Consider the following 72,089-nt stretch of genomic DNA (forward strand, 5'->3'; position numbering starts at 1 on the left):
AGTCATATCCAACATATGCAAGAACGACTTTTTAATGTCAATATCGGCTGCCTCCTCTCTGAGCTGCCACCTTACCATGGTAGAGGAGTTTGCATGTCCCAATGATCCTAGGAGCTATGTTGTCCGGGGGCTTTATGCCCCCTGGTAGGGTCTCCCAAGACAAACTGGTCCTAGGTGAGGGATCAGACAAAGAGCAGCTCGAAGACCTCCATGAAAAATAAAAACAAAGGACCCAGATTTCCCTCGCCCGGACGCGGGTCACCGGGGCCCCCCTCTGGAGCCAGGCCCGTAGGTGGGGCACGATGGCGAGCGCCTGGTGGTCGGGCCTGTACCCATGGGGCCCGGCCGGGCACAGCCCGAAGAGGCAACGGGGGTCCCCCCTCCAATGGGCTCACCACCCATGGCAGGGGTCATAGAGGTCGGGTGCGATGTGAGCTGGGTGGCAGCCGAAGGCAGGGCACTTGGCGGTCCGATCCTCGGCTACAGAAGCTAGCTCTTGGGATGTGGAACGTCACCTCGGTGGGGGGGGGGGGGGAGGAGCCTGAGCTAGTGCGCGAGGTGGAGAAGTTCCGGCTAGATATAGTCGGACTCACTTCGACGCACAGCAAGGGCTCTGGAACCAGTTCTCTCGAGAGGGGCTGGACTCTATTCCACTCTGGCGTTGCCGGCAGTGAGAGGCGACGGGCTGGAGTGGCTATTCTTGTTGCCCCCCGGCTCAGAGCTTGCACGTTGGAGTTCAACCCGGTGGACGAGAGGGTAGCTTCCCTCCGCCTTCGGGTGGGGAAACGGGTCCTGACTGTGGTTTGCGCTTACGCGCCAAACCGCAGCTCAGAGTACCCACCCTTTTTGGATTCACTCGAGGAAGTACTTGAGAGTGCTCCCCCGGGTGATTCCCTCGTTCTACTGGGGGACTTCAATGCTCACGTTGGCAGCAACTGTGAAACCTGGAGAGGCGTGATTGGGAATAATGGCCGCCCGAATCTGAACCCAAGCGGTGTTCTGTTATTGGACTTTTGTGCCCGTCACAGATTGTCCATAACGAACACCATGTTCAAACAAAAGGGTGTCCATATGTGCACTTGGCACCAGGACACCCTAGGCCGCAGTTCCATGATCGACTTTGTAGTTGTGTCATCGGATTTCCGCCTCATGTTTTGGACACTCGGGTGAAGAGAGGGGCGGAGCTTTCTACCGATCACCACCTGGTGGTGAGTTGGCTGCGATGGTGGGGGAGGATGCCGGACAGCCTTGGCAGGCCCAAGCGCATTGTGAGGGTTTGCTAGGAACGTCTGGCAGAGTCTCCTGTCAGAGAGAGTTTCAATTCCCACCTCCGGAAGAACTTTGAACATGTCACGAGGGAGGTGCTGGACATTGAGTCCGAATGGACCATGTTCCGCGCCTCTATTGTCGAGGCGACTGATTGGAGCTGTGGCCGCAAGGTAGTTGGTGCCTGTCGTGGCGGTAATCCTAGAACCCGCTGGTGGACACCAGCGGTAAGGGATGCCGTCAAGCTGAAGAAGGAGTCCTATCGGGTTCTTTTGGCTCATAGGACTCCTGAGGCAGCGGACAGGTACCGACGGGCCAAGCGGTGTGCGGCTTCAGCGGTCGCGGAGGCAAAAACTCGGACATGAGAGGAATTCGGGGAGGCCATGGAAAACGACTTCCGGATGGCTTCGAAGCGATTCTGGACCACCATACGCCGCCTAAGGAAGGGGAAGCAGTGCACTGTCAACACCGTGTATGGCGAGGATGGTGTTCTGCTGACCTCGACTGCGGATGTTGTGGATCGGTGGAGGGAATACTTCGAAGACCTCCTCAATCCCACCGACACGTCTTCCTATGAGGAAGCAGTGCCTGGGGAATCTGTGGTGGGCTCTCCTATTTCTGGGACTGAGGTTGCCGAGGTAGTTAAAAAGCTCCTCGGTGGCAAGGCCCCGGGGGTGGATGAGACCCGCCCGGAGTTCCTTAAGGCTCTGGATGCTGTGGGGCTGTCTTGGTTGACAAGACTCTGCAGCATCGCGTGGACATCGGGGGCGGTACCTCTGGATTGGCAGACCGGGGTGGTGGTTCCTCTCTTTAAGAAGGGGGAACCGGAGGGTGTGTTGTAACTATCGTGTGATCACACTCCTCAGCCTACCTGGTAAGGTCTATTCAGGTGTACTGGAGAGGAGGCTACGCCAGATAGTCGAACCTCGGATTCAGGAGGAACAGTGTGGTTTTCGTCCTGGTCGTGGAACTGTGGACCAGCTCTATACTCTCGGCAGGGTCCTTGAGGGTGCATGGGAGTTTGCCCAACCAGTCTACATGTGTTTTGTGGACTTGGAGAAGGCATTCGACCGTGTCCCTCGGGAAGTCCTGTGGGGAGTGCTCAGAGAGTATGGGGTATCGGACTGTCTGATTGTGGCGGTCCGCTCCCTGTATGATCAGTGCCAGAGCTTGGTCCGCATTGCCGGCAGTAAGTCGGACACGTTTCCAGTGAGGGTTGGACTCCGCCAAGGCTGCCCTTTGTCACCGATTCTGTTCAGAACTTTTATGGACAGAATTTGTAGGCGCAGTCAAGGCGTTGAGGGGATCTGGTTTGGTGGCTGCAGGATTAGGTCTCTGCTTTTTGCAGATGATGTGGTCCTGATGGCTTCATCTGGCCAGGATTTGCAGCTCTCACTGGATCGGTTCGCAGCTGAGTGTGAAGCGACTGGGATGAGAATCAGCACCTCCAAGTCCGAGTCCATGGTTCTCGCCTGGAAAAGGGTGGAGTGCCATCTCCGGGTTGCAGAGGAGACCCTGCCCCAAGTGGAGGAGTTCAAGTACCTCGGAGTCTTGTTCACGAGTGAGGGAAGAGTGGATCGTGAGATCGACAGGCGGATCGGTGCGGCGTCTTCAGTAATGCGGACGCTGTATCGATCCGTTGTGGTGAAGAAGGAGCTGAGCCGGAAGGCAAAGCTCTCAATTTACCGGTCGATCTACATTCCCATCCTCACCTATGGTCATCAGCTTTGTGTTATGACCGAAAGGACAAGATCACGGGTACAAGCGGCCGAAATGAGTTTCCTCCGCCGGGTGGCGGGGCTCTCCCTTAGAGATAGGGTGAGAAGCTCTGCCATTCACATATACTCACACACATACATACAGACATACATAGGTACATACGCTCCCACATACATATACAAATAAATACAGTACATCAGGGGTCTCAAACACGCGGCCCGCGGGCCAATTGTGGCCCGGGAGACGTTATTTTGCGGCCCCCACCTTAATATGAAAGTTTAATGTTAGTGCGGCCCGCGAGTTTTAAATGAATGGCGCTTGACAGCGTTGTGTGCGGAGCTGAAGAAATCTACCAATCACGTTGTGGTATGAGGCTCTCGACAATATCGAGGGCGTGCCGTGATGGCACTGTCATCAGTGTCCTCTAGAATCTGTCACCGCATCATCTTTTTCTCCATACTAACAGCGTGCCAGCCCAGACACATGTTGTATGAGGCTTCTAAAGACACACGCAGGTTATTGCAAGACATACTTGAGGAACAGCCATACATTTCACACTGAGGGTGGTCATATTTTATTTTATTTATATTTTAACACTGTTACAAATATGCGCCACACTGTGAACCCACACCAAACAAGAATGACAAACACATTTCGGGAGAACATCCGCACCTAAACACAACATAAACACAACAGAACAAATACCCAGAATCCTTTGCAGCCCTAACTCTTCCGGGCTACAAAAACACCCCCGCTACCCCTAACCCCGCCCAACTCAACCCCCCCCATCTCCCGAATTCGGAGGTCTCAAGGTTGGCAAGTATGCATTGATGTCACTTGCGTAATGCAAGCAGAGAAACATTTTGCCGCTTTTCTATGACACACGCTCTTCCTTCCTCCCTCCCTGCCTCCCTCCCTCGCCCGCCTGCTCGCTCCCGCCCCCGTTGTAAACAGTCCGGGCGGGGAAGACGAGCACTCCGCCGAAGGAGCGAGCGACAATACAAAAGTGTGGTGCACTGGACCCCAGCGCTGATACAGACGTGGTGATGTTAACCCGTTCGGGGCTAATTGTGCTACCGTAACTGTAAACTCCACCCCCCACCCTCCTCCCGTTGGCTCCAGACAGAGACGATTTTTGATGCAATATTTCTTTCACAGGGGCACCCCGACGTGTCTTATTTCATTTCATTTCATTTTTATTTATCTCCTTCATTGATGTGCATCTTTGATCGATAGACAATTATACCTCAATTTTTAAATTATACATTTACACACCAATGCCTGAGAAGGAGCAGGATGAAGAAAAATCTTATATTTTTCTGCCCCCTTCAACATAGTACGTAGTCTTACTTAATGATATCATATAAACAAACAATTACATCCAAATATAACGAAAACAAACAAAAAAACACAAGAAGTGCAAAACTTCATGATGTACAAAAAGAACAAAAAAAACAAAATAAGTAGTATACACCTCACAGGATGATACAAAACAAATACAAAACTAGGCAAAAAATAAGTAAAATAATAAATATAAAGCAAAATGTAAACAGTTATGGCTGTCCATATGATCTCATTGTTCTGTCCTTATATATTTTTTCAATTGGAATATATTTTTACAATCTTTTATCTCTTGTAAAGAGAATTCCATAGTTTAACCCCCACCACTGATATACACATTTGTTTTAAAGTTGTCCTTGAATACTGATGTTTGAAATGACCTTTTCTTCTATGCTCTTCATTCTCAGAAGTGATGACAAACATTTTTTGTAAATTTGCTGGTAATGTTTTACTTTTAGCCTTAAACATGACACATAATGTCTGTAACTTTACTAGCTCCTGTAGTTTCAATAAACCCGAATTAATAAATAATATGTTAGTGTGTTTTAAGTAATCTACTTTATGAATAATCCTTATAGCTCTTTTCTGTAGTTGATACAGAGAAAGTTGCGTTGCACAAGGAATACAATTTGAAACGTCATTATACAACTAGACATGCTGAGGAGTATGCAAAATACTAGGGGAGTGAACCGGGTTGCAAATTTTAAAACCAGTCTACTGAGGCAACAAGATTTCGTCAAGAATTGAAATGACCTTTTCTTCTATGCTCTTCATTCTCAGAAGTGATGACAAACATTTTTTGTAAATTTGCTGGTAATGTTTTACTTTTAGCCTTAAACATGACACATAATGTCTGTAACTTTACTAGCTCCTGTAGTTTCAATAAACCAGAATTAATAAATAATATGTTAGTGTGTTTTAAGTAATCTACTTTATGAATAATCCTTATAGCTCTTTTCTGTAGTTGATACAGAGAAAGTTGCGTTGCACAAGGAATACAATTTGAAACGTCATTATACAACTAGACATGCTGAGGAGTATGCAAAATACTAGGGGAGTGAACCGGGTTGCAAATTTTAAAACCAGTCTACTGAGGCAACAAGATTTCGTCAAGAAAGCAAGCGAAAAGAGCGATGCAGCAGTCAAAGCTAGCTACATGGTGAGTGAGATGGTTGCTAGGGCGGGAAAGCCATTCAAAGGAGGTGAATTCATTAAAAAGTGCATGTTAGATTTTTTTTAAGAAATCTTTTCTTGCGGCCCAGCCTCACCCAGTTTCTGCATCCAGTGGCCCCCAGGTAAATTGAGTTTGAGACCCCTGCAGTACATATTTACACACTCAAAGTTCGTACATCCACACGCACATTCATTATACAAACATACTGTATACACATACTGTACATATACATTCACTGTAAAAACATACATATACACATACTGTACATATACACTCACTGTACAAACACACACATACACATACTACACATATAAATTCACTGTACAAACACACACATACATATACTGTACATATACATTCACTGTACAAACACACATACACATACTGTACATATACATTCATTGTTCAAACACACATACTGTATACACATACTGTACATATACATTCGCTGTACACACATATACACATACTGTACATATACATTCACTGTACAAGCACACATATACACATACTGTACATATACAGGTACATATTCACACATACACTCATGCACATAATCACGTTTCATCAAACATATATTAACGTTGTTGCCCTAGGGTAAACTGGGTATAACACATGGCACACTGACAAAGCTTAACCTATTGTTACTATAACAATCTACAAGGTTAATGTAGGTTGCTTCTCTTTCTTCCCCTCCATTTTTCTGCATTATTTCGTATCTCAAGTTATCATTACGTATATGTATTGTTGCATTTGAACAATTGTATTGTTGATAATAAAGGTAAAGTATTGGTATTGTTTATTATCAATAGCACTATTTCTATTGGTATTCATATTGCTCCATTTTTAGTGTAATAATGCTCATTGTCATTTCTGTATTTTTTATTGTATTTTCGCTAACTGCTTATTTGCTATTACTTTTACCATCATATTTGTACATGTCATATTTGCTGATGTTGCTCTGTTGTTGTTGTTGTTGTTGTTGTGTTTGCTGTTGTTGTTTTTGTCTCTCTGTCTAATCCCCCTCTTGTCCCCACAATTCCCCCCTCTGTCTTCCTTTTTCTCTCTTTCTATCCCCTCCTGCTCCGGCCCGGCTGCACCAAATGATAATATAAATACATTTAATAAAGTCAAAATACAAGTAAGGCAACAAGAGAAGTATCCTACACTTCTCTTTTGTAAAGTAAATCTGAACAGCCGATATGGGCATCTACATCTGCTATATGAATTGCCCGAGAAGCTGGGCAGGACAAAAAAAAAAAAAAAAAGAGACAGGGTGAGAAGCTCTGCCATCCGGGAGGAGCTCAAAGTAAAGCCGCTGCTCCTCCACATTGAGAGGAGCCAGCTGAGGTGGTTCGGGCATCTGGTCAGGATGCCACCCGAACGCCTCCCTAGGGAGGTGTTTAGGGCACGTCCGACCGGTAGGAGGCCACGGGGAAGGCCACGGGGAAGACCCAGGACACGTTGGGAAGACTATGTCTCCCGGCTGGCCTGGGAACGCCTCGGGATCCCCCGGGAGGGGCTGGACGAAGTGGCTGGGGAGAGGGGAGTCTGGGCTTCCCTGCTTAGGCTGCTGCCCCCGTGACCCGACCTCGGATAAGCGGAAGAAGATGGATGGATGGATGGAATATCGGCTGCTGAGTTTAATGTTTCAATGTTTTCTGCTGGTGGTGTGCCTCCGCATTTTTTCAATGAAAGAAATTTGCCTTGGCTCTAAAAAGGTTGAAAAACACTGCCTTAACCTGCACCTCCAAGTCAGTGCATCAAGCATTTGTCATGGCCCCTTCCCGTGTCTTGCACACAATGTTGACTATATATGGTGAACCAAATAATACACAAGCCTCTCATTATCCGCTTGCTGCTGTACGGATGCGTCACTGTGACTTGGTGACATGATAGTGGCGGTCACGTCAGCCAATTCGGAGAGCGTTCAATAGACCTCTGTTGCCACTGGATACTAGACGGTTACCAAGCCAACACGTGTGCTGCACTGTCATAACTCAATTGGGTTATGGGAGAGAACAACACATGTTTTTTTTTGTTCTTCAAAACTAGTCATGTGTTGGGGGTTTTTTACAACACAAAATAAAAATATTCTTCTTTGCAGCTGCTTATGGCGCCAGTGAATCCAAACATTAAGTCGGTTATCTTGCACATTCTAATCAGCTGACTCCTATTCATGAGATTAAGAACAGCGAGCCGGGGTAGGGGGTGGGGTGGCGGTGTGTACAGTACCGCGATCAAAAACAACATATTCAGCGGACTTTTGACCACCGCCCCTTTGTAAGGTCAACCACCAATAACCTCATCGCAGACAACCCCGCAGATGGGTCATTGACCCTGAAAAAAACGGCAAGTCACAGATGCTCCTGCTGGTGGTGCTAATTGTGGTTTGGTGAACAACTTCATGGGAGCAGACAAACGGAGAGAGGGGAAGTCTGTGTGTGTTCCAGTCCAGAGCATTCAATTGGTTGCAATCCGGCTCTCGTCTGCTTGAGGCAACAGCGGGTTAGTTTTGCAGCTCATTGGTGTGAGTCATTAGGCGTATAATAATGTTGATGAATTCCATCCATCCATTTGCTATGCCGCTTATCCTCATTAGGGTCAAAAGCTGGAGCCTATCCCAGCTGACCTGGGACAGGAAGCGGGGTGCACCCAAGACTGGACGCCAGCCAGTCGCAGGGCATGAACTAACACTCAGGAAAATAGTGTTTTTGCTACACTTGCTATTTATACGTTTTATAATTATGTTATACTGTGAGTCGTTAACTTAAAGAATATTACAGTCAATAATTAGACAAAAACAAAAACAACATTAGAGCAACATGGGGCATCTTCTATAGCATTATTAAAAATGGTACCAAGAGGGATTACCCTCAATACTTCTCAGACGGAAAAACGTAAAAAATGACAAAATGAAGGAAGTAGTTGAAAGTTTCAATAACGGCTTTGTAAATATTGAACCAAAATTGGAGCAAAGGATTCCAGATCGGTCCGTGTACCTTCCGTTCATTCTTTTTCCAATCCTGAAACGCAAATCAAAAAATTTAATTAGGGCCGTTTTTGGATTTGTATTATATATGGCAGATTTTAAAAATAACAAAAAGGGTTGATTTTCATTAAAATATTGCCATAAAATTTGATTTTGTGCTGTTTTTCTTTTATGGAGTTGTATTTTTCCAGATAAATACAAAAATCCCCAAAAAATTTGCAAAAATGAGTGGTTATCTGTGTGATGACAAATTGAACCGGAAGCAGTATTTTAGCCATTCCTTTGCTTTTAGCATGTTTTTAGCATAACGGTAGCATCTTTGTTCAGCAGGAGTCCTAAAAAACAAGTTTCGGACCATTTTTTTGGTAACACTTTAGTATGGGGAACATATTCTAAGTAACAAAGACTGAATTAAGAGTTGTTTGGACACTAGGGGAACATATTCTAAGTAACACATTTAGGTTATTTGGTTGGGGTTAGGGTTAGGTTTAGGGTTAGAGGCTAGGGTTGTACTTGTTGTATAATAAGGCCATGCAGAATAATGCATTAATTATTACTTAATACTGACTAATTAAGAGCCAATATGTTACTAATTTGCATGTTAATAAGTAACTAAGACCTTTATGAAAAGTACAAATCGAGGACCTAGATTTCCCTCGCCCGGACGCGGGTCACCAGGGCTCCCCTCTGGAGCCAGGCCCAGAGGTGGGGCATGATGGCGAGCGCCCGGTGGCCGGGCCTGTCCCCAAGAACCTGAAGAGGCAACGTGGGTACCCCCTCCAATGGGCTCACCACTCAAGGGAGGGTGTAGTGTGAGCTGGGCGGCAGTCGAAGGCAGGGCACTTGGCGGTCCGACCCTCGGCTACATAAGATAGCTCTTGGGACGTGGAACGTCACCTCGCTCGGAGGGAAGGAGCCTGAGCTGGTGCACAAGGTGGAGAAGTTCCGGCTAGATATAGTTGGACTCACTTTGACGCACAGCAAGGGCTCTGGAACCTGTTCTCTCGAGAGGGGCTGGACTCTCTTCCACTCTGGCGTTGCAAGCAATGAGAGGCGACGGGCTGGGGTGGCAATTCTTGTTGCCCCCGGCTCAAAGCCTGCACGTTGGACTTTAACCCAGTAGACGAGAGGGTAGCTTCACTCCACCTTTGGGTTGGGGGCGGGTCCTGACTGTTGTTTGTGCTTATGCACCAAACAGCAGCTCAGAGTACCCACTCTTTTTGGGTTCCCTTGAGGGAGTACTGGAGAGTGCTCCCTCGGGTGATTCCCTTGTTCTGCTGGGGGACTTCAACGCTCATGTTGGCAAAGACAGTGAAACCTGGAGAGGCGTGATTGGGAAGAATGCTCGCCTGGATCTGAACACAAGTGGTGCTTTGTTATTGGACTTTTGTGCTTGTCACGGATTGTCCATAACAAACACAATGTTCAAACATAAGGGTGTCCATATGTGCATTTGGCACCAGGACACCCTCGGCCGCAGTTCCATGATTGACTTTGTAGTTGTGTTATCGGATTTGCGGCCTCACGTTTTGGACACTCGGGTGAAGAGAGGGGCAGAGCTTTCTACCGATCACCACCTGGTGGTGAGCTGGCTCCGATGGTGGGGGAGGATGCCGGACAGACCTGGCAAGCCCAAACGCATTGTGAGGGTCTGCTGGGAACGCCTAGCAGAGTCTCCTGTCAGAGAGAGTTTCAATTCCCACCTCCGGAAGAACTTTGAACATGTCACGAGGGAGATGCTGGACATTGAGTCCGAGTGCACCATGTTCTGTGCCTCTATTATCGAGGCGGCTGATTGGAGCTGTGACCGCAAGGTGGTTGGTGCCTGTCGTGGCGGTAATCCTAGAACCCGCTGGTGGACATCAGCGGTGAGGGATTGAGGGATGCCGTCAAGCTGAAAAAAGAGTCCTATCGGGTCCTTTTGGCTCATGGGACTCCAGAGGCAGCGGACAGGCCAAGCGAAGTGCGGCTTCAGCGGTCACGGAGGAAAAAACTCGGACATGGGAGGAGTTTGGGGAAGCCATGGAAAAAAAGGGGGGGGCAGTGCATTGTCAACACCGTGTATGGTGAGGATGGTGTGCTGTTGACCTCGACTGCGGCTGTTGTGGATCGGTGGAGGGAATACTTCGAAGACCTTCTCAATCCCACCAACACGTCTTCCTATGAGGAAGCAGTGCCTAGGGAATCTGTGGTGGGCTCTCCTATTTCTGAGGCTGAGGTTGCCGAGGTAGTTAAAAAGCTCCTCGGTGGCAAGGCCCCGGGGGTGGATGAGATCCGCCCGGAGTTCCTTAAGGCTATGGATGCTGTGGGGCTGTCTTGATTGACAAGACTCTGCAACATCGCGTGGACATCGGGGTCGGTACCTCCAGATTGGCAGACCGGGATGGTGGTTCCTCTCTTTAAGAAGGGGAACCGGAGGGTGTGTTCCAACTATCGTGGGATCACACTCCTCAGCCTTCCCGGTAAGGTCTATTCAGGTGTACTGGAGAGGAGGCTACGCCGGATAGACGAACCTCGGATCCAGGAGGAACAGTGTGGTTTTCGTCCTGGTCGTGGAACGGTAGACCAGCTCTATACTCTCGGTAGGGTCCTTGAGGGTGCATGGGAGTTTACCCAACCAGTCTACATGTGCTTTGTGGACTTGGAGAAGGCATTAGACCGTGTACCCCGGGAAGTCCTGTGGGGAGTGCTCAGAAAGTATGGGGTATCGGACTGTCTGATGGTGGCGGTCCGCTCCCTGTATGATAAGTGTCAGAGCTTGGTCCGCATTGCCGGCAGTAAGTCGGACCCGTTTCCAGTGAGGGTTGGACTCCGCCAAGGCTGCCCTTTGTCATCGATTCTGTTCATAACTTTTATGGACATAATTTCTAGGCGCAGTCAGGGCATTGAGGGGATCCGGTTTGGTGGCTGCAGGACTAAGTGTCTGCTTTTTGCAGATGATGTGGTCCTGATGGCTTCAACTGGCCAGGATCTTCAGCTCTCACTGGATCGGTTCGCAGCCGAGTGTGAAGCGACTGGGATGAGAATCAGTACCTCCAAGTCCGAGTCCATGGTTCTCGCCCGGGAAAGGGTGGAGTGCCATCTCCAGGTTGGGGAGGAGATCTTGCCCCAAGTGGAGGAGTTCAAGTATCTAGGAGTAGGGATGATGTTCGAAACCGGTTCTCCCGGTTGTTCGATAAGAAAAGAACCGATTCCATGGACTTGAATCCCTTTTTGAGAACCGGTTCCCGTTATCGAGGCCACTATAGTAAAGAAAAATAGTTGGTTCTTTATTCGAATCCCTGGGAACGAATCCCGTCCCACAGGAAATGTCCTGTGGCACGTCCCAGGAAATGACGTAGCTCAGTCATTAGGCGGCAGATACAGAAGCAGCAACAACAATGGACCGGAAAAAACGCCTCAAGTCACGTCTTCATTTTACAAAAAAATACGACGAGGAAACGGCTATCTGCAATTATTGCCAGACTTCGCTCTCAAGTAAGGGGGGAAGTACAACAAGCATGTTGAAACATGTTCAGGCCGTACATAACCTGAAGGTTAGAGAAAGGTGTCGTGGAGAAGCAACGACAGAGATGACGAAGCCCGCCCCTCTTCCTGTGTTTCAACCTGCAGCGCCAATTCCAGTGATAGTGCTGGTGAGTAACAAACGTTAACTGTTGCCGGTTAATTTACATATCTGCTCACTCGTAGCCTTTAGGCTAAAATAACGTTACCTCTTATGTCAACCAGGACTGCAGTAATGTTAGCTAGACTAACTTTACCTAAGCATAGTAAACTTTAGCCTTTTTGTATGTGTCTGATAACGTTAACGGTATCTTGTAGCCTACACCATTCCAGTGTTTGCAGGTTTGTCTAATAAACTAGTGCTTTCTTTCTTTCTTTAGTTTATTTCGTACATGAACACACTTACAGCATAACACATCACAGTTTCATATAATTTCCCTTTACATCATGTCCGAAAAGGAGTAGGAAGAAGTAAAGCTTATTTAATCCTACCCCTTTCCCACTTCAGAGCGTTTACAAATATATACATCATTTACTGACCTTTTTATAATAAAATAACATCTGTGAATTAGTATATACAACAGTTTTGTAATATGTAATTAATTAATTCAGTCATTATTAATATACTGAGATGAAGAATATCTTATTTTCAATAAGGTTGAAAGTATTTCTCATAATTCTTCTTTGTACTTTGTAAGCACTATTAATATTGAACAAACTCTTAAAGTGGATCATATCAGTACAATGTTTAACTTCATTACTTAATCCATTCCATCATTTAATTCCACATACTAATGCTAAAGACTTAATAACAGACACCCTAGTCTTCACATTCAGCTAATTTCCCCCCTAATTCTATGCTGTGTCTGTCCCTCATTTTCCCTCCAGGACAAGGACGTGCAATCATTCCTGCAGAAGGCCACACTGATGGAACCCAGAAGGATGTTCCAATAGCAGCAGAAGTGCACTTTTTGGAGAGCTGTATTATTTTCAGTTTTGTGACCAAGGTACTGATTTTATTTAACACTATATTATTATTTATACACCTATAGTGAACACAGAGACAGGTTGTTTTTGTGTTACTGTATATATTTGTTTTTCTGAAAAATCCCACTTAATATACTTTGGGTAACAACAGTCAATATTTATTTATTTAATTTGATTTTTTTAGGGGGGTAACAACAATCAATATTTATTCATTTATTTAATTTTATTTTTTTCTCATAAAATAAAGGGGAGCTTTTGTTAAACCAAATAGTGTTTTTTTTTTCCCCCATATACAACAACCTATCTGGATTCGATAAGAGAATCGATAAGGAATCGGTTTGATAAGAGGATTCGATAATGGGCTCGAACTCGATAATTTCTTATCAAACATCATCCCTACCTAGGAGTCTTGTTCACGAGTGAGGGAAGAGTGGATCGTGAAATCGACAGGCGGATCGGTGCGGCGTCTTCATTAATGCGGACGCTGTATCGATCCGTGGGGGTGAAGAAGGAGCTGAGCCGGAAGGCAAAGCTCTCAATTTACCGGTCGATCTACGTTCCCATCCTCACCTATGGTCATGAGCTTTGGATTATGACCGAAAGGACAAGATCACAGGTACAAGCGGCCGAAATGAGTTTTCTCCGTCGGGTGGCGGGTCTCTCCCCTAGAGATAGGGTGAGAAGCTCTGTCATCCGGGAGGAACTCAGAGTAAAGCTGCTGCTCCTCCACATTGAGAGGAGCCAGATGAGGTGGTTCGGGCATCTGCTCAGGATGCCACCCGAACGCCTCCCTAGGGAGGTGTTTAGGGCACGTCCGACCGGCAGAAGCCACGGGGAAGACCCAGGACACGTTGGGAAGACTATGTCTCCCGGCTGGCCTGGGAGCGCCTCGTGATACCCCGGGAGGAGCTGGAAGAAGTGACTGGGGAGAGGGAAGTCTGGGCTTCTCTACTTAGGCTGCTGCCCCCGCGACCCGACCTCGGATAAGCGGAGGAAAATGGATGGATGGATGGATAAGCAACTAATTAATGGTGAATATGTTCCCCATATTAAAGTGTTACCCATTTTTTCTATTTTCATTTCTGAAACAAAAGTTGGACAACTATTTAAAAACACTTTTTTATATATAGGACTCCTGCTGAACAAAGATGTTACCGTTATGCTACAAACGGTAACAAATGATGGGTTCCCACTTCTCTGTGAGCGCTTTGAGTATCTAATAATAAAAAAGCGCGATATAAAATTGAATCTATTATTATTATTATTATTATAATACTGCTTCCTTTTTAATTTGTCATCACACAGATAACCACAAATTTTTGCAATTTTTTTGGCCTTTATCTGGAATTCAAATCCTTAAAAGCAAAACAGCACAAAATCCAATTTTATGGAAATATTTTAATGAAAATAATTCCTTTTATTTGTTTTAAAATCTGCCACATAAAATAAAAATCGAAAAACGGCCCTAACTTTATTTTTTGATTTGCGTTTCAGAATTGGAAATAGAATGAACGGAAGGTACACGGACCCAGACCCAGTGTCGGTTGACGACTTCAATGACACCATAGATAGAAATCCCAACTCAATGTTTCTCACAGACGTGACACAAGTGGAAGTAGTTAAAATTATGGATAAATGCAAATCTGCCATGAATAGTAAAAATCAAAAAACGGCCCTAATTTTGTTTTTTGATTTGCATTTCAGAATCAGAAATAGAATGAACTGTTTCTTTACTTTCACCATTTTCTAAATGTATTGAAAAACTATTTAATCTCAGATTGGAAAATCTCATAAACAATCATAGAACGCTTGCGCACAACCAATAGGGATACAGAGCTAACATTTAAACTTTGATGGCCTTAATCAAAATAACTGAAGAGATTACCAACGCAATAGATGGTAAACAGTGTGCAGCTGCAGTGTTTATGGATCTAACAATAGCATTTGACACAATTAATCATGATATTTTTATCAAAAAAACTAGAACGGTATGGCATCAGAGGGCTTGTTCTGAACTGAGTAAGAAGCTACTTAACAGATAGCAATTTGTGAAGTTAGGCGAACACACATCTACAACGCTAAATACATCCTGTGATGCACCCCATGGATAAATAATGGGACCAAAGTTGTTCAATCTTTCTATAAATAACATTTGTAAAGTTACAAAGGACTTAAAGTTTGTATTATTTGCAGAGGGCAAAACTGTCTTTTGTTCAAGAGAGAACCCACAGAAGCTAAGACAAATAATAACACAATAAATGAATGAATTGTGGAGATGGTTTGACTAAAACAGACTATCCCTAAATCTTAGTTAAACTAAAATAATGCTATTCGGTAACAGCAGAAGAGATAGTCAAACACAAATACAAATAGACGGAATAGACATTGAAAGAGTAAATGAAATCACATTTTTGAGTGTAATCATTGATGATAAAATTAACTGCAAATCTCATATAAAAATATACAACATAAGGTGGAAAGAAATACATCAATAATGAATAAAGCAAAATATGTATTGGACGAAAAATCACTCCATATTCTCTACTGCTCGCTAGTGTTACCATATCTGAGTTATTGTGTAGAAATATGGGGAAACAACTACAAGAGTACACTTCCTTCAACTGTGGTTACAAAAGAGGCTAGTTGGAATAATACATAATGTTGACAACATAAACCCTTTATTTTTTTAATCAAAAATACAGAAATTCAACAATAGAGTGAATTTGGAAACAGCTAAAGTTATGCACAAAGCAAACCATAACATGTAAACTATAACTAACAACAATTCTTCTCAACAATAGAAGAGAAATTGAACCTCAGACAAAAATGTAATTTAAAACAATTGCATGCACATACAACACTTAAGACCTTTAGCATATCAGTATGTGGAATTAAATTATGGAATGATAATAATAATAATAAATAAGTCAAACAATGTACTGATATGATTCAGTTTAAGACACTGTTCAAACTCAAAGTGTCTACAAAGTACAAAGAAAAAAGAATCATGATAACATTTTTTGAAAATAAGATAATCTTATCTATCTCATTATGTGAACTACAACTTACTTTACATTTTGTTTTTTTAGAATTGTATTGAGGTGGCGACTTGTCCAGGGTGTACCCCGCCTTCCGCCCGATTGTAGCTGAGATAGGCTCCAGCGCGCCCCCCCCCCCCCCCCCCCCCCCGACGCCGAAAGGAATAAGCGGTACAAAATGTATAGATGGATGGAGAATTGTATTATTCATGGAGTTAATTGTGTACAAATTGAGAACAGGAAGGAATAAAAAAGTGTTAGTAATTGCTATGAAAGGGAAAAGGGGTACGATTAAATAAGCTCTGCTTCTACCTACTCCTTTTCAAACATGTTGAAAAGAGAAACTGGAAATTGTGATGTATCATGTTGTTACTGTGTGTATGTTGGACATCAAGTCAAACCATGACCATAAATCATACCTGTATATGTTGCACATTTAAGTGAATTTGTCTTTACTATATAGTAATACAATAACAGTTCTAATAAAATAATGCCAGGGATTTTACTGACCACCAACAAGAAGTATTCACAAGATGAGTGAGGGAAAGCATCTTCCAGACAATGGACTCCAGGAACACACATTGTTAGTATGGATCACAAATACCATGTGACACCCACTTCACTCACAACAGCTGCTGAGAAGTCAGAAGAGACATCTAGTGGGCAACCAGTGCAGCCTAAATGAGCTAAACACAAATTGTGATTGAGTAAAGCAGGGGTGTCCAAACTTTTTCAACTGAGGGCCGCACACGGAAAAATTAAAGCATGTGCGGGCCATTTTGATATTGTTAATTTTCAAACCATAACAAAATATATGCATTTTTTATTTATTTTACCTTTAGGAGTACGGGGACCATAAAGGGTCTCAGTCATTAAAATGTTACAAATAAGTCAGATTATTATTATTTTTTAATTATTTAACGCGTACAGTAAATCTCTATATCAACTTCAAGTTGATATAAAGTAATACAAATTTTAAAAAAAATGTTTTATGGCTTTTTTGTCAAAAACAACTTTGTTTTTTTATAGTAAAACTGAAATATGCAGTATTTAGTAATTAGAGCCCTAAAAGATCAATAATGCAGGACACCATTGATTTTAATTATTTCATATTTTTGAGTAATCACAGTGAAAAGATAAATAAAAAATTACTAAATATATTTGGGATCCAAAAGGTGCCCCACTCATAAAGTGATACATTTTTATTAGGTTTTTCTTTTACTTTCAACACTTAAGTTACGAGATCAACTTCAGATACATCTGTCGATTTTATGCTGGAACTATTATTTTGTTTGTTTTATGCGCTTTTGTCAAAGAAATCTTTGATGTTTTTATATGGCAACTACACAATATATGCAATATTTACTACCTAAAACATTTTAAAGTGAAATATTTGAAGTAATTGGAGCCCTGAAAATAATTCATTATAACATGGATTTTTTTGTCATTATTATTATTTTTTGAGCAATGGCAAAAAAAGAAAAATGAAGCAAGAAAAAAGAAAACAAAACAGCCTGCATGGCAGCTTTTGTGTCAACATTGCAACTTTCTCTCGTTAGATTTCACCTCATTCCACTTTTTTTAATGTTCTTTTTTATTTTTACAATAGTATTTCCAGAATGTGTGGCGGGCCGGTAAACAATTAGCTGCGGGCCGCAAATGGCCCCCGGGCCGCACTTTGGACATCCCTGGAGTAAAGCCTTAATCAGAAATGTAATGTGTGTTCTTTTTGAGGCAACAGATACTTAAGATGGTTGGAGATATACATTATCACCATTTTGTAAGTTGTGAACGGTTATTGGCATCTCTAAATGATTTATAGATTGTTTTGACTGTTGCTTTAGCAGTCAAAATTTGTTTAAAAAGATAAAAAATGTCCCTTTTTATTTACTTAACTACTTATTTACTTAACTAAATGCAGTAAAATAATTTCAAACACATTTCCCAATCACTAATAAAGTACAATTGTGTCAAATTAACTCTAAGAGCAACCTTTTCACTAACATTTTAGCTCTTATGCAAAGCACTGTTAAGTTGAGTTCATTTATTTGAAACAACTTGCACAATTATACAAAACTAATACCAGACAATGTTACAATTCCGTATACAACAACTGACGACAATTCTCAAAAATGTATACAATAAACTTCAGATATACAAAATAAAAGTAAAGATAAAATGTAATTTTAAGATAAAAAAATATATATCACCCTAAATTACAGTGGTGTGGCGTCAGGGCCAGCAAGGCCTTCTCTGCTGGCCTAACATAACCAGAAATCATGATCATAATTAAAGATAAAAGTAATTTTTTTATTTACTTTCCCTAAATATCTAAAAGTATTCATATTCTCTTCATGTCATATTATGCTCATTCCAGTGCTGTTGTTTTTAGTTTTAATTTGTATCCAATCAGAATTCAGCTAGTTTATGTTGCCATGCTGTTCCAAATCTGCCCGAGGTCTTCAGAATCAACACTGCGGGCGTCTGTGCACTGTAAGTGGACGGGCACATACAGTTGATAGATAATAGCGATAGCCAATCAAATCACAAGTTGTTGACAGTAGCCTATCTAGGTAGCCTGATGTTAACGAGACTCTGATTGGATACTCACTTGTCACTCCAACGTGAGTATCCAATCACAAGTTGCAACTTAGCAGGAAGCAGGAAGTGTTGACCCACAAGGAAGGAGAACAAAACGTTGATTAGGTGGCAGATATATATTTGCAAGGCCATTTTCAAGAAGGATATTTAAAGAAAAACTACATCCTGTGACACGATGTCGGCGATGAAATAGGGAAATGCCCGCCACTTCCACTTAAGGGACGGCGTGGCGAAGTTGGTAGAGTGGCTGTGCCAGCAATCGGAGTGTTGCTGGTTACTGGGGTTCAATTCCCACCTCCTACCTTCCTAGTCACGTCTGTTGTGTCCTTGGGCAAGACACTTCACCCTTTGCCTCTGATGGCTGCTGGTTAGCGCCTTGCATGGCAGCTCCTGCCATCAGTGTGTGTGAATGGGTAAATGTGGAAATACTGTCAAAGCACTTTGAGTACCTTGAAGGTAGAAAAGCGCTATACAAGTATAACCCATTTATCATTCCACTCGAATCAACCGACTATGAGCGACCACTGGCTTATACGGCGTCGAATGGGTCCTACAAATGCTGAGTTCAAATATTTTATTTCTTAAAATTTTCACGTTTAATATGTTTTTTGCAATTTTAATTTTGACAGTACCACATAAGATATGTTTTAATTGCTGATGCAGGTTTATTGTACACTGTTGATGTGGTTCAATGCACATATAGTATTTCTCCAGCAATGGTCATGTGGTGACATAATAATAATAATTGAAGTTGGACATCACTGAAGGCCTAGGTGGGAAACGCACGGCCCGCCACTGCTCAAATCGTCTCCTATTGAAATTAATTCAAATCAAATTAAAACAGCACATATATATATATATATATATATCTATATATATATATATATATATATATATAGATATATATATATATATATATATATAGATATATATATATATATATTTTTTTTTTGTAGCTGCGGACCGGTCAACGCTTGAAAATTAGTCCCACGGACCGGTGGGGGGGGGGGGGGTATTTTTTTTTACCTAATTAAATACAATCATGTGTGCTTACGGACTGTATCCCTGCAGACTGTATTGATCTATATTGATATATAATGTATATATTGTGTTTTTTATGTTGTTTTCATAAAAAATAAATAAAAATAAAAATAAAAAAATAAAAAAAATAAAAAATTACAATTTCTTGTGCGGCCCGGTATCAATCGCCGGTCCGCGGCCCGGTGGTTGGGGACCACTGGATTACACACTACAGTACATATTCCGTACAATTGACCACTTAATGTTAACACCCAAATAAGTTTTTCAACTTGTTTAAGTCGGGGTCCACGTTAATCAATTCATGGACTCCAGTCCAGTCAGGTGGTGCACATACTGTATGAAGGCTGTGTGGGTAATTTGCTTTTAAAAACGGCTCGGAAATGCGATTCGGTTATCGGTTTACTTAAAAAAGTTGTTCAAAGGACTTAACTCGTTTGCGAGCGTCACATCTCTATTCACTCTACCCATACACTTCCTGCCCAGTAGCACATAAGGCCTTCACACGCTGCATGAGATCAAGGCGATGCCATTCAGCTTGGTGATGAACGCCATCTGATACCATTCTTGGTCAAATGTACCTGTAATTGTTTAGGTATTTGGTATTACATGACTATTTTGCCAAGCAGCCAGACCCTTTCTTAGGCAAGGTCATGTGTTTTATCTCTGGTTCTGTGGTTATCATCTTGCCCATTACTACAGCCCCCTATGCTATCCATCACACACACACACACACACACACACTCACACACACACACACACACACACACACACACACACACACACACACACACACACACACACACACACACACACACACACACACACACACACACACACACACACACACACACACACACACACACATACTTACACAAACAAACCAAAGTCAAAACATATTTGTGGGTTTAACCAAATCAATTAAATATATTTAAAACGGATGTGAAATCACAAATGATTACAAACGTTCCAGAACAAACCAGATGATATACGGTATATGCAAAATGTGGTCACCTTTTATATTGTGCCTCTCTGCTGATGCACATTCTGAGGCTCAAGAGCACCACCATTAGGACAAAACACCATCTGTTAAAATAAATAGGCAGAGATTTATTACTCGTCTATGTCTATGCAACATCTATACATACAATTATCTCACATACACATTGTAAAAATCAACAATGCATGAGAGCATTTTCTTTTCTAATTAAAAAAAAACTAAACTGTCCCATACAGAAGTGGCAAACAATTATCCACAATGTAAAAACAGTATACACATTCGTAATCAGACTATTATAATTTACAAATATTAAAATTCCCAAATTGAGTACAACGTATCCCATAAAATGTGCACAGTATGTTGTGAAAAGCTAAATATTGTAATGCACTGGTCTTTAAGTTTAATCAGCAAATTAACGGCAAAGTACTTTAAGTGCCCTCTTATATGAACTAAGCTGAATGTTCGCACAATATTTGTAATTATTTGTGATGCACATGTGTCAGAAAATGTACTGTAACTGTAACTTTTATTAATCGTCTTAACTTCTCAAACTTATTTACTATTTTCTGACAATACAATATTTCACAAGCCAACCTGAATTGCATTATACACTGTACAAATTATTGCTTTGCATTAAAACATTGAGTTTCAAACTGTGGTATGTGTACCACTAGTGGTAAACGGGCTCTATCTAATGTTAGGTATGCCAAATAATCACTTGATCAAAGTACAGTGTTATATTTTCTTATATTTAAACACTGTGATACTGTTCAAACTGTGCGTAATGTTACAGCGGCCAAAAATGTTAAATATACTTGTTAAATAAACCCTCTGCCTTGTTTTTATTGAATACTTAGGCCTACTACGCTACTGTATTTTAATGTTGGTCATTATGGGGATAATTGGAGAGACATGTTTTTTCCCCAAGGTGGTAACCTGCTTGGGGAAAAAACGTTTGGGAACCACTGCAATAGAATACTCCTTATAACATGCGCTGCACGCTTAGGTTTGAGTGACGTCAATTGAAATAATATGCATAGATGTGCAAAATGGGTAGCACTGTGGAATAGTGTTGTAATGTGTGCCTTTCAGTCATACAACCCCAAAACAAGCAGTTTAAATTATTTGTAGGTGTGAATGCTTGTTTGTCTGTATGTGTCTTCACTGTCTTGTGATTGACAGGCCACCAGTCAGCTGGGATAGGCTCCAGCTCACCCCTTACCCTAACGCGGGGGTCAGCAACCCGGGGGTCTAGGGCGGCATGCGGCTCCTTAGCGCCGCCCTAGTGGCTCCCTGGACCTCTATCGGAGATGTGTGAAAATGTTTTTGTTTTAATATATTTTCTGTAGGAGAACAAACATGACACAAACCTTGATAATTGTTAGAAATCCCACTGTTTATGTTAAACATGCTTCACTGACGAGAGTATTTGGCAAGCACCGTTTTGTCCTACTAATTTCAGCGATCCTTGAACTCATCGTAGTTTGTTTACATGTACAACTTTCTCCGATGCTGCCACAGAAAGACGTGCTTTATGCCAGTCCTTCTTTGTCTCATTTTGTCCACCAAACGTTGTATGCTGTGCGTGAATGCACAAAGGTGAGCTTTGTTGATTTCATTGATTTGCTGGAGTGCTTATCAGGCATATTTGGTCAATCCATGACTGCAAGCTAATCGATGCTAACATGCTATTTAAGGTAGCTGTATGTACATATTGCATCATTATGCCTCGTTTGTTGGTGTATTTGAGCTCATTTAATTTCCTTAACTTATGTCATCTGTGTATTTAATTTATATTTGCATGTCTCATGACATGTTATCTGTATGTAATATTGGCTGCATTTCTGTGTTGTTTGTGTGCCATATTGTTCCAGACCACAGCAAGGAGACCATCGACGACTTCAGGAGGCATCAGTCCAGCCACACTCCACTCTTCATCAACAGCACAGCAGTGGAGATCGTAAGCAGCACCAAGTTCCTGGGGGTGCAGATAACTGATCATCGGGACTCCTTTTCCTCCTATCCATGAAATCGCAAAAAGCCGCTGCCTGACCAGGGCTCAGAAAATCTGTAGAGATTTCTCCCACCCCCACCAAGGACTGTTTTCACTGCTGCACTCTAGAAAGAGGTTCCGCAGCCTCCGTAGCAGAACCTCCAGGTTCTGTAACAGCTTCTTCCCTCAGGCCATAAGACTCTTGAACACATCATATTTAAACCATCACTCTCACCTCACAGCAGATGAGGGTGATGGGTGAAATGCAGAGGATAATCTCACCACACCTAGTGTGTGTGTGTTTAACTTTATAATAATAATCCCCTCAATTCCCCCCCAAAACGGATTAACTCGCCGGAATATTAAGACAATATAACAAACATCCATAAATGTGGATGCATATGCAAAAGTGCAATATATTTATCTGTACAGTAATCTATTTATTTATATCCGCACCTTATTGCTCTTTTATCCTGCACTACAACGAGCTAATGCAACAAAATGTTATTTGTTGTATTTTTGGTCCAGTATGGCTCTTTCAACATTTTGGGTTGCCGACCCCTGCCCTAATGAATGAAGTGATATATAAAAAATATATATATATATGTATGGATATGGGCAAAATATGATAAAACTTTTAGCTTCTACAACATTGCACACTATTAAAACACTCGTTAACATAAAATCACACTGTCAATCAATACATGATATTTGGCTAGAATATTTGATATAGTACCTCCGATGACCGTTGTGCTGTTGAGCAAGGCATCTTACCTTTAACTGAGAGATAGACTTTTTTTTCTTCCTTTTTTTTTTATTTTTTACTTGTAAGTGAATAGCAGATATTCTAAATGAATGTTTTGGGTTTGATGTCAGAGGACCATGTGACGGAGACAGAGGTCGCCCCCATGTGATGTGACTGATTCCTGGCGGACTGCGCTCGTCTGTTATGGCTCCTCCTGCCACAGCGGTAAGGCCGAGACGTAACACCAGCGGAGGGGAACGGGAATAACCCGACAACCGTGCGACTTTTTATCCGGACCCACCGCCGCGGACGATGACAGATCGCACCATGCTCCTGAAAAAAGCCTAGACGATGTGCTCGCCTCTTCTGCTGTGAAGGCTTCGACTTTTTCTCCACCATTATCAACACAACCAAATGAACTCCGTCAGAGCAAGTAACGTTAGCAGAAGACCAAGGCGAGTGTCGAGGCCGCGCCCGGTACAGCCGGAGAGGAACCACCAGGAAAGAGGTAACCGTGATATTGGCCGGAATGTTGCCGCGTCTCTCGCTAATTTTAAAGTATAGGTAGAGTTATGTAACTTAATGGGCATATTCGTTATTCTTGTTTCCTATGTTGCGAATATCGGTTCTTGTTGTTGTAGTAACGGCAGCTAGCCTATAGCAGGCGCAGAAGTCGGCTTGTGTCGACAGGAAACACCGAGGCTCTAATGCCCCTAGCTAGCATTTAGGCCGCGCTTTGTTTTGCTGTATTTTCTCGCTCTGCGTTGAAATGTATGTATACTTTGCTCATCCTGCCGGTGTTCAAAAGTATATTTTTAAACCAACTAACGTCTGGCATGATGGTGAAAATGACGAGCTTGATGCAGGGTTTGCTCGTTTCACGAGTGGCAAACGTTAGGAAATGGTACACAAAGTGGTTGTCGTAGCATACTCAATGAGCGCATATTATTAGCATGTTTGGCTAGTTAGCTACGTCCAGGTGTTCCATATCAGACCATGTTTTGTCAGTGAAGGAGTTTTATTCTTTAATAACACGGTTTGACTCTATTGTTATACAATTCCTGTTAGCTGACTTGTGTACGGAATTACGTGCTGCGATTGCTAAACGTAAACAGCTGGTTATGCTCTGAAGTGAACCTTATATGCAGACTAAGACCACTTTTGTTGTTAGTGACAGTGCTAGTAAATGTGATATAACGCCATCAGCCACATTTGTGTCATAATCTGATGTGCCACTCTCACAGCATATGTTGAAAGTGATCTGTTCCCAGTTGTATTGATCCCTGTTAGATGGTTCTTATGTAATGAGGGTTTGTTTTTAGTTTCAAACTGCCTTAACTGACATTGTTTGTTACAGTGTTTGTATTGGTTACTGGCCCAGTCATCTTTGCAACCAGAGCAACAACAATCAGACATTGGGTTTGCATCACCCTTCGTGGGTAGTTAACCCATCAATAAGCTTAGGGTGAATGCATCATGCAGTTTGATTGAATCCCCTTCTTGTGGAATCTGTGTTTGTAGGTAATTATGATGTTTTGTTGTGTGTTTTTAATCATGTGTTTGTTGACATGTTACTGACGTAATGTTTAGCCCAGGTGCTTTCAGAGTGGCACAATGAGCATCTTGGAGAATATATGTGTATGGAGGCTCCGCTTCCCCCTGCAAAACATTCCCTCTCCCCCGACTCTTGTTTACTCAGTCACCGTGGGAACCTAAAATCAGTTAATTTCACCTGGAAGTTACTAATACTGAAGTGAGAATAGTAGGGTTGAAAAACATCCTGCATGTTTCTTATTAAGTCTTCCAGGGCCTGGGAGGCAGGGGCCTCTGACCCGTAACCGACTGGTTCAGCCATTTGCGTCTACGGTCTTTTAGACAGCATTGGTGAAATGCTCTAACCTTTTATCTGTGGTTTCCAGATGAGGACGTTCCTGCAGATATGGTTGCAGAAGAATCTGGTCCAGGAGCTCAGAACAGTCCCTACCAACTTAGAAGAAAGTCTCTCCCTAAGAGGACAGTGTGTCCAACAAAGACAAACATGGAGGTACATACAAGAAAATTAGTACAAGTGCTTCACAAACTGGTTCATCAACTAATATTTCCTTTGACTTGACCTTTTCAAAGGGTGCTTCCACTTCAACCACAGAAAACTTTGGACATCGACCTAAGCGACCCAGAGTTTCAGGAAAATGCCAAGATTTACCAGGTACCTATCAAACCTTTTGGGAAACTTCAAATTAGTATCCAAATGTGTATATAGTGGTAGCTCGGCTTACGGGTTTAATTGGTTCTGTGACAGCTTGTAATCCAAAAATCTAAAATCAATATTCCCCTTTTAAATGAATTTGAATTAAATTATTTTGTCCTGGGCCCCCCAAAACACTACAATTTGAAAATGTAACAGTCTTTTAAATGAGAACAACATGTTTTTAATAACATATATTGTATAAAGAAACAGTATAATAAAATGTGCTACACACAACTACAATATTTTTTATTAAGTACTGTCACAATGTACTGGATTTACCTTGGACCAGCAGATCTCCTGCAAGCTGCTTTTCTGTCAAACACACCATCAGATTTTCCCTATTCTCATTGATAAATGTCCCCCGTTTTTATAGAATCTTTCTGTTTTAAGTATGGTGCACGTTGCCAAGTGCTATGCTTGTACTGCCTCACCAAGTCTGCTACACAGACAGCTCAGTCAAGTTTTTCCATTATTATTCTTCTAATTCAATGAATATTAGCTGACATTCTTCTCAGCATTGTCCTTCACACTCACTTTCTTCATCCCCTAGAGTGGAAAAGCTACATTATGTCTTTCTAACTATTACGTGATGCTCGTGAGGGAAGCACAAAATGTTGGGCATATCTTACGGGCTTTACTGATTCGCTCGACTAACTTGAGGTAGGAGGTATCTAAAAGTTGGCTCATAACCCAAAATGTAATACAACTGTATAAATATTTCCCAATGACCATAGAGCAAATACACATACCTCCTCCAGTGTACTTTGTCAAAGCAATAAAAGGCAGTACAGAAAATAGTTGAATTGGTTTTCCAAGTGTTTTTATTTTTTTGTTTCTGCACAATAAACAAATATCTCTATTATCTGTTGTGATTTTGCTAAAATTTTATACAAACATATATCTTTAAAAGGTAATAAAAGCTGTCATTAAGTCAGACTTACTTATAATCAGGTGGTGATGTTGCTTAGTGGGTTTTCTTTCCAGCATAGTTTAAGCTTTTGCATGTATGCGTGGTAGTATCTCATTACATTCAAAAGGCTTTGCGTGACTTTTCCTTTTCCTTCCTAGCAGCAGCTCCAGCAGAGCAATATTTGCAGGAGAAGCTTCCAGACGAGGTGGTGCTAAAGATATTTTCATACCTACTGGAGCAGGACTTGTGCCGCTCCGCTTGTGTGTGCAAGCGCTTCAGTGAGTTGGCCAACGACCCTATCCTCTGGTGAGTCTCTGGTGGTGCCCAGGGACAACTGTCAATAATTTTTTTTAAATGGTTCATATATAAAAAAACAAACACCTGACAAACCACACATTTTTGTTCACCATACATAGTTGTACTCATACAGGAAGGATACGTTTAAGCATTGATGTGTCTTCTTGCAGGAAAAGGCTTTACATGGAAGTTTTTGAGTACACACGACCCATGATGCATCCTGAGGCAGGAAAGTTCTACCAAATAAACCCAGAAGAATATGAGCAACCAAATCCCTGGAAGGAAAGTTTTCAACAGTTGGTATGAGTCTATGGATTATTGTATTTTTTTCTCTTTATCTTTTATTCTACATGTTTTTGTGTCACTATACTGGAACGATCTGATTTTGAATTTAGAAATGAAAGTGAAATACTGCACAGTTCTTTATCTCAGTCTTGGCCTGATGGTAGTTACTTACACAGTATTCATAATATTACATTTGAATTGATATTTATTTCAGCGGTACCTCGGTTTTCATACGGTTTTAGTATGTTTCGGCTGTCATACAAAGTCTCTGTGCTTATTTTTCTTTTTGAGCACGCGGCCCACAATAGAGCCAGATAAAGTTGTAGCATACAGTATTAGTCCAATCAAAGTAAAAACAGCTTAAAGTCTTGTGTTTCCAGAGTGTCACTGAATGCACCACACTACCACTGTAAGTCTAGTCAAAAAATTAAAGATAATATGGCACCAACTGGCTGTCCTCTGTAGTTTTGTAGAAAGCACAGCTGTCTCACGCATGCAAGTGGATGCATCAGTTGATGTTAGTCTTAAACAGTGGTTCTCAAACTTTTTTTGTCATCCCCCACTTTGGACAAGGGGGAGTTTTCAAGCCCCACCTGCCCCCATCGCCCCAACAGAACGCTAATGCCAAGCTTAACATTTTCAAATTTATCGAACATCAAGTAACATCAAGTTTTATACATTCAAACTCAATAACATAAAATAAAATGAAGTTCAATAATAAATAAAATAACTGTGCAGCTGTGGTATAACTTGCATCAAGTTCAATATCAAATAAAATAACTTGCATCAATTCAATAATAAATCAAACAAAAGTGTTATAACTTGCATCAAGTTCAATAATAAATCAAAAAAGTGTTATAACTTGCATCAAGTTCAATAATAAATCAAAAAAAGTGTTATAACTTGCATAAAGTTCAATAATAAATCAAATAAAAGTGTTATAACTTGCATCAAGTTCAATAATAAATCAAATAACTTGCATCAAGTTCAATAATAAATAAAACAAAAGTGTTATAACTTGCATCAAGTTCAATAATAAATAAAAAAAAGTGTTATAACTTGCATCAAGTTCAATAATAAATCAAATAAAAGTGTTATAACTTGCATCAAGTTCAATAATAAATCAAATAAAAGTGTTATAACTTGCATCAAGTTCAATAATAAATCAAATAACTTGCATCAAGTTCAATAATAAATAAAACAAAAGTGTTATAACTTGCATCAAGTTTAATAATAAATAAAAAAAAGTGTTATAACTTGCATCAAGTTCAATAATAAATCAAATAAAAGTGTTATAACTTGCATCAAGTTCAATAATAAATAAAACAAAAGTGTTATAACTTGCATCAAGTTCAATAATAAATCAAAAAAAGTGTTATAACTTGCATCAAGTTCAATAATAAATCAAATAAAAGTGTTATAACTTGCATCAAGTTCAATAATAAATCAAATAACTTGCATCAAGTTCAATAATAAATGAAAATAAAAGTGCCACTTTGCAATCTTTGCCAAAAAAAGGAGGACAGGGCAAGTGAACATGAGTTTTACAGTACTCCAGCATTAGTGGCTGCAATGAGCCTGTTTTGCACTGCACAGCTTTTCAAATCGGGGTTGCAGGCTTGACACCGCCACTGTTAAAACCTCATTGAATTCGGGGCTGAGCTGCCTTGACGCGAGTGTTTCCCGGTGAATGACACATTGTGTCCAATGCGCATTTGGCGCAACCCTCTTTATTAGAGCCTGCAGCCCGTTTCTTGACTTTGCCATGCGCGCCATCAGAGCAAAAGCCCACACAGTTTTCCCATTTAAGGTCGTGTTCTTTGAGGAAACTGTCCATTATCTTGAACAGCTCATCAGCAGTGGCTCTATTTTTTATGTATTTGCAAAACAGCAAATCCTCGCACAGTGACTCGCCATTCACAAAGCTTCCGCTTAGCCCCGCCCCCATTAGTTACTGTTGCTGTCTGTCAAACTTTCGCTCCTACCTAGAAATGTAAAGCATACAGGAAAAATAAGTAATTTACATTTATCTATATAGCGGATTTCACAGACAGAATCACAAAGTGATTTCCAGTGTGTATAGAAAATGAAAGCATAGTAAAAAAAAAAATCAAAGAATATAAAAATAAAAAAATAAAAAAAATAAAAGTGAAATTTCCTCCCGTTCCTCGCGCCCCACCTGTCATGTCTCTATTCCCCACCAGTGGGGCGCGCCCCACACTTTGAGAAACGCTGGTCTTAAATAAAGGTAAAAGTAATGTTGATTGATTGATTGATTGAGACTTTGATTGATTGAGACTTTTATTAGTAGGTTGCACAGTGAAGTACATATTCCGTACAATTGACCACTAAATGGTAGCACCCGAATAAGTTTTTCAACTTGTTTAAGTCGGGGTCCACTTAAATTGATTCATGATACAGATATATACTATCATATATACTATCATCATAATACAGTCATCACACAAGATAATCACATTGAATTATTTACATTATTTACAATCAGGGGTGTGGGGGGGGGGTGGGATATGGACATCAAGTAGTGGACATAGAGAGAGAGAGAGTGAGAGAGAGAGTGAGAGAGAGAGAGAGAGAGAGAGAGAGAGAGAGAGAGAGAGAGAGAGAGAGAGAGAGATCAGAAGGCATAAGAAAAAGTATCTGCATTTGATTGTTTACATTTGATTATTAGCAATCCGGGGAGGGTGTTAGTTTAGGGTTGTAGCTGCCTGGAGGTGAACTTTTATTGCGGTTTTGAAGGAGGATAGAGATGCCCTTTCTTTTATACCTGTTGGGAGCGCATTCCACATTGATGTGGCATAGAAAGAGAATGAGTTAAGACCTTTGTTAGTTCAGAATCTGGGTTTAACGTGGTTAGTGGAGCTCCCTCTGGTGTTGTGGTTATGGCGGTCATTTACGTTAAGGAAGTAGTTTGACATGTACTTCGGTATCAGGGAGGTGTAGCGGATTTTATAGAGTAGGCTCAGTGCAAGTTGTTTAACTCTGTCCTCCACCTTGAGCCAGCCCACTTTAGAGAAGTGGGTAGGAGTGAGTGAGTTAAATGTTTGTGTGTTCATTCATGTATTCTTTTATACATTTTGCATTGTTTTCTGTGTGTAAAGTGTTTTGTGTTGACATTTTTGGATGTTATGTTACATAATTTACTATGGGAAAAAATGTTTTTGGTTTCATACTAGTCGGTTTTCAACAGACCCTTTGGAACTTAACGAAAACTAAGCTACCACTGTACATTGCACTTTCATTTGTAGTAATTTTGTCTGACACTGTAGCTCTACAGACCTACATGCTAGAATACCATTGTCTGTTGATTACAGTTCTATTGTGCAGCACCACAAATGATAAATACAATAATGTATATAGTATACATAATACAGTTATTGAAATTCCGGTTTTTGTAGACTTTTTAGCTTGGTTAAGCTTAGCTTGCTTCAAGTCCAATGTTTAGTTGGTTATTGCTGTGTGAAACGACAATACTATAACTGTTACCTTCAATTTGCAGGGTGTGAGCGGAAACTTTTTTGAAGTTGTGTTCCTTTGGGCTGTAATAGCCTTAACATTTCCCTAAAAAAGCACTTCTGAAATATTTTAATATTGGCTTTACCTACTCTCATCTTAAAACTGCTACACCTCGAGTTAATAATAGCAACATAATTGTGTGATGGTTTGTTTGCAGTATAAAGGAGCTCACGTTAAGCCAGGCTTTGCGGAACACTTCTACAGTAATCCTGCAAGATACAAAGGAAGAGATAACATGTTTGTAAGTACCTTCATTCCCAAAAATTCTATATTTTGTGTCACTAACCAGCCAACCATTTTTCAACACATGTATCTCTCGTCCCCAGTATTATGACACCATAGAGGATGCCCTCAGAGGGGGCCAGGAGCCTCACTTTGACGGCCTCATATTTGTCCATACTGGTATTTACACAGATGAATGGATCTACATAGAGTCGCCCATCACAATGATCGGAGCTGGTATGTGTGTAGCAGTGTCATTTGTGTGTGATTATTTGCTTTAGCTCAGACCATCCTGCTGTTTGTGTAGCTCCCGGGAAAGTGGCAGAGAAAGTCATTATTGAAAATACCCGGGACTCCACGTTTGTCTTCATGGAAGGCTCAGAAGATGCCTATGTTGGGTACATGACCATCAGGGTGAGATGATATGTTTCCTATGGTATGTTCCTTGTAGTCAAAAATTTGTTACTTATCTGGTTTCTTGTGTCCACTGCAGTTTAACCCTGATGATAAATCCGCCCAGCACCACAATGCACACCATTGCTTGGAGATTACGGTCAACTGCAGCCCAATTATTGACCACTGCATCATACGAAGCACCTGCACAGGTAATGAAGTCTTCTGCAACTTGGAGCTGCTTTGTGTGTTCATACAGTTTACTGCGCTTGTTTCAGTGGGATCAGCTGTGTGCGTTAGTGGTCAAGGAGCTTGTCCGACAATCAAGCACTGCAACATTAGTGACTGTGAAAATGTTGGTCTTTACATCACCGACCATGCACAGGTAACATGGATCTCTCTTCTTATTGGTCAGCTGAAGCTCTTGGTGAAGGTCTTCAAATGGACATAATATTTAACTACCGGTATATTTATTGGTTTTCCAGGGAATTTATGAAGACAATGAGATCTCAAACAACGCTCTGGCTGGGATCTGGGTGAAAAACCATGGTAACCCAATCATCAGACGGAATCACATCCACCACGGCAGAGATGTCGGTGTTTTTACATTCGACCACGGCATGGTAAGTCATGCATTTCAAGACGCAAGTATTAGTAAGCAGTGTACGAGTGCTACTTCAATGCTGTATTTATCTAATAGTCGCTTAAAGATGTTTTCACTGTTTGTTTCCAGGGTTACTTTGAAAGCTGCAACATACATCGGAACCGCATCGCCGGCTTTGAGGTGAAAGCTTATGCCAACCCGACGGTGGTGCGCTGTGAGATCCATCACGGCCAGACAGGAGGCATCTATGTGCATGAAAAGGGCCGTGGCCAGTTCATTGAAAATAAGATTTATGCAAATAACTTTGCCGGCGTGTGGATCACTTCTAATAGCGACCCCACAATACGGTCAGTACAATCAGCACCTTAATAAATGTGTACAATTACATCAAGCATTCATGCTGAAATGTGTTGTGTTCCAATGCAGGGGGAATGCCATATTTAACGGCAATCAAGGTGGGGTGTATATTTTTGGTGATGGTCGAGGTCTCATTGAAGGAAACGACATCTATGGCAATGCCTTGGCAGGGATTCAGATCAGGACAAACAGCTGCCCTATTGTCAGACATAATAAGATCCACGACGGCCAGCATGGTGGCATTTATGTGGTAATACATCGCGCTGTTACGCGAGTGTGAACGTTTCTGAGCTTTTCTCTGCTTTGTAATTTATCTTTGATGTTGATTTTTGTGTGCTGCAGCATGAGAAAGGACAAGGCGTCATTGAGGAGAATGAAGTGTACAGTAACACACTTGCTGGAGTGTGGGTCACAACAGGGAGCACGCCAGTTTTGAGGAGGAACAGGATACACAGCGGGAAGCAGGTACCATTAGAGATAACTTAATGCACGTTTTGTGGTTTGATTTGTGGTCCAGGGCTTTTTGAACTAAACTGTTTATTAGACCACATTGTCAGAAAGCATAAAGAACAGCGGTCAGACATCTCCCTGGAGTGATGGTCCTGCCCTAGATTGTTAATATTTATTAAACATAGTCAATAGTCATTAATCCAGTGAAATTAAAGGCTACAGCAGAAATATTTAAAAATGTAATTGTAAACAAAAGAACAATGTGGGCAAGTTTAAAATCCTCTGTAGGCTGCAGTCGGCTCACAAACCAGGTGAATTAAGCTGCTGTTCAACAAGTTCATCACCATCTTTTTGCCTAAATTGTGACAGGTGGGGGTCTACTTTTATGACAATGGCCACGGAGTGCTGGAAGACAACGACATCTACAATCACATGTATTCTGGAGTTCAGATAAGGTTTGTATTTGACCTTAATTTGGCTCAGACTTCTTAAGAGTGTTCTATAAGTAAGCACGTGTTCTTTCTGATCCTCAGAACTGGCAGCAATCCCAAGATCAGGCGCAACAAAATCTGGGGAGGACAGAATGGAGGCATTTTGGTTTATAACTCAGGTGAGATGCATACTTATTCTACTTCCTGTTGTGTTATTTACCTCTTTTTCCACCCACATTTCCTTAAAACTGTTTGTGTCTCTAGGTCTGGGCTTTATTGAGGACAATGAGATCTTTGACAACGCTATGGCAGGAGTGTGGATCAAGACTGACAGCAACCCCACTTTAAGAAGAAATAAGATCCATGATGGGAGAGATGGCGGAATCTGCATATTTAATGGAGGACGAGGTAACTATGTTGATTGTAGTATTTGGAATGTATCCCATGCTATATTATGGCTAATACTTGGACCACCTATATATTCAGAAAATGATTCTTTATTTACTACAAATGATGTATCTTTGTCCATCTATCTATGCCAGCAACAAATAATGACAGGCAGAACAATTAAATGTACGTCCACTAGATGGCAGAAGATACAGCATTTACCTGTGCATCCATCCAATTTCTACCGCTTGTCCCTTTTTTGGGGTCGCGGCAGGTGCTGAAGCCTATCTCAGCTACAATCGGTTAATGCCAATCATACAACAGGTTTGTCTGGTGGTGTGTCATAATTTTTTTCTAATAAAAGAATGAGCTTGGCTCAGTAGAGATTATGTTAATAGACTGCATGTCCCAAATATTTGAAGGTTATGTCATCCACTTAAAAGGGCTGTTTGCAAAATTAACACGGATGTCTAGAGGGTGCTAACTTTTCAATATATTTTACACAGTATATTCCGCCCTCTTCTGTTGTTGGGCGTAATTTCGTAACTACATACGTACGTACGTAACACATGAACATGTTGTTCGCTGACACAGCTATTTGGATAGTTAGTGTTAGCTGCCATTGAATCTATATTTTTATCATAACATGACTGCAAATTGTTCCTTGCTTCTCTTGGACTGCTTTTGTATGTGTGCACATGCTCTCTGCACGTATGTGTTGACGGGACGGGGTGAGTGACCGCCGTAAACACCAATCATTTTATTCGGGTCAGTAGAAAATTTTAGCACACAAACTTAGTAATTGTGAAAAATATAGACCATTTTAACACACATGTTCTGTTAAACCACTAATGGTAACACAAGTTAGCCAATGATATTATATTTTTTGCTTTGAAAAATGTAACTGTGAGCAAGTTGCAAACAGACCCTTTAAGACAAACCATTACCTCCCTCATATAGATGCTTTGCATTTACCTTTTTTCCTAAGGGGAAAATAAATTACCTCACTTCATAGATGTTTGGCCACAAACAGTAAAAAATTAACTACTGACTTCAGTATTAAAGATGATTCCAGTAGACCAGTGGTTCTTAACCTTGTTGGAGGTACCGAACGGACCCCACCAGTTTCATATACGCATTCAACGAACCCTTCTTTAGTGAAAAATAAAAAAAAATTTTTTTTCAAATTCAAGACAAAGTTATATGTTTTTGGTAACACTTTAGTATGGGGAACATATTCTAAGTAACAAAGACTTAATTTAGAGTTATTTGGACACTAGGGGAACATATTCTAAATAATAAAGACTTAATTTAGAGTTATTTGGTTAGGGTCAGGGATATAATAAGGCCATGCCGAATAAGGCATTAATAAGTACTTAATAATGACTAGTTAAGAGCCAATATGTTACTAATTTGCATGTTAATAAGCAACTAATTAATGGTGAATATGTTCCCCATACTAAAGTGTTACCATGTTTTTTTACTAGTGCATAAAATGAACCGTGTATGAACATCACCTTGTTCAAAGAACAAAACCAACACAGTGCATAAACTCACAAAAAATTACACACCTGCAAACCAGTCAGCTGTTGCCGTATCCGTAATACAGTGGAAGCGATTCAGATAGGGAAGATGCTGTGAGAGGCGGGTGGGACCTGATATTCAGCTGGGAATGACTAAAACAGTAAATAAACACAAGACATATACATATATATATATATATATATACATATATATATATATATATATATACATATATATATATATATATATATATATATATATACTCTATTAGCCACAACACAACCAGGCTTATATTTAATATGCCACAAATTAATCCGCATAACAAACACCTCCCCCTCCCGTTCATATAACCCGCCAATACAACTCAAACACCCGCAATCCCACAGCCCAAAGTACCGTTCACCTCCGTAAAATTCATACAGCACATACATTTCCCCAAAGTTACCTACATGACATGCACATAGCGGCACACACGTATGGGCAAGCGATCAAATGTTTGGAAGCCAAAGCTGCGTACTCACGGTAGCGCGTCTGCTATCCAACTCAAAGTCCTCCTGGTTGTGTTGCTGCAGCCAGCCAAATAAAGGAAAAGTATTGGTATTGTTTATTATCAATAACACTATTTCTATTGGTATTCATATTGCTCCATTTTTAGTGTAATAATGCTCATTGTCATTTCTGTATTATTTTTTATTTTCGCTAACTGCTTATTTGCTATTACTTTTACCATCATATTTGTACATGTCGTATTTGCTGATATTGCTCTGTTGTTGTTGTTTGCTGTTGTTGTTTTTGTCTCTCTGTCTAGTCCCCCTCTTGTCCCCACAATTCCCCCGTCTTCCTTTTTTTCTCTTTCTATCCTCTCCTACTTCGGCCCAGCTGCACCAAATGATAATATAAATACATTTAATAAAGTCAAAATACAAATAAGGCAACAAGAGAAGTATCCTACACTTCTCTTTTGTAAAGTAAATCTGAACAGCCAATATGGGCATCTACATCTACTATATGATTTGCCTGAGAAGCTGGGCAGGACCAAAAAAAAAAAAAAAAAGTTTGGAAGCCAAAGCTGCGTACTCACGGTAGCGCGTCTGCTATCCAACTCAAAGTCCTCCTGGTTGTGTTGCTGCAGCCAACCGCTAATACACCGCTTCCTACCTACAGCTTTCTTCTTTGCTGTCTTCATTGTTCATTAAACAAATTGCAAAAGATTCACCAACACAGATGTCCAGAATACTGTGGAATTTTGCGATGAAAACAGACGACTTAATAGCTGGCCACAACGGTGTCCCAATATGTCCGCACAATCCGTGACGTCACGCGCAAACGTTTTCAGCAGAATATTTCGCGGGAAATTTAAAATTGCACTTTACTAATCTAACCCGGCCGTATTGGCATGTGTTGCAATGTTAAGATTTCATCATTGATATATAAACTATCAGACTGCGTGGTCGGTAGTAGTGGGTTTCAGTAGGCCTGCAGTAGACTAACGTCATTGTTCTGCATTGTTGTGTATCCATATTGAAAGTTCCAGGGAATGATGCCTTTGTTATTGATTTAATTTGTTGATCATATTGAAGTTAAGATCTGTATCAATCAGATTATATAGTTACCTTTGTAACAAATTACAGTTATAGTCTGCTACCTTTCTCTTCTACATATTTGCTATTACTGTTTCTTCTATACTAATGTTAGATTTTCAAGAGAATTGTATCCAAAGCTGTCTAAATATTGTCCGTTTGTCTCAGGTTTGCTTGAGGAAAACGACATCTTCAGGAATGCCCAGGCAGGCGTCCTCATTAGCACCAACAGTCACCCCGTGTTAAGGAAAAATAGAATATTTGATGGCTTCGCTGCAGGTTTGTTTAAAAATCTGAACTCCAGCTTCCAAATAGTTTAAACACAAGGTGTGTATCTGAACCATGTTTGTCGTCAGCAGGTATCGAAATCACCAATCACGCCACAGCGACTTTAGAGGGCAATCAGATCTTCAACAATCGCTTCGGAGGGCTTTTTCTCGCATCTGGTGTCAACGTTACGATGAAAGGTGCAAGCGTGGACTGACTTCCTTTGACGACCAACTGACAACACCTGACAAGTCTCGTCCTTTTTGTCTGTCCTCCAGATAACAAAATAATGAACAATCAAGATGCAATTGAAAAGGCTGTGAGCAGAGGTCAGTGCCTGTACAAGATTTCAAGTTACACCAGCTACCCAATGCACGATTTTTACAGGTAATCGCTGTTGAAAACCAATGACGATATCACCCCACTGTTTTTTCTGTCTTGTTTTGACTTTTCACGGCTCCCCATTTGGCTCACCACAGGTGCCACACCTGTAACACGACAGACCGCAACGCCATCTGCGTGAACTGCATCAAGAAGTGCCACCAGGGACACGACGTGGAGTTCATCAGACACGATAGGTCAGTTTTTGACATTGATACACTACTGAGACACACCTTAAACCAGAGCTATTCAACTGGCAGCTTGGGTGCCAAATCCAGCCCAGGAATGACACCATATTGGACCCCAAGTTCAGTTCATAACTAGGAAGACAAACATTTTTGCAGCAAATTCCCTAAAACAGTAGAGTGGTCTTGTTGCATAGAAGAACTTGGAATACTATAAACACTGTCAGATTTTTGCATTAACAATTTAACCTTGCTAGCAAACAGAACGATGTAGTCCAAACTTGTGATTTACATAACTGAGGCATTCCTCAAGCACCCCTTTAATGCTTTTCCTTTTAGACCGTTACACATTTTTTTCATTATGTGATTTTTCAGCTAAGGTGTTGCTGTAGCTTGTTTACTTCAGATGCAGTCAGTAGTCATTTGTTCAACTTCTTTAGTTATATTAGTGTTTCTTTAGGTTCCATTTCATGTCCTCTCTTTTTCAACATTTGAGCTATTCAACTGGTGACCCGCGAGTTCAGTTAAAAAAACTTAAGACTCACATTTTTGTAGATGATTAACAACACAAGCTTCACTAGCTTTTTGGCAGAACGCTCCTATAACTGACAAAATAAATAGACCAAAATCAAACATCTACTGTAGAGGATGCGGGTTCTCCGGAATACTCAAGTCCTGGTCCTTAGATTTCTGGAAATGTGGCCCCCAAAACAATTTTGTTAAATATTCCTGCCTTTAACAATAAATACAATGCCATTGTTGTTTTAGAGCTATAAAAGGTTGGAACACACTCTAAAACACACACGGTAAATTAAATTTCTATCTGTTTAAAATGCTTTGGAAGACATAGTAGCATACATGATATTCTCAAACTGTTATAATCAATAGTTTAGTTTAGTTCATTAAGGATCCCCATTAGTCTACACCGCAGTAGAGTATTCTTCCTGGGGTCCAGGCAAAAAACATCACAATCACAAAACAAAAGATTACAATGCAGTACAACATGATAAATAATATTTTGTAATATGAAAAAAGCAACAAAAAAATAATAAAATAACTTGGACTTTACATAATGTTCATACCAAAAATAAAAAAGAGCAATATAAAAATAGATATCTTTTTTTCAAAAGTAAAACAAAGAACCAATGGCTTACAATATACCCATTAGTGTACCAAATACAAACAACATTCTAAGCGACGAAAAAGTACTATATTGAATAAAATATGTAGTACATACAAAATGAAGATAATATCAATATAAAAACGATAACTAGAAACAAGAATGGATTGAAGCAAAAAATAAGCCTGAAGAAGACAATTGGTCAATAAAGATTCAAACTTATGGACAATTAGTTACTAATGACTTGGTGGTGGACATTTTTCCAACATGTGCACCAAATTTCATTAAAACTGAGCTAAATACCCCAAAAGTAGTGGGGGCTTTAAGCTATGTGAGAAATGTCAAGTCAATTTGACTCCTGCAGTATAATATTGGGGTTTAGTAACCGTGCCACTATGTGGTCTATTTGTCAGAAAAATTTTAACACTGGCAACAGTCAGGGTGCATGTGTAGTCTAATCTTCACACCCATCCTTCAACCATAACCAATATAAAATGTTTTGCTGAAACTGTTTGAATAAACCCTTTAAGTAAATGCAGTTGTCATCCTTGTTCTTCTGTCCACTACAGGTTTTTCTGTGACTGTGGCGCAGGGACGCTGTCAAATCCTTGTACATTAGCCGGAGAGCCGACGCACGACACAGACACACTGTACGACTCGGCACCTCCTATAGAGTCTAATACGCTGCAGCACAACTGAGCTCAAAACCCTCAAGTGTCCTGTTGCGCCTTAACAATGGACACTTTGGACCACTGCGGAGGAGGAAACCCAAACAAATACAGACTCTCACAGAGCATTTACAGTGACTAAAAAAAACAGACTTGGAAATAAAATGCCTCGCCTTTTTTTCCCCCATTAATTTTATAAAAAACAAGTTACAGTAACAGGAGAGCTGAAGAGCAGGTGGTTGAGGAAAGAAAACTGACAACCGCCAGCGTGGCTCATCAGCTTTGGAGAAAAAAAAAATGCAGTCATGTACAAAGTTGTGGTGAAAAGAGGCTGCGTTGTAAAGAAGGCCCGTGCAGGCCGCAATGCTTCCATCAGTGGGTGGCCCAGCTGCTCGCTAAATACATATGAGGAAAAATGACCTAGCACTTCAGCTTTTTTTCACTCAACACAATTGATTTGATTTTAATGCTTTTTGTGTAGTTTTGTATTTTCATGCAAAAATCTTACTGTACTTGAATGTCTTTATTTTATTAAATGTTTTATTTTTTGTTTTATTATATCCCAGAATTGCTGTAAGTATACTCATGTCGCAGTATCTAACTTCTTTCTGTGAAAGAGATGAGGGAAACACTTTAATGGTTTCTCCTGCAACACTGCCTCTTTTTTTTATTCTAAGGAACTGTTGAAATGTTATATACTTATTGTATTTGTTGGACTTGATAGTCTGCTCTTTTCTTTTCAAACTTAAAACGTGACTGTTTCATGTTAAAAAAGGTACAGAATCTAAAATACATGACCAAAATCCTTATTTCTACGAGATATTGTTGCTACCGAATCAGGTCCTGTGAATTGTGTTTTTATTTGCCAATGTTGCAGGAGAACCTTTTAGGCTTTTACTCCACTGAAGCTGAGACAAGTATTTTACACACAGCGCTATATGGCTTCATTATACCCTTCCCCTCCCCCATTCATGTGTACTGGTGATTGTGGGTTCTCATTCAGACTGAAATGTATGCATGTATCATAACATCTAGACTTAATATATTGTGAAGTATTCAATAACCGTTATGTAGGCTCTAGTTTGAATTAAAAGGGTTTAATTTCCTAGGTGAAACATTGTCCTTTTTTAAAAAAAATAAACTTTATTGGATCATGGCAGTAGTGTTTTTCTGAACTGATGGTACAGTCGAACCAGGCCATTCATACCACCCAACATGTAGTACAAAAACAATTGGTCACTTTCCTTAACTACAGTGTGTGGATCATCTCAGCAAGTGCAGCAAAGTGGGATTTGTCCAGTGTGGAGTCTTCTGCAAACTGGCACAGCTTCCTGTAAGAGCAAAGCAGAAGTCAGCGTGGACATGATGAACAAAAATAACCCAATCAACAACTTACTTGAAGAGTCTGAGGCTGATGGTGTTCTTCTCAAACTCTCTGGCCTTTCTGTGCCCCGACTGGATCACCTCCTCTGGAAGGCTGGCGAGGCGAGCGGCGTTGAAGCCGTAGCTTTTGGGGCAGGCGCCAGAGATGAACTTGTACAGGAACGTGATGGTCTCTTGACTGGGATCCTCGCACTCGTTCTCCACCATGCACGCCTGAATGCAGAGCACACAGGGATTGCGCTCAGACGGAGAAATTGCTGGCAAAAGATCCTCTTCAACAGCAGATTTAATGTGACAAATGACCGTACCATGTGACCCAAGCGCACTGCGGGGTTGTTGGCGTAGTCCTCCACCAGTGAGTGGTAGTGCGTGGAGAAGAGCGTGCGGCAGCGGATCTTCTCAGCAAGCTCTTTCACAACGGCACAGGCGATAGCCGTGCCGTCATATGTGGCTGTGCCTCTTCCTGCAGACACCATCGTTACTCAAACACTCGCCAACAGTGCAGTGCAGTGAACGTCTACCTAATTCATCCAGAAGCACAAGTGAGTGTTTGGTGGCGTGGTGCAGGATGCAGGCGGTCTCGCTCAGTTCAACAAAGAAGGTGCTTTCTCCTACAAGAAACAAGATGAAAATATGTTCGATATTTTTGGAAGATATTCATCTGACCACAGAACTTTCCTCCAGAAGGTCTTATCTTCGTCCGTGTGATGTCAGACGAAACAAAAATTGAGCTGTTTGGCCACAATACCCAGGAGGAGAAAAGGTGAGGCCTTTAATCCCAGGAACCCCATTCCTACCAACAAGCATGGTGGTGGTGGTAGTATTATGCCCTGGGCCTGTTTTGCTGCCAATGGAACTGTTGCTTTAAATGGGACAATGAAAAAGGAGGATTACCTCCAAATTCTTCAGGACAACCTAAAATCATCAGCCTGGAGGTTGGGTGTTCCAACAGGACAATGACCCCAAACACACATCAAAAGTGGTAAAGGAATGGCTTGGTTTGGTCACATTTTCAGTAGACTCATAATAAATTCATAAAAGAACCAAACTTCATGAATGTTTTTTGTGACCACTATGTGCTCTAATCACTCTATCACAAAAAAATAAGAGTTGTAGAAATGATTGGAAACTCAAGACAGCCATGACATTATGTTCTTTACAAGTGCATGTAAACTTTTGACCACGACTGTAAGTAATGGCACTATGGCAGCATGAGTGAGTTTGCCTTACCAGCCATGATACGATCCGAAGCGCCGAGGCGAGTGAAGACTCGGTCGACCGGCGTGAAGCGCAGACTCTCGGCGGGGACAAAGCAGCCCAGCTGAGCGAGCACGATCACTAGTCCACACTGTCTCATGAGAGTCGACTTCCCGCCCATGTTGGGCCCCGTAACCAGGACACAAGAGGCATGGCGATGACTCTGCTCCTCGGGTTCCTCACTGCTGCAGCCGATGTAGACGTCGTTCGGGATGAAGTCGTCGCCAAAGAAAGTCTTGGTGACGCACGGGTGGCGGGACCCGATGAGATCGAGGAAGGGCGCTACCTGTTCATCGCCATCGGGGAGGACCACCTGCGGCCTGGTCATTGGTCCATCTCCCCCCTGACTGTAGCGTGACAAAGCCAGCAGCACATCTGGAAACAAATCATTACTGTGTTTACGCATTTTTTAACTGTGATTTTCCCTACTTCTGTTGTGCACGGCGGTTATCTTTTGAAACTTGCATCACATTAATCAAACATGGCAGACTTCATAAAACCATTTCCCACACAGGAACTTTCCCATTTACCCAGGTAAATGAAATAGCCCCTGCATTTCCACCAAAATACCCGGGTAAATTAAGTTCAACCAGGAACTAATTAGGTCTGTAATCGCTCGGTGGGAGTTTGGAAAGTTTCTGCAGGATGCTGTCGAAAGCTGATTGGTTGAACATAGGTGGGGCATTTCTAAAATTTCAGCTGCCATTAGAGTTTACGAGGACACATTTCGTGTTCCCACGGACTGTTCAGGTATTGCACAGCGTGTTTACGTCAGATCATACAAAGGTGCACAACACCGCTCTTTTAAAAACGCTTGAGTTTAGAAAACTTTTCCGTCGACATAACTCCCAATGGCAGACGCCGCAGAAAGCAGTGGACAAGAGCCATAGCAAAACGAGGGAAATAAGAAGCGACAAAAGTTGTCTAAGGAGTGGGAACACTTCACACTAAAATGGAATGAAAACGCAGTAGTATGCAAACATTGCTAAGTGCAGCTCGCATACCACAATAGCACAAGTTCGATGCTGTAACACCTGTCGAGAAAGCATCCGATTTGAGGGACGTCCGGAGGCGAGTTAAGTAATCTATTATCAAATGTAAACGCAAAAGTTGTGTTAGTAAAATGTTATTCAGGGTTTCCCGCAGTGCTTTGTTGTTAAGGCGGACGCCTTAACAACAAAGAGCCATCGCCTAAACTAAAGTCTTAACAAGCTGCTCCGCTTAGTTCTGCCTCTGTCAGTACGTCTCTGCAGCACCCAGCATTGTCCCACCCACAGAACCATCTGATTGGTTACACGCATAGCGGTAACAGCCAATCAGCAGTGAGTATTCAGAGCGCATATAACAGCCAATCAGCAGTGCGTATTCAGAGCGCATGGAGTCAGTGTTTTTTCGATGGAGTGAGCAGAAAGGTAAGCGTAATAATAAATGCTTCCAAGTCAACTACTAGTAACATCACTATGAGCCCGTTGACATTCTAGAAACATAAGCAGCAGCTCAGCTCGCTCGCAGTCCTTGAGGTGAAGGCTAATTAGCTTTTAGCGTAACGTTAGCTCACTGTGCGGTGTGTGTGCGTGCGTGTTTGTTACGGAAAGCAAAGCCCTGTCTGTCTGAGAGAAAGACAAGCATTATTGACCTACAGTTAACAACTAAGTTATTTCACTTTACCTTTTTCGGTGTTGATTGAGCTGTGTTGAAGCAGCAAAAAAGGACATTATGTTAAATGAAGAGTTTCTGTCTCTGATAGTTGATATAATAATGTAACTGCATCATAAAGCCTACATGAACTCCATGGTGTTCAGGGATGAATAGTCTCTCCTATTGCTATTGTACTATTTTTTCAGCTATAGTTACATTAATTATTAGTAATGTAGCAGCCTAGTTTTGAATGACAATGCTATAACATGTTGATAAAAATATAACATTTACATAATAAAAATCAACTACAGGCGTCCCAAATGCTGTAATAAATTAAGCATGATGAGTTGAGCATATGTCAGCATGTGGCCCCACTTTTAACTCTTTTTTTCAAACGCTTACTTACAGTAAGTCATTAATTTGACTTTGTAAGTCATTATTTTAGTATCTCAGGTAACCAGGACTGTTTTGTTTTTACTTTACGGAAATAATATTGAGATATATATCGTATATGGAGCGGAAAACACAACCAAAAGTTGTAGGCTTCTTCACGTGACAAAGCCGGCCTACTTCACCGCAGTCTGTAGTCTATTGCCCCCCCCAGGCTGTGGTGGCAGCGACGAGGTGGAGACGTGATGGCAACAGGCCGAGTTACACCAATCCTTACAACCACTCACCCTCTTCCCCGGTCTCCTCCCCCTGGAGAGTCACCAGCTTAACTAACAAATTTTCTGGGGGAAACACTGTTATTCATTATGATAACCAGGATGTGTTCTCTCACTCCCGCAAAGTCATGAAATGCGGCCAAAAGGTGTTGAAAACTAACAACGCTATCCGAGCTGTCGTGTTCAATTAGCCTTTCATTAGTAACCACGCAAAAGTAGTCGTGCAAAGTTATTCGGGTTATTCAAGTCATGCAACCACATGCCACTTGGGTAGCTTGCACCCACTATAGTCTCTGTAGAATGTAAGAGTTCTAAGTCCTTGTTCACAGGGGTAGTACTTGTGCCAAGTTCCTGTCAGCCATATTGGTTCTGAATATGAAGTTGCACATTTCAAATGCAGTATTAAAAGCACTACCTAATCCACTTTTTATGTTTGAGATAATGAACTGTTCATATTGTTTTATTTGTAATACTAAGAATATATTTTCGTTTTCAGCTAATATTAATTTTGAACTAATTTCATAAATATTTGTTTTCATCTCAAACCAACACTAAATTGGTCCTAGTGTGTGAATGTGAGCGTGAATGTTGTCTGTCTATCTGTGTTGGCCCTGCGATGAGGTGCGACTTGTCCAGGGTGTACCCCGCCTTCCGCCCGATTGTAGCTGAGATAGGCTCCAGCGCCCCCCGCGACCCCGAAGGGAATAAGCGGTAGAAAATGGATGGATGGATGGATGGACATGTTATGATGGCAAAATGAACATTGATTACTATTTTGCATGCAATGAATGCAGTGAACTGTATTGCATTCTTAAAATTTAAAACTGTTGTCATTATTAAGTGGTTTGTCTTTTTATATTGTTTATGTATTGTTGGCAGGTTGAAAACAGCTCAGCGGATTTGCGTGGAGAAACCAATGTTTAAATGTTCGTTTATGCGGTCACACCACACAGCACATAGGGCTGTGAGCGCACCTGTTTTTATTGGCACACACAAATTGGCACAATCAACCGCGGACGCATTTTAGCTGTGCGTGTCAGCCTTCAATAATGAAAACAGGCGTTTAGGATATCAAAGACAATTAGGCCAAACAGTAATTGAGGGCACATCTTAACATGTATAATTAAACCTTAATTAAGCAAAAATATGATTTATTCGATTACTCGATTAATCTATTGGGATATTCGATAGAATACTCGATTACTAAAATATTCGATAGCTGCAGCTCTGATTAAATGTTATCGTAAATGTGGCCGTTCGTACATATAATTACATCATGTATACGTATAAAACCCTAATGGAAGTGTTTAGATGTTTTTTGAAGGGCTTTGTGGGCAGAATTGAGCGGCTCCCATAGGCTTCGTTTAAGCTGACTTTTGATCGCATTTATTACATTTTTAGAATGCATTAAAAAAAATTACATCCATGGTCATGTCTCTCATAATGATATGCTAAATTCTAAAAAAAAGTGCACACAGACAAGTCACATTGTCTTGTGGCATTTGTTATGACCTTTCTCGACCATTGTACATATCCACCATTTTTGTTATGACAATGCCACAGGCGGGAATATAGACTTAACATTTAAAATATTTATTTTTACAAGTGTGAAATTTCATAAATCCACTGTTTTCCTTTTTCTAGTATCGATAAAATCAATCGATTCCCTTTTTAACCAATCTTGGATCGATATCTTTTTCTTGGGAGGCAAACTTGAAAATGTAGGTATAAAAATTGATCCATCAATATATCAATCAATTGTTACACCCCTTTTTTTGGAGCATCTATGTGAAGAACGCCGATTAGTGGAACACTCTTGCAATGTTTTTACTTTGTATTTTGCTTACTTACACTTAAGTGAAATAAACCTGACTTGGTATTTTCTGTTAATTTACATCAGAAACAGACTTATTGCCCAAGTATGTTTGACACACAAGGAATTGGACTTGGTAGACTGTGCGCTCTTTCTTCAATGCACTAAACAAAGAAAAACGCAACAACTATGAGAGAGCACAGTACCGTGGCGACAAGTTATTAATGTACAAATATACTGTACCACTCATCTGTACATCATCAACCTGATTTGTGAAATGTGGTGGAAAGGCAAACTACAAAGTTCAGTAACTAAAGTTTACAGCAACATTAAGTTCCTTAATATTTGTTTGATGGGGGAACTATTGATGTCAAGTGTGCCCGAGCCCAGTAAGACACCCAATGTGAGTAAACTTTAAGTTTGCAAAGTTATCAGTCTAAATATTGTAAAAATGTTAGAAAAAAAATTCAATACCAAGCACGGCCATGCACTCTACTGAAGTCTTCCAGTCGCTGTAGTTCTTGTCAAAGTTGTAGAACAGCCTCCTCATGCAGTCTTTCAGGGCAGCGTCTCTCTTCTCCTCAAAGCCTTGCAACTCGTAAAAGAGCTGCTCAGTTTCCTTTGTAACGTAACGCTTCCAGCCTTTCTTTGTCGACTTCACCTCATACTCCTCTGGGATATTTCTCTCCGAGACACTGTCGGGCACCTCCATCTGATAGCGGTTTCTCCCTGTGCCCCAATAGGCCATGTTTTTACACCCAAGCCTTTTCTTCTGTCGGTCCAGGTAATCCTGTAGCTTTTGTTCGCTACTCTTGATGTCCGTCAGAGCTTGGTCATACTCCGGGTCGAAGCCTTCCTTTGGGGTGATGACGCCCGTGGTGCGAGCTTTCTTGTGGTCAAAGGCCTTTTCCCAGCGCTTGAGTTCAGCAGAGAGATCTGGAAAGACGCCCTTGCTGTTGTCGCTCTTAAGACTGACCACTTGGTGGAGTAATGTGGATTGTAAATCACCAACGACGGACGTGAAGACGTTGATAATTTCTTGCATAGTTTGGAAACCTTCAAGAGCTGACAGAAAGTCTGCTATTTTCCGCTTGCTGTAGGTGACCTCCTCATAGAGAACTGCCCTGCTGTCTGGGTGGTCATGTCCCTTCAAAGGTGTGCCAATGCTATGAATCTTACTCAGGAGACGCTCCAAGTCAGGTAGCTTCTTGAGCAAGTCGGAAACTTCAGAAACTTGAGCTTGAGCACCCATGAGGTCTTCTATTGCATCCAGTCTATCCAGGATGGATTTGGGGTTACAAAGAGGAGCACAGAGCCATTGCTTGAGCAGACGCTTGCCAAATGGGCTGCAGCAAGTGTCCAAGCGCTCCAACAATGTCCCTTCTGTCCCCCCAGAGCCGTTCTGAAATATTTCAAGATTTGCCAGAGTCACCCCGTCCAAGACCATGCGCTGGCAAGTCTGATCGAAGAAGCTTGTCTGTCCGGCAGCTTTCTCCATTTCAACATCAACAGGGGTGTACTCTTTAAAGTTGGCCATGGAGAGCAGCTCCTGATCTACCAGACACTTCTTCAGGTAGAAGATGCATCCACCAAATGACGACAGTGCCAACTCGTAGCCCTCCTTTGGGGTAAGACCCAGTGAATCACTCTCAGAGGTCATTGTCTTTAGAAGAGCTGGTAGGAAATGTCTCCCTGTCTTGTGGTCCTTCCCTGCACTTTCTCTGAAGTAGTCTTCTTCTGAAAGGGTCTTTAGGGCCTTCTGAGCATCCCAAAACTGCGTGCCTGCATTTAATCCTTCCTGCAGTGCGGAGGACAGAGAGGCCTTGAGTATTTTGCGTGTTTCAACAGATGGATTCCCCTTTTCGAAAAGCACCTCAGCAGGTGCAAAGTGGGCTATGAGGGTGCGCAGACGTGAACAGTGGCGGTCATCGGAAAACTGTCCGACATGGAAGTAGCCCACAGAGGTATCTACAAAGCAGACGCCATAGCTACGACAACATCCACCTTTTCCTTCGTCTTCCATCTTCTCCTTTACACTCAGCAGAAACTTGCTCTGACTCTCTGCAGGAGTACCGTCCAACACGCTATAGGTTTGGGTGCCTCGTGTTATGATCCTGCACACCTCTCTTTTCACCACTCGGTCAAACTTGGTGGGCTTAAACAGGGTCTTACAACGTGCTTCCATCATCTCTGGGGTTTCAGTCTGCTCCACACGAGCCACCTTGTAGCCCTTCTGGACCAGTACATTGGAGAAGCGTGCAAAACCAATCTCTGGAAAACCCGAGTGTGCCCACGTGCCTTTCATGAAAGTCAGTCCTAGCTCATTGACTCCGATCACGGCATCCATGTGGTAAAGCTCATAGAACTTCCCCACCTTGTAGAAAATGACTGTGTCAAACATCTCGGATTTGATAAGCCACCACTGACGCATGCCAGGAGTGACTCTGTTGAGGAAGTCTTCTGGCACATACAGACTTGTAGGGTCGTAATCGTCCTCAGACACTCGTCGTCTCTTCCCGTCTTTCCTCCTGTGATCCTGCAGCCACTCCAGCTTCTCATGGTCCCAATTGGTGGCCCCTTCACTTGTGCCTGACCCACTGGCCTGACTTTCAAAACTGTCAGGGGCAGAAAAGGCAGACAAACGGGACTTTGTGTCAGCCTTGAGAGGTGCTGGGGCTCGTTTTGGCACATGAGAGGGGGTACTAGATATCTTTGACTTCGCTATGGCAGGCTTGTCTGCGGGACGCTTACGCTTCACAGGTTTAACAGGACTGTCTAGCTCAGACTCGTGTTCACTGTCCTTTTCTTCAGCCTCACTGCTCACTGTGCTTTCTTCCTCTTCATCCTCGCTGCTGCTTGCGGCTTGCTCAGGTTTGAATTCGTCACCGGATGCCTCGCTGTCCGAGGCCACGACAATCCGGCGTCGCTTAGCCTTGTTTCCATTGGAACGGGTTGAACGTTGACTGACCTTTGATGACTTAGATTCTTCATTTTCTTGTTGATTGTCATCGCTGACGTCGTCATCAGTCACAGTCGATTTGTCAAGCTGATGAAATAAACGTACACATTTAATTACTATATATACTAAATGAAAAAATAGCATGACTGTCATATACTAAGTACTTTACATTCAACTAGATAATACCTAGAATTACATTAGACAAACTTTATTGATCCACAAGGGAAATTGTTCCACACATTAGCTCAGTTACAAAGGATGGAAAGGATAATGAACACAAGGGCACAAAAAGAGGGCGAAAACAAAAGGTATAAAGTAGACTAAAAATGTATCATAGTAGCAATAAAAAATATAACATATGTAATATTTACAGTATATAATGTATACTGATATATTATATTATCATAGAAAAGCCTCTTTCTTAAAGGGCCCCTCTAATGCTGACAACATTGGCACTTATTCCATAGTTATGGACCTAAAAATAATGTCATCCGGTAAAATTCCTCACAAAATTAAAAAAATAGTGATTTTAGTCCAGATATGCAGATTCTTTAATATGTTTTTTGCTCATAATAATAACCATATCAGTTTTGAGGTAATCATGGAGCAGTGCGACAAAAACATGCAATTAAGTGATAAAAAATAATAATTTTAAATGCCTTTATCCACACTGTCAATACGGGAAATGGGCTTCAGTTCTGTAGATGACGTTACACCAAGAGGGGGCGGCATATCACGTCTGGCAATGGAAAGGGGTCCTTCCAAGTTGTTCGTTATCTATCGATTAACTCAAAAACTAATTGATATTATGGGAAATGACTGGGATTCAGTTTCACGACCAAAAATAACTTGTTAGTGAAATTTCATTCAGCTGGACGCTGTGGATCCCTTAAACCCCAGTTATTTGACAACTGATTTATTGATCACTATTATAGCGGGCGGTATAGCTCGGTTGGTAGAGCGGCCGTGCCAGCAACTTGAGGGTTGCAGGTTCGATCCCCGCTTCCGCCATCCTAGTCACTTCCGTTGTGTCCTTGGGCAAGACACTTTACCCACCTGCTCCCAGTGCCACCCACACTGGTTTAAATGTAACTTAGATATTGGGTTTCACTATGTAAAGCGCTTTGGGTCACTAGAGAAAAGCGCTATATAAATATAATTCAATTCAATTTCAATATTTAAATGAGCATCACAACAATTCCTATGTTTGCTAAATTGCCCAAACTTTGACACACTTTTTTCAGTCTGTCTGTAGTTGGGGTATCAATGATGTGTGTGTGTTCTTGTGATAGGAAAATAAGCTCTGACAAGGTTGGGTAAAGGTAATTAGGCGCCACCAGCGGGTTTGTATGTAAAAATATACAGGTAAGTCTTATTCTGACTTTTCTCAAGAAAAAACAATAGCATCTTATAATCAAGTCAAAGTCATACATGAAGTCAAAAGTTTTTGAACTTTTTGTTTTGTCCTTAATGACAAGAGCTTTTAGAAAAATTCTGCACCAGGTGACAACTTAGACCTTAGCGCTTGTGTGTAGGCGAGGAACACTGAGCTTTATAATAATAGTGTGAAATTCAACAACAAAAAAAACATGATCTAATAAAATTTGTAACAGATTGTTTTTAATAAACATGAACCAACCTTATTTTGTTTAATGGGCTATTACATCAAAATATTAATTCATCTGGTCTACCGAGCCCGATGTACATTTTTAAAATAACACTAAAAAATAATGTGCTTCTAAAACCTCACCGTATTAATAAATTCAGGTGGCTGAATCTTTATGCAAGATTTTTTTGAAAAGCCAACTGTGCAGGCATAGATCTTTGTGATATCAGAGAAAGGAAGATATACATTTAACAAAATATTGTGTAATTGTGGTGTAAGTGTTCACCTCCATTTCTTCTTCTTCCTCCTCCTCATCATCTGAGGCATCTGTGTTGAGTGGAATCTTCAATCTTTTCTCTGGGCTTTCGAACATAACTTTGTCTGCAAGATCCATTGCACGGCGTATTTCAGGCTTTCCACTGAAAAACCCCCCACCGGTTTTAGCGTCGCTGCTGTCGGAACCTGCAACATAAAAACACTCATGAATATCTCCTTAATGAAAGAGGACAAGAGAAACATAACTCAAAAGATACCTTGGTATTCTCTGACGTATTTAACGCTGACCCATCCCCGAGTAGGTGGATCATCAAAGAAATGGACATGCATGCGCTGAGCCTGACCACGGCCTCGCATCTGCTGTCCAGTCAGAGGCTGTGGTACCACCATGCATGGCCACCAAGGGTGCCCCTCCAACTTTGCCCACACAAGAGCACCAGCGCTAAATGAGCATTTGGGGCCGCTGAAAGTAAAAATAATGAGTATTTATTTTTAATGCAACACATAGCTCTAATATTCCAGTGTTTCTTAACATTGTTAGGCCACGAGCACCCCCTAGAGGGCCGGCTAAAAATATTGGTGTCTCAGCAGTGGTCCATATGGGCCGCAGAGGTAGTCAGGTGTAATACACTTTTACACCACTTGTGGCAGTAATGACAGTATCAAACAAACAGAAGACATTTGGAGCTAAAGTCATAGAGAAATTTCCTAAGTGCAAAAATGATGACTAAGGTGAAGAAGCTGTATTTTCATTTGCACTTTAACTCTATTGACAGTTGAGTAAAGAAACATATTTATTATTAATTTATAGGGCTGACAATGTTAACGCATGTGAATAATAAAAATAAATGATCGCGTTATTAAATATGAATGAAGATTATTCACTTCCAGGTTCAGACTAAACCCGGAAGACGCGCACATTTGTTACATGTTCTGGGACTGCGAAAAGGGGCGGCCCATTTTGCTTCAAAACAGAACTTTGGATAAAACTAAGGTAACTTGTTGGTATTGCAGCGACAAACGTTTTTATCATCGCCGCACCTACTCGTACTCGAGGATGGCGCTGACAATGTTGTCAATCCTCTTAGCCACTTTTTTTGTAAACAGCTACTAGAGACAAATCAAGTGATTTTCCTGGTGATAGAGACTTTATTTTGTCTCTTGCAGACTTTTTTTGTCTCTGGGAGACTTTTTTTTGTCTCTTGGAGACTTTTTTTTGGTCTCTTGGAGACTTTTTTTTGGTCTCTGAGACTTTCTTTTGTCTCTTGGAGACTTTTTTTTGTCTCTTGGAGACTTTTTTTTGTCTTTTGGAGACTCAAAGATGAAAACAAGTAGCAGTCGCAGTCCTCAGCGAGCAGTGACGACTGCTGCTCTTATGAATGCTAGCTACATCCACAACAAGCAGAGGAGAACGCTACGCTGGCAAAGTTTACTGAGTCAATGTTGTCAACAAAAGTAGCATAGTTAAGTTAAACATACGCCTTTTCTAAACGATCAGCCATCGCATGCAGGACATCTAACATCTGTGAAGACCAAGTCCTGAAAGGAGATGTCATTCATATCACCACAGCTGATTCGTCGTACAATACCTTGGAGAGACACATTTACAGCAAGGATGAACCAACTGTACTACACAAACAAGAGCATCCACTTGCAACTACAGAGTATATGTTAAAATATATTTTGCTTCCTAGAGAACAGTGGACATCTGTAAGTAATCACAATGAGCTGGTGTCGCACTGTAGCAAAAAAAGAGATCAGCGTTGTCGTCTGAAAAAGGTAAACAACCTTGTTTGTTTCAACAGCTGTTTAAACTAGAGTAAATGGTGCGCAATGTTAAGTTGCTTGAGTGCGTTACCTACATTATTGATTTGTAACTGAACCTTGTTAGCAAGATTATCGCAAACTGCAAAGACTCTCAAAATGTGAACTTAAATTTTACACTACTTATATTCACCAAATTTTGAGCACATCAATGACTTGCAGTTCAGTAACATTTAACATTTGCAACCAAGTATTTTCTGCAGCAAATGTTATTTATGCAAGCAAATAACTTGTGATCAATAATGATTAACCACAGGTTTAGTGTGTGGTAATCTGATTAAAAAAATAATCACTTGACAGCCCTATTATTTCAGTTTTTTAGTTTGTGCCCTATAATCCGGTGCGCCTTATATATGAAAAAAGATCGAAAATAGACCATTCATCGGCAGTGCGCCTTATAATCCGGTGCGCCACATGGTCCGGAAAATAGGCTAATGTTACTAATTCAGTGTTAATATTTGAGTGGGCCCCGGACTCCTCTGTAGATCAAAAGTTGGGTTAAGAAGAGGTTCAGAACCTTAATACGTGTATACCCATGTGTAGTGCAGCTTCGTCTCACGTTCTTAATTATTTGGACAATCTAGAGTTATCCATAATTGCGCAGCGTCCCAATCTAAAATTATCCATAAGTGTGCAGCCCTGCCAACCTTGGGCCTAAAGCACAGGTGTCAAACTCAAAGCCCGGGGGCCAGATGTGGCCCGTCACTTCATTTTATTTGGCCCTCGAAAGCCTGGAAATAATATGTATCAATAAAGTACTGTAACTTTTCTTACTAAATGCATTATTTCTTTCTATTTTGGGAAAAAAATATATGTACTTAATGTAATCGCAAATTATGTTAACTTAAATATTGTCTAGTTATGCAAAAATATATTATCAAACATTCAAAGCACTTTACTTACCACTGTAATTACCAGACTACAATACTGTTCATTCAATGTAAAACAAGAGAGTAAAGAAGTCATACTGTTCCATTAACTTTGTTCATACTACGGTCACTACTCAACTGCCAAAGAACTGTAGACACCTTAATATTTGTTGCTTCCTATACTGTATATACTTTTTGATATGGTACTGTATTTGACTACTGTACTATTTGTACTGATACCTCGACCATAACTACTGTAACTTATTGTGCAATTTATTGTCTTGTAATTAATGTACATTAGAGCTAATCAAAATTTTGTATTTAGTGTATTCGATTCTGTAACTAGTGCTTGGATCCCACGGTACACAATATCTGAAGAGCATGGAAAAAAGCATTTCACTGTGGTGTACTCTGCATGTGACAAATAAAACTTGAAACTTGAAATAGCAATAAATACTAATAATAGTGATTTCAAAGCAAGTTATCCACCAAATTGTGCAATGTAAAAGTAGCAGTAAATTTCATGGTAAAATTGTGAAATATACTGTGCTTTTAACAGCATTTTTCTCTAAATGAAAAAAAAAACGGTAGTTTTTTTTACTGTAATAAACTGTGGTGCTGTTTTGGCATTGACAGTAATACATAGAAAAAATCTACAGTTGATTTGCCGTAAAAACAGAACAAACTGGCAACTCAGGTGCCAAAATGTTTCTGTAAAATTGCAGTTTTTTTTGTTTACTGTAAAAAAAACAAATGTAAATTTTATAGTAAAACTATGGCAACTGAGATGCTTTTTTTTTTTAACCATAAAAACAGCAGTACTGTTTTTCCATTTAAAGAAATACACACTACATTTTGAGGTGAAATTATTGCAACTTCCATCCATCTTCTCCCGCTTATCCGAGGTCGGGTCACGGGGGCAGCAGCCTAAGCAGGGAAGCCCAGACTTCCCTCTCCCCAGCCACTTCGTCCAGCTCCTCCCGGGGGATCCCGAGGCGTTCCCGGGCCAGCCGGGAGATAAAGTCTTCCCAACGTGTCCTGGGTCTTCCCTGTGGCCTCCCTCGGGAGGCGTTCGGGTGGCATCCTGACCAGATGCCCGTACCACCTCATCTGGCTCCTCTCGATGTGGAGCAGCGGCTTTACTTAGATGACAGAACTTCTCTAAGTGAGAGCCCCGACACCCGGCGGAGGAAACTCATTTTGGCCGCTTGTACCCGTGATCTTGTCGTCCTTTCGGTCATAACCCAAAGCTCATGACCATAGGTGAGGATGGGAACGTAGATCGACCGGTAAATTGAGAACTTTGCCTTCCCGCTCAGCTCCTTCTTAACCACAACGGATCGATACAGCGTCCGCATTACTGAAGACGCTGCAACGATCCGCCTGTCGATCTCACGATCCACTCTTCCCTCCCTCGTGAACAAGACTCTGAGGTACTTGAACTCCTCCACTTGGGGCAAGATCTCCTCCCCAACCCGGAGATGGCACTCCACCCTTTTCCAACTTACCATATGTTTTTTTTACATTTTAGTTTAAAAAAAATCTACTAATAAAATGCATTAAAAATTGTGTAATATTAGTATTCACTGTTAGAAGTGGCCCCGAAAACATAACTGCAGTGTGACCCTCAGTGAAAACCACTTGGACATCTCTGGCCTGAACAGACCATTCAGTGTAGAAAATGGATGGATGGCGGACTTAATAACAAGTGACCAAATGTAGGGATGATACCAACAAGTAAGACATGTTGGAAATAGTTTTAATAAATGTCACTTTGATGTGACATGTCAGGACGATCATATGAAGCTTGATTGACTTTCTGACCAAGGGTTTATTAATAGTTTTTTACAATTATTAATTCGAGCCACACGTGCAATTTCGAAGTATTACGTACACAACAGGAAGTAGATTTCTCCTAACAATGTCAGCTTTAACTCACGTATCCTTGGCTGTTGACGCTTTGTCGCCGAACAGCTTGTTGAATCCTCCTTTAGCTTTTTTTAAGGCACCTTTCGACTTGACTTTGGTGGCCTTGCTCGACGGTAGTTTAGCTTCTTCTTTCGGAGACGAGTTGGACTTGTCGACGGACGACGGCAGGTCAGCCTCGACCGGGTGAGCATTAGGCTTCGGCTTGGGTGCCGACGGTGGAGACTTGGTGAAGAAATTGAAAAGTGAGCTTTGCTTCGCCATGACAGACCTTTAATGTCAAGTAGCGGTGGCTAACTGAGTGAACTATGGCTGCCGACGCCACATAAAAAAAGCTTTCCCTTCGCGGGAAACAAACGCGGGCTGCGAGGAGGGCGGGGTTACGAGTGTCAGCCAATGACAAGCAAGTAATGGGCAGCCAGGAAGTCACGTGACGCAAGCATCATCTTGAGCGGAAGGGCGCTAGTTTAAGGGTAGTGGTTAAAGAGTAGAACTGTAAACATGGCGTCTGTCGCGTGTTGCCATCATAGCAACATCTTCTTGAGACCCAAGTCAAGTAAGTTTGTTCTTTATAAGGGTCTGGCGTTCACACTTTTGTTCAAACTTGAAATAAAAAAGAAGAATAAAAGCTGTTGAGCTATGGAGAGGATATCCAGAGTTTTCCAGTGATACGTCATTTATAGCAGTGGTCCCCAACCTTTTTGTAGCTGCGGACCGGTCAACGCTTGATAATTTGTCCCGCGGCCCGGCGAGGGGGGAAGTGGGGGGGGGGGGGGGGGGGGGGGTGTACCGAACGAGTTTCTAAGCTAAAGCTAACTTTAGCTGCTAAAGTCTTAACAAGTTGCTTTGCTCCTCTGTCTCAGCACGCAGCATTGTCCCACCCATACAACCATCTGATTGGTACACACGCAGCATTGTCCCACCCACACAACCATCTGATTGGTACACACGAAGCATTATCAGCCAATCAGCAGTGCGTATTCATAGCGCATGTAGTCAGCGCTTCAGCGTCGAGCAGATAAGTGTTTAGCAGGTGAGCATCAGGCAGCGGACTCTCCCCAAATGATAATAAACACCTCCCAGTCAACTACTAGTAACATCACTATGAGCCCGTTGACCTACTAGAAACTTAAACTGCAGCTCAGCTCGCTCGCAGTCCTGGTTTGAGGTGAAGGCTGATTACCTCTCAGTTCCAGCCACATCGACCCCTTCTGAGCGCCTATTTTCAGCTGCTGGGAATATTGTAAACAAGAAAAGAAGCAAAGCAAGTAGACATGCTAACCTTTCTTCATTACAACTGTTAGTCACTCACTGGAATGAGTAGAATTGGTTATTGTGTACTGTGTTGGACTGGATGTTTATTTTGCACATTTTAAAAGCAATACTTAATGTTTACAGTGCTCCAGAATATTTAGATTGGCACTTTTTTGTATTGGATGTTTATCTTTATTTTTGCACATTTCAGCAAATAAGCAATACTTTCACTTTTGTTGAAATGTTTACACTGTTGTAACAGAATATTTCCTTTTGCACTTTTTTGTATTGGATGTTTATCTTTATTTGTGCACATTTTAAAGCAAAATAAGCAATACTTTTACTTTTGAAATGCTTATACTATTGCAGAATATTAAGATTTGCACTGGATGTTTACTTTTATATTTGCACATTAAAAAGCAAATAAGCTACTTTTAATTTAGTTAAATGTTAAAAGTTTTAAATGTTTACATTGTTACAGAATATTTTGTCATGTTGTTGTCAATGTTGACTGAGTGGCCATACTTTTTTTTTTTGGAAATAAAAGCCATGCCTTTTGAAAAAACTGGCCGACTTTTATTTTTTCATCTTCATTTAAAATAAAATAAAATAAAAAATAATCGGTAAAAGGAAAAATAATCTATAGATGAATCGAAAAAATAATCTATAGATTAACCGATTAATCGAAAAAAATAATCTATAGATTAATCGATAGAAAAATAATCGTTAGCTGCAGCCTTAATCCTGTTTGGGTCCCACATCAACCTTAAGAAAGTCAATGACTTCACCATAAAAGTGGGTGACATTGTTATCACCAGGAAAGATTAGGTCACCTACCTAGGTTCCATTCTAGAGGCTAACCTTTCCTGTGATAAATTGGCAACCAAGGTAATCAGAAACGTTAACCAACGAACGAGATTTCTCTACAGAATCTCCTCTCTGGTCAACAAAAGCACCTTGAGGATTCTGGCGTGAACTCTCGTTCAACCCTTTTTCGATTACGCATGCACCTCCTGGTACCCTAGCACCTCCAAAACCCTCAAATCTAAACTCCAAACATCTCAGAACAAGCTATTAAGGTTACTTCTAGACCTCCACCCCAGATCCCACCTCACTCCTACCCACTTCTCTAAAGTGGGCTGGCTCAAGGTGGAGGACAGAGTTAAACAACTTGCACTGAGCCTAGTCTATAAAATCCACTACACCTCCCTGATACCGAAGTACATGTCAAACTACTTCCTTAACGTAAATGACCGCCATAACCACAACACCAGGGGGAGCTCCACTAACCACGTTAAACCCAGATTCCGAACTAACAAAGGTCTTAACTCATTCTCTTTCTATGCCACATCAATGTGGAATGCGCTCCCAACAGGTATAAAAGAAAGGGCATCCCTATCCTCCTTCAAAACCGCACTAAAAGTTCACCTCCAGGCAGCTACAACCCTAAACTAACACCCTCCCCGGATTGCTAATAATCAAATGTAAACAATCAAATGCAGATACTTTTTCTTATGCCTTCTGATCTCTCTCTCTCTCTTTCTCTCTCTCTCTCTCTCTTTCTCTCTCTCTCTATATGTCCACTACTTGCTGTCCATATCCTACCCCCCCCCCCCCCTCCACACCCCTGATTGTAAATAATGTAAATAATTCAATGTGATTATCTTGTGTGATGACTGTATTATGATGATAGTATATATGATAGTATATATCTGTATCATGAATCAATTTAAGTGGACCCCGACTTAAACAAGTTGAAAAACTTATTCGGGTGTTACCATTTAGTGGTCAATTGTACGGAATATGTACTTCACTGTGCAACCTACTAATAAAAGTCTCAATCAATCAATCAATGGGAGACAAACACCCGAAGTGTGTTGCTTATGTCCAGTCTGCTACGTTGTTTTGTTTTGGTGGCTGTCACTGCAGAAAATCCCGCTTCACACAGATAGGATGTTGGAAATGGCAACAGTGTTTTCAGTGCTGTGGTGGCGATCTCGGGGTATTCTGCCATGACTTTAATCCAGAATACAGGCAGAGTTTTTGTCTGAAATACACTTTTAAGGCTGCCGTCATTTGCGATCTCCAGCATTTGATCTTCTTCTTGCACAGACATGCTGGATTCATCTGCTTTGTTGACAAATGGGTCGCGGATCCATTCCTTGGCTGTTCTTGGGTCTTTTGAAGTCGGGAAGTAGCGCTCAAACTCTTTTAAAAGCACAGACAGGTGATCGTGCAGCAGCTTGGTGAATGAAGGCGCAGGCTCAGTCTCACGCAAAAACCCTGCCAATGTTTGAAACATGTCCAGGTTTTTTGGGTTGGTGCACTAATTGTAAGTGTATCTTGTGTTATTTATGTTGATTTAATTTTTAAATTAAAAAAAAATAAATAAATAAATAAATAAATAAAAAATTATTCTGCGGCCCGGTACCAATCGGTGGTTGGGGACCACTGATTTATAGGGTAGGCAGCTGACGTCATCAGCCACGCCCATTAGCTTGGCGGCCATCTTGCCGGTCACCAGTTCACTGCCGGTCAATGACTCACACACGCTTTCTTGTTATATCTGCTGCTATTTGAGCTTGGAAATGCCGGAAACCTGCTGTGCTGTTGGATGTAGCAATAGACGAGGCGATAAACCAAATCTTAGCTTCTATAGATTCCCGGCAAACATCAAAAAACGCGATAAATGGATCGCGGCGATTTGTCGTGAACGATGGAAACCTACGATGTACACAAGGATATGCAATGAACACTTCATATCAGGTATGTAAAGAAACTATTCACCCCTGATTTGTTTCACAAAATGTGAAATAATACAATATGGGATGATACAAATATGATTGTTGAAAATGCTGGGTGCATTTTTAGAAAGGCAGCAAGAGCAGCAAGGCAGGGTGATTTCTTCAGTTAACCCCCGCCACGCCCCCTCAAGCTCAATGCGGACATGGCGATGCCGTCGACGAGCAAGATGAAGAAATACGCTTGCAAGTTCCAAAACGAATGGAAACAAGAATTTCTGTTCATCCAGGACAGTTCGAAGGGGAAGGTGTATGTTGCCTGTAAATTTTGTAAAACAGACTTCTCCATTGAACACGGTGGCCGAAATGATATACTCATCATGAACTGAGAAGTTAAACAGGGACAATGCTGCCATCTAGTGGATAGCCACCAGAACACTGAAATTCAAGTATTTATTTTATTTATAATTTATAATAAAATAAATATATATATATATATAGCTAGAATTCACTGAAAGTCAAGGGGCAGCACGGTGGCAGAGGGGTTAGTGCATCTGCCTCACAATACGAAGGTCCTGAGTAGTCGTGAGTTCAATCCTGGCCTCGGGATCTTTCTGTGTGGAGTTTGCATGTTCTCCCCGTGACTGCGTGGGTTCCCTCCGGGTACTCCGGCTTCCTCCCACCTCTAAAGACATGCACCTGGGGATAGTTTGATTGGCAACACTAAATTGGCCCTAGTGTGTGAATGTGAGTGTGAATGTTGTCTGTCTATCTGTGTTGGCCCTGCGATGAGGTGGCGACTTGTCCAGGGTGTACCCCGCCTTCCGCCCGATTGCAGCTGAGATAGGCTCCAGCGCCCCCCGCGACCCCGAAGGGAATAAGCGGTAGAAAATGGATGGATGGATATATATATATATATATATATATATATATATATATATATATATATATATATATATATATATATATGAAATACTCGAGTTGGTGAATTCTAGCTGTAAATAACCACGCCCCCCGCCCCCAACCCCCCCACCCCCCACCCCGACCAAGCCCCCACCCCCTACTCCCCACCTCCCGATATTGGAGGTCTCAAGGTTGGCAAGTATGCAGGTACCGTTTTTATTTTTTCATGATGCCTCATCTGATTGGCTTGAAAACGTTATCAATGTAAATGTTGAGCTTCATATTGGAATTGAACAATTAATTGTCATGAGTGAATGCATTAGGAAATTTCAAAAAAAATTATGATGGACCTTGTGAAACAATTTTTTTCTAATGAAGCATTTTTGAACAAGAGGCTTTTTGTTACTTCATTTGGCACAAGGTAAAATCTACATTGGTAAAGTTTTCAAGCCATTGGCACAAGGTTAAAATTTTTATTGGTAATGTTTTCAAGCCAATCAGATGAGGCATCATGAAAAAATAATAAGAAAAAAAAAACGGTAGCAACTTAGACAGGTATCTGAATGATTTCACTCTATTCAGTTTTTTAATATGTCAAGATATGAAATGCCATTACAAAACAAATTTAACTGGGTATATCCCCATCAACAACGTGCTTAATTATTTATGGCAGTCATTATGAATAATGTGATTGTTTAATTGTTTCAGTTGCAAAAAGCGAAGATCCACTATCCCCAGACTATGTGCCAAGTATATTTGAGCATACCCAGTCACCTCACAAACGAAAACTCAAATGTTCAATGAAGATCTTTGAGAGAAGACAAAATCTCAAGCAGCGTAAGAGAGACCGCGAGAGAGCATTGGCAGCAGCAGCAACACTTGTCAATATTTCCCAGTCTGTCCCTTGTGGAAATTATCAACTACCCGCTGGTGAAGATGTGGTGCACGCTGAGATTCGAAAAGAAGGCATGGTGACTACTGCCACACAGACGGATATCACTGGGGAAGCAATTGATTCCCTCACTGCAGAGTGTAATAATCTGCGTGCAGAACTTGATGAACTCGCAAGACAAAAGTATACCATGATGGAAAATATCATACCCATCTCTTTATTGTCATCTGATGACAGTGGTTTCACAACATTAGATAAAATTGTACAAGTGTCATGCGCACTTACAAATGTATCCGACCCAATTGTACCATTTGAGTAATGATGTTGCATCCATATTTTCTCTGTAATAAATACCAGGAAAGAATCTTACAGAAACAACTTTTTCTGTTTTACTTCCAACTTCTTACAGTTAGGGCAAAACCATTGTTGTGGGACTCGTTTTATGCCAAGACATTTCATGTGGAATGCTTTGGTGCTGCAGTTCTCGGATTTACAAACCAACATATCCTCAGTGGGAGGCTTACGGCAGTAGCAAACAAACTCTTCCGAAGCGGATGCAGTGGTAGCAACAGATTGTTCTACCGTGTACAGGAAGGAATCAGTTGTTGTTGTTGTTGTCAGCATAGTCAGGGACAATGCTCAAAATGTCTGGTCTTCCACCGCATTCAGACAACGCCTTGTAAAAGGCAGCTTTCTGCTCTTCAGTTGGTGGAGGAACATTCAGCAGTTTTCTCGCAGCACTTTCCTCAGGAGTTGAAACTTCTGACTTTCGTTTCTGGGCTGGACGGGCAAAATCGATATTGCATCCTTCAGCATATTCTATGTGCGATGCTGATGGTTTCAGCCACTGACAAGGTAGTGATGTGCATGAAGTGGCTGTCTTCATACGTATTAATGTCTCCAGGGCGAACAGGGATGCTGTTGAATGTGAACATGTTTCACCCAATCCAGCCATGCAGGTACAGTGGCAGCACAGGATCTGACCATCTTTCGCTATTGCTACCCAAGGTCTGAGGGGAGGATCATTCATCCGTTGAGAGTGTTTTACCTGAAACAGATAATATGACATACCTTATATTATTATCAGTCCCTAATTTGGATATAATATACAAGGCTAGACCTCTTACTGTCCATTTATGCATATTTTACCTGGCATTTGGTAAATTTTCTCATGAATCATTCATTAAATTAGCCTGAAAATTTAAACCTGGTTCATTTTGAGCAAGAAACCAAAAGGAATTATCAAGCATGAATTCTAAAAATTATTTTTGTACAAAGTGTTTCATAAGCTCTATACTGAATAGTTGGAAATTATGTAATGTTGTTTTATTGTAGGAATTAATTTCTCAGATTTCAATATGAAGCTCCTGGAAACAGTTTTTTACAAAGCAATTTTTGATAGAATTTTTTTGTAATATTGTTTGGTCACATCCTTAAACTGAATACGATAAATTTTCAGGCTAATCTTTTATTACAAAAAGCCTCCTGTTCAAAAATGCGTAATTAAAAAAACATTTCACAAAGTCTATAGTAGTTTTTTGAAATTATATAATGCATAGAGAAAAATTGGAACATTTCAATATGAAGTTTGTGAAACAGTTTTTTAATTAAAAGCATTTTTGAACAGGAGGCCTTTTGTAATAAAAAAAAAGCTTAATGTGAGTTTCATTAGAATCACTTCAGTAGTTTTTTCACAATCACACTGTTACTGCCACGCGGATTTGTAAACAATGTGTGCTTTTTCATTACCTTGGTCATGAGAAGAAATCGATTCTTGTTTGGAATCTGCCATATCAGCCCATCATGCACGAAACCTGCTGTAAAATACTTGTAGGCATCCAGACTCTTGTATGCCTTAAGGTCCTTTCCAGTGTACGGAGATGGTGAATCGACGAGGTAATTATAAATGTCTGGATATGAGAGATCAGGCAGGTCGGCTGTTGCAAAATGCTCAGGTGATTTTAGCATGCTTCTCGGTAAAAGGTACGGATACGTTGTGCCAACAAGGTTCAACTTCTCTCTGTAACGTTTCTTGGACTCTTCATCCAAATGCACAACTTCATTGGATAGCAAATCAGCCATAATTCGGATGAAATCGGTGAAAATATAGCGCAGAAATCAAACTGAATCTGCACGAACACGTAGGAACGAGCTGACCTGTTGACCGGCAAGATGGCGGCATAACACAAAGTTATTGGGTACAATGCCTTACTTGTACCCAATTTTTTTTCTAGTATGTTACAGCCTTATTTCAAAATTGAATAAATTCAATTTTATCCTCAAAATTATACAGACCCCATAAAGAAGAATTATTTTTTTCCAAATCTGCGAATGTGTTAAAAATTAAAAAAAAAAAAAAAAAATAAGCACACAGTGGCCAGACGGAAGTTATTTCTTATTTTAAAAGTTTGCCAATATTCCCTGGTTTGAATCAAGTATTCAGAGTGCTTCACTTTTTACACATTTTGTTAAATTAATTTTTGTCCTCAAAATTCTACACACAATACCCCATAATGACAATGTATTTTTTTTTAATTTTTTTTTAATTTGCAAATTTATCCATCCATCCACCCATTTTCTACCGCTTGTCCCCTTTGGGGTGGCAGGGGGTGCTGGAGCCCATCTCAGCTGCACCCGGGCGGAAGGCGGGGTACACCCTGGACAAGTCGCCACCTCATCGCAGGGCCAACACAGATAGACAGACAACATTCACACTCACATTCGCAAATTTATAAAATATAAAAAAATCACATACATAAGTAAGTACTCACAGCCTTTGGTCAATACTTTGTTGATGCACCTTTGGCAGCAATTTCAGGCAGCAGTCTTTTTTAATATGATGCCACAAGCTTGGCACACCTATCTTTGGGCAGTATCGCCCATTCTTCTTTGCAGCATGTCTCAAGCTCCATCCGCCAGGCATCTTGTTTGGAGGAAACAGGCACCGCTCATCACCTATATCATCCCTGCAGTGAAGCATGGTGGTGGTATCATCATGCTGTGGGGATGTTTTTCAGCGGCAGGGACTGGGAGACTAGTCAGGATGGAGGGACATATTAATACAGCAATGTACAAAGACATCCTTGATGAAAACCAACACTTCCCATCCAACCTGATGGAGCTTGAGACATGCTGCGAAGAGGAATGAGCGAAACTGCCCAAAGATAGGTGTGCCAAGCTCGCGGCATCCTATTAAAAAGACTGCAGCCTGAAATTGCTGCCAAAGGTGCATCAACAAAGTATTGAGTGAAGGCTGTGAATACTTATTTATGTATGGGAATTTTTTATATATTTTATAAATTTGCAAATAAAATAAAAAAAGTTTTACATTGTCATTATGGGGTATTGTGTGTAGAATTTTTAGGACAAAAATAAATAAAATTAAAAAAAAAATGTGGAAAAAGTGATGCACTCTGAATACTTTCAGAATGCACACTATGTCCAATAAAATAAGGAATCAATGTCTTTCTGAAATGCGCCATACTCATGCTCAATGCCTCCCCGACACAAGATAAGTCAGTTATTCCCTTTCCTTTATCCACTAATTGTGATTTTAAAAGCAGGGATTGGTTTTAACAAGGTGGTAAATCAACAGTTTGAGGTAGTTTTGGTGACATGTATACAGAAATAATGGAGATACTGAACAACAATGTCTTCTGTGGTGTATATGAGAGCTCAACTCAAGAGTGTTGTGTTATGTTTTAAGTTGCAACCCACAAATAGAGTTACAAGCATCCCTGCCATTAGTTAACTGTTATTGTCACAGCGGAACCCGTAAACTCTGACCAAAATATCTGGACTTTCTCGCTCGCTTTAGCTTCTACCTAGAGATTGACATAACTTAGTTTTTTTCAACCAAGATTAGAAAGAAAGTGAATGCGAAGGGCCGTGTTGAAAAGAAAAAGTGGATGGTATTCCATCCATCCCTTTTTTACCGCTTGTCCCTCTCGGTGTCGCGGGGTGTGCTGGAGCCTATCCCAGCTGGACTTGGGCGGAAGGCGGGGGAACAACTTGGACAAGTCTCCACCTCATCGCAGGGCCAACACAACTGGACAATTCATTGAGTTAAAAAATGAATCACCAAAAACATAACCCAGCATGTCGCCAACTCGGCGAAGCAATTCGAGCATATCACTGCGAGTCTGCACCATACAAAAGCCAAATGAGTTTATAACGTCAGCCAATGATATTTGATCTAAAAGGCGTACATGCATCCATGAAAATATTGAAAAGCTGCTGATGGTGTGTTTGAAAGAGAAGTAGCTGGAAGGAGTAACCATTAAAGTTTGCTCTCCAAAGTAAATGCTGCACATTATTATTACATTACTTAGTAAAACTACTATAGTTGTTTGCAACACATTCTAATGTACTCTTTTTATACAATATTTATTATCGAAAAGTTACCTTCTCTTTTTGAAAAGCATGTTACATGTCAAAATGGTGCTGTTTTTGGGGGGCAAGCACCAAATAAAGATACAAGTGTTTTGAGTTAAGAGCTCTTTCACAGAAAAAATTAAGCTAGCTAGCAGGCACAAGACATTAAAACGACGTTAAGAACTTGTTGAATTAGGTCCTGTTGTTGAGCAACTTAAACCTGATGTTGAAACAACATGCTTTTTGACAACGTTCATTCAATGTCAGGTTGTGACGTTGATTTGACCATTGAAATTTGGTCATTTTAACGTGGATCCCCAACGTTAGACACCGGTGCTGTCTCAATTTACAAATACAACTATTTTGCAACATTGTTTTCTAAGTCAGTTTCAAAGGACGTGTATGTATAATCAATGTTGTATCAATGTCTGGTGCCTGCTGGGTTGTAAGTTGAGGTACTATTACAGTCGAATTCGATACACTTTTGGGAGGTGCACGTCGAGATGTAGCAAAGTGGAACCTTAACTACTAATATACTTTTGTATGTACAGTGATGAATAAATTAATCTATAAAAACAGAGCTATAAACTGCTTTAAATTAAATAATTTGATTGTTTCAGAAACATGTCTTCTTTCTCTCATCAAAACTGTAGAAAAGATGATAGATGAAGTATGAAAATAAAAAGCAGATACAATTTTTGTTGATCTCTGGAGCATAAATCAGCAGATTTTATTTTGTCATAAAACCAGCACTTTTAACAAGGGCTGTCAAATGATCATTAAAAAAAAATAAATCAGATGGATCACATTTTAGAAGTTTGTGTGATTAATTTTTTTTTTTAAAAGACCCCAATAATTTTACACAAATGCATTGTTATTGTGAGAATGTCATCCTCATTTTTGTACTTTGCATTGATCGGATCACTGACCATATAGCGGTTAAGGTAAAAGAGCTTTCACAGTCAAAAGAGGTTCCGCAGCCTCCGAAGCAGAACCTCCAGGTTCTGTAACAGCTTCTTCCCTCAGGCCGTAAGACTCTTGAACGCATCATAATTAAATTATCTCCTCAACTCCCCCCAAAATGGATTAACTCGCTGGAATAAAAAAGACAATATAACATACATCCATAAAAGTGGACGCATGTGAAAAAGTGCAATATAGTTATCTGTACAGTAATCTATTTATTTATTTATATATATTTATTTATTTTATATATATACTTATATATTATTTATATATATTTATTTATTTATATATGCACCTTATTGCTTTTTTATCCTGCACTACCATGAGCTTATGTAACGAAATTTTGTTCTTATCTGTGCTGTAAAGTTCAAATTTGAATGACAATAAAAAGGAAGTCTAAGCCTAAGTCTAAAAGAAATTGCATGATTAATCTAAGTGTTCATGATTAATGCACTTTTTTGAATAATCACATGAGGTAACTCATGAATTTTGACAGCCCTAATTTGAACATTTATATTAAACTGCACTCAAACAGTATGTTATTTAATAGTCATATTTTACCACAAACTATCAACCACCTCCTTTATTCTTCATTAAAGCACTATATGTTTAAATTATTTCATAACCAAAAAAAACAAATGATATCCATAAAAATTATGATCAAATAGAATCCAGCACCCCCCGCGACCCTGAAAGTGACAAGCGGTAGAAAATGGATGGATGGATAGAAAAAAGCCATTTTTTAACTGTACTAATAGTCAGTTTCCAGTAGAGGGCAGCAAAATAAATACATAAAAATATATAAATACACTTACTGCACCTGACTTAAAACATTAAACTGGTCAGGGCAGCTCCCTGATCAGTTGGAGCCCTAAACACAATTTTATATTGAGCTCCCACCCCTTTTTTTTTTTTTAAATTCACGTAAAACAATTTTAATACTTTTTCAATTAAACTTGAATTTAATTCTGTTTTGTACAAAAACACATTCATGGGAAATAAATGATTCAATAATTATTTTCTTTAGTACAAAATAACAAACTAAACATAATTAAATTATACATCACCAGCTGTGACGGCGTGGCGCTGTTGGGAGAGTGGCCGGTTCAATTCCCAGCTGCTAACCAACCTAGTCACGTCCGTTGTGTCCTTGAGCAAGACACTTCACCCTTGCTCCTCATGGGTCGTGGTTAGGGCCTTGCATGGCAGCTCCCGCCATCAGTGTGTGAATGTGGAAATAGTGTCAAAGCGTTTTGAGTACCTTGAAGGTAGAAAAGTGCTATACAAGTATAACCCATTTACCATTTACCATGACACTAGTACAAGTATTTCCAAGCCCGGCACTAACACTAAAATTAATGTTTTTAGGGAAATTGGCCTTTTATCAATGATGGAGCAGTACGGGGCTACAAATACTGTTGCAATACAATTTCATATGAAGCTACCTGTCATTCAGTGAGTGATATTTTACTTGCGTTTCTGCACGCAAAACGGGGCCCTACACAGCACATGATCTGCTCATTGGGAGGGGCTGCCATGACTACAGTATTAGTCAACATGGGAATTGTTGACAAGGGATTTTAGGTGGCACAGTGAGCCTCCCTTTAGAGGCTTTTGTGTTTAGGTTTGCTTAAGATTCTATTTACTGTCATCCATACAGACTGAAAGTCAACTGCATTTGCCGTTGATACATGTAAAATTAGCAAGTTTTGAAAAATATGTCATGCTCGTTTTTGTAGGGTTGTCCTGATACCAACATTTTGGTACCGGTACCACAATGTATTTTGATACTTTTCGAGACTATTTTTTACATTCAATTAGGGTTGTACGGTATACCGGTATAAGTATAGTACCGCGATACTAATGAATCATATTCGGTACTATTCCACCTCTGAAAAGTACCGGTCCACCATCCTCCCGTCGTTGTCACGTCGTGACATTGCTGGTTTACGAGCAGAGGAGCATGTTCGGTAGCGCATAATCACGGAGTACTTACAAACAGACACAGTGTGTAGACAGAAAAGGGAGAACGGACGCATTTTGGCTTAAAAACTAAAGATAAAGGTGAAGTTATAACACTGAAACGCCCACCGGAAGGGATGCTTTAAGACATGACTAGCTAGCTAGCGGCTAAAGTCCAGCCCCAGTCGGCAGTGTTTTAGCTACTTCTAAATCACTAATCCTCGCCTCCATGGCAACAAATAAAGTCAGTTTCTTACAAGTATCATCCCTGCAGGACGAGGAATAGCTAAACATGCTTCACTACACACCGTGGCTCACCGGCGTCAAAATGTAAACAAACGCCATTGGTGGATCTACACCTAACATCCACTGTAATGATACCAAGTACAGGAACGTATCTAGTCGATACTACTGGGGCGGTATAGCTCGGTTGGTAGAGCGGCCGTGCCAGCAACTTCAGGGTTGCAGGTTCGATCCCCGCTTCCGCCATCCTAGTCACTTCCGTTGTGTCCTAGGGCAGGACACTTTACCCACCTGCTCTCAGTGCCACCCACACTGGTTTAAAAATGTAACTTAGATATTGGGTTTCACAATGTAAAGTGCTTTGAGTCACTTGAGAAAAGCGCTATATAAAAATAATTCACTTCACTTCACTATGATTACGTCGATATTTTTGCCATCACAGCATCTTCTTTTGTTTAAAAAAAAATTATATTATGTTTATAATCTCAGGAAGTATGTCCTTGAACACATGGGGACTTTGAATATAACCTATGTATGGTCCTGAAACTACTTGGTATCGGATCGATACCCAAATTTGTGGTATCTTCCAAAACTAATGTAAAGCATCCAAACAACAGAAGATTATTACGTTTTAACAGAAGTGTAGATAGAACATGTTAAAAAAGAAAATAAGCAGATATTAACAGTAAATGAACAACTAGATTAATAATTCATTTTCTACTACTTGTGGTCAATATTTTGACAAAATAACCGAATGGAAAATGACTAAATTAGGAGCCTTTGTCTGCTTACTTATTAATAAAAGACAAGTTGTCTTGTATGTTCACTATTTTATTTAAGGACAAACATATGTTTAATGTATCCTAAGATTTTTTGTTAAAATAAAGCCAATAATGCAATTTTTTCGTGGTCCACTTTATTTAGAAAAGTATCGCAAAGTACAGAAAAGTATTTAAATAATTTTGGTACCGGTACCAAAATATTGGTATTGGGACAACACTACAGTAAACATATGTTCCTCATTGCAATCAAAGAATAGTTTTGTCATAAAATAAGATAGTGAACCTTCTAGACAACTACTCAAAGACTCCTAATATGGCTGCTGATGTATGCAGTAACACATTGTGTCATTTCCCATTCTATTGTTTTCTCAAAATTATGAGGGACTAGCGGTAGAAAAAGGATTCATCTACTTGTTCATTTACTGTTAATATCTGCTTACTTTTGGTTTTAACATGTTCTATCTACACTTCTGTTAAAACGTAATAAGCATTCCTTTGTTGGTTGGATACTTTACATTAGTTTTGGGTGATTCTACACATTTTGGTATCAATCCAATACCAAGTAGTTACAGGATCATATTCGTCATAATTACAGTTCTCCTGTGTCCAAGGACATATTTACGGACATTATAAATTATATAAAAAGGACAAAACATTTTGTGACAATAAAAAATATTTATATAATCATGTAGATACAGCGCTTGCACTTGGTATCGTTACAGTCGATGTATGTACCCATTTGTTTACATTAAGCAGCGGCAGCTTGCTGTGAGCGGTGAATTAAGTTATCCTTCTATGGTGCATACTGCAGCATATTTAGCTATTCCTTGTCCTGCAGGGATGATAATTGTAATAAATGTAGTTTATTTGTCGCCATAGAGGCAAGGATTAGTGAATGAGAAGTAGCTTATGCATAAAGTAGCGGATGCATGTTAGCCGCTAGCTATGTTTTTAAGCACCTCTTGTCGAGCGGCGCTTCAGTGTGTAGCTTCACATTTATTGTTGTTTTTAGCTAAAATGTGTCCATTCTGCCTCTTATGTCACCACATCGTGTCTGCTTGTAAGTACTCCATATGTGTGTGTTGCTGAGCATGCACCTCTGCTCTAGCAATATCACGACGTGATGACGGCGCGCCGTAATGTCCGTAAAAAAAAAAGTACCGGCATTATTCAGAGGCAGTATATTACCGTTTTTAACTCATACAGTTGTGCTCGTAAGTTTACATACACTGGGAGAATTTATGATTTCTTGGCCATTCTTCAGAGAATATGAATGATAACACAAAAACCTTTCTTCCACTCATGCTTAATGGTTGTGTGAAGCTATTTATTGGCAACTGTGTTTACTCTTTTTAAATCAAAATGACAAAAGAAAGTACCCAAATGACCCTGATCAAAAGTTTACATACCCCAGTGACTTTGATCTGATAACATGCACAAAAGTTGACACAAACATGTTTGAATGGCTAATCAAGGTTCCAATCCTCACCTGTGACATGTTTGTTTGTAATTAATGTGTGTGTATAAAAGGTCAGTGAGTTTCTGGGCTTCTGACAGACCATTGCATCTTTCATCCAGTGCTGCACAGATGTTTCTGGATTCTGAGTCATGGGGAAGGCAAAATAATTGTCAAAGGATCTGTGAGAAAAGGTAATTGAACTGCATAAAACAGGAAAGGGGTATAAAAAGATATCCAAGGAATTGAGAATGCCAATCAGCAGTGTTCAAACGCTGATTAAGAAGTGGAAAATGAGGGATTCAGGTAGACCAGCAAAGATTTCAGCCACAACTGCCAGGAAAATTGTTCGAGATGCAAAGAAAAATCCACAAATAACTTCAGCTGAAATACAGGACTCTCTGAAAAATTGTGGTGTGGCTGTATCAACATGCACAATAAGGAGGCACTTGAAGAAAAATGGGCTGCCTGGCCGAGTCGCCAGAAGAAAGCCATCACTCCAAATTACTTTGTTCCAGAAGTTTTGAGGCTTGTGTCTGTGCTGTTAGGCGTAATGTAAGCGGGATACTTTGTGACATTTGCGCAGAAATGGCTTTCTTCTGGCGACTCGACCATGCAGCCCATTTTTCTTTTATGTATTATTTTTCTTTTATTTATTATTAAATTGTATTATTTATGGAGTAAGGTGTCTACAGATTGAGAACAGGAAGTGAATACATATGTTAGTAATTGCTCTGAAGTGGAAAAGGGTTTTTCCTTTTCGAACATGTTGAACTGAGAAACTGTGATGAGCATGTTTTAACTGTAGGCATGTTCAAAATAAACCTAAACCATAAACCATGTTTTCTTTGCTTTTTTCAAACTGTTACATCTCCCATGAAGTCTACTGGCACCTCCCACTATGAAAAACCCTGCACGAAAACACAACAAACAGTATGTATTTTTATCCAATATAATGTTCTTATTTTTCTTTCAGAATTAGTGACTTTTTATAATGGGGTGGTGAGGAAGGGCTTAAAAACAGGCAAGTCTGCACCTCCATTTAAATGTATGGCATGT

At 40.7% G+C, this 72,089-nt stretch overlaps 2 protein-coding genes across 4 annotated transcripts; one reads left to right on the forward strand and one right to left on the reverse strand.

Moving 5' to 3' along the window:
* Window positions 1-23,532: 23,532 nt before the first annotated feature.
* Window positions 23,533-40,392, forward strand: fbxo11a (F-box protein 11a). Of its 3 annotated transcripts, none has more exons than XR_009827251.1 (22): window positions 23,533-23,906; window positions 25,318-25,442; window positions 25,523-25,604; window positions 26,715-26,862; window positions 27,024-27,153; window positions 30,830-30,913; window positions 30,999-31,131; window positions 31,202-31,308; window positions 31,388-31,499; window positions 31,566-31,672; window positions 31,773-31,910; window positions 32,021-32,238; window positions 32,318-32,498; window positions 32,591-32,713; window positions 33,068-33,153; window positions 33,232-33,308; window positions 33,394-33,537; window positions 36,789-36,899; window positions 36,980-37,087; window positions 37,166-37,216; window positions 37,367-37,465; window positions 39,143-40,392. XR_009827251.1 is itself a non-coding variant. In XM_062058389.1 (22 exons), exons 1-22 carry the CDS (start codon window positions 23,813-23,815, stop codon window positions 39,270-39,272), a joined length of 2,643 nt encoding a protein of 880 aa, XP_061914373.1. In that variant the 5' UTR covers window positions 23,535-23,812; the 3' UTR covers window positions 39,273-40,392. The 3 variants fall into 3 exon arrangements, 2 of the variants coding, with proteins under 2 accessions (XP_061914373.1, XP_061914372.1); XM_062058389.1 differs by having other exon boundaries at window positions 23,535-23,906; window positions 26,718-26,862; window positions 37,166-37,274; XM_062058388.1 differs by having other exon boundaries at window positions 23,536-23,906; window positions 37,166-37,274.
* Window positions 39,633-55,843, reverse strand: msh6 (mutS homolog 6 (E. coli)). The gene is made up of 9 exons (XM_062058387.1): window positions 55,471-55,843; window positions 51,096-51,301; window positions 50,849-51,024; window positions 46,472-49,043; window positions 41,855-42,256; window positions 41,146-41,235; window positions 40,933-41,087; window positions 40,638-40,837; window positions 39,633-40,572 (listed from the first exon to the last, which is right to left on the reverse strand). Exons 1-9 carry the CDS (start codon window positions 55,719-55,721, stop codon window positions 40,491-40,493), a joined length of 4,134 nt encoding a protein of 1,377 aa, XP_061914371.1. The 5' UTR covers window positions 55,722-55,843; the 3' UTR covers window positions 39,633-40,490.
* Between the last annotated feature and the right edge of the window lie 16,246 nt (window positions 55,844-72,089).

Source organism: Entelurus aequoreus, linkage group LG09, assembly GCF_033978785.1.
Source record: "Entelurus aequoreus isolate RoL-2023_Sb linkage group LG09, RoL_Eaeq_v1.1, whole genome shotgun sequence".
In the NCBI taxonomy this organism is placed as follows: Eukaryota; Metazoa; Chordata; class Actinopteri; order Syngnathiformes; family Syngnathidae; genus Entelurus; species Entelurus aequoreus.

What these genes read in the sequence shown, in the direction of transcription:
- fbxo11a (XM_062058388.1), top strand. Translation starts at nt 23,813, where the DNA reads ATGAACTCCGTCAGAGCAAGTAACGTTAGCAGAAGACCAAGGCGAGTG. An exon ending in AGCATGGTGGCATTTATGTG is followed by an intron (nt 32,499 to 32,590) that starts GTAATACATCGC and finishes TGTGTGCTGCAG; the next exon opens with CATGAGAAAGGACAAGGCGT. An exon ending in TATTCTGGAGTTCAGATAAG is followed by an intron (nt 33,154 to 33,231) that starts GTTTGTATTTGA and finishes TCTGATCCTCAG; the next exon opens with AACTGGCAGCAATCCCAAGA.
- msh6 (XM_062058387.1), bottom strand. Translation starts at nt 55,721, where the DNA reads ATGGCGAAGCAAAGCTCACTTTTCAATTTCTTCACCAAGTCTCCACCG. An exon ending in GCGTCAACAGCCAAGGATAC is followed by an intron (nt 51,302 to 55,470) that starts GTGAGTTAAAGC and finishes TTTTACTTTCAG; the next exon opens with CGGCCCCAAATGCTCATTTA. An exon ending in AGAGTGCATGGCCGTGCTTG is followed by an intron (nt 42,257 to 46,471) that starts GTATTGAATTTT and finishes ATTTGTTTCCAG; the next exon opens with ATGTGCTGCTGGCTTTGTCA.